This window comes from Mus musculus, chromosome 15 (genome assembly GCF_000001635.26).
Source record: "Mus musculus strain C57BL/6J chromosome 15, GRCm38.p6 C57BL/6J".
NCBI lineage: Eukaryota > Metazoa > Chordata > Mammalia > Rodentia > Muridae > Mus > Mus musculus.
Window position 1 is genome coordinate 75,030,078 of NC_000081.6, and position 71,645 is coordinate 75,101,722.

The following is a 71,645-nucleotide window of genomic DNA, read 5'->3' on the forward strand; positions in this document are numbered from 1 at the left end:
AGAACCCAGGACTACCAGCCCAGGGATGGTACCACCCACAATGGGCCCTCCAATCCTTGATCACTAATTGAAAAACTGCCTTAAATCTGGATCCCATGGAGGCATTTCCTCAAGGGAGGCTCCTTTCTCTGTGTTAACTCCAGCTTGTGTCAAGTTGACCAGCTGGTACAACTGACCCTTTGTCAACTTGACAAAGAAACACATCACTGTTAAGACTCAACCCTTACTTTTTTATCCACCCCTAAGATCTAAATAACTTTAAATTCCCACGATCTTTACATATTTAATTTTCAATCCCTTTGAAATATCCAACCTCTTCTAAAATTCAAAGGTTTTTTTTTCAATTAAAAGTCTCTTAAGTGTGGGTTCCACTAAAATACTTTCTTCCTTTAGGAGGGAAAAATATCAGGGCACAGCCACAATCAAAAGCAAAATCAAACTCTGACCATCCAATGTCTGGGATCCACTCATGATCTTCTGGGCTTCTCCAAGGGCTTGGGTCATTTCTCCAGCCATGCCCTTTGTAGCACACACCTTGTCTTCTAGGCTCCACCTGCCTGTACCCCACTGCTACTGCTGTTCTTGGTGGTCATCTCATGGCACTGTCATCTGCAAAACACTGCTGCCTTCTACAGCAATTATGCTTCACCAGTAGCCTCTCATAGGCTCTCTTCATGGTGCAAAGCCTCAACTCCTTTGTGTGACCCCTTCAGTCCTGGTCCATCAATTGCAACTGAAGCTGTACCTTCACCAATGCCTTCCATTGCCTCTCACAGTGTTGAGCCTCAGCTGCTCTTCATGACCCTTTCATGCCTTCAAAACCAGTACCACCTGGATGACTTTTACACATTACCAAGTCCAGCTGCAGCACAAGGTACAAACCTTAGCTCTATCAGGAACACAGCCTCTTTGTGCTCTCAGAAAAGACTTCCCAGAAGTTTTCAATTCAATGACGCTAGTCTCTTCTTAATCACCACCAATTTCTTAGTTCCAGATAACCAGCATCAATATTCCCAGTAATACAAAGATTTCACTTTAGTAGTTTGGGTATCTTGTTTATCATAGCTGATTTTTCAGCCTCAGCTAAAAACCACAGAATCTTCACAATCAAACCTGCAAGGGCCCTGATAAGAGTCTTTAATCTTCCTTCTGAAATTTCACAATCCGGGCCTCCATCTCTTGCGCGCGCTCGACTTGCCAGGAAGAACGACGCTGCAACAGGATCCTTCTGCACACGTTTATTGGAAGAGCTTGATTATAGAGGCAAAGAGACCCCGAGCCCAGAACTGGTGCTGCTTTTATAGGCCTAGGAGGGGCGTGTCTCACACCCGGATTGGTTATGCACTAAGCCTCATTTGCATGTTCCTCATCTGATTGGCTACTCTCTCTCAGTACCTTACAGAACCTCATTATCATACCTCATTTGCATGTCTCACATCTGATTGGTTATACTCTCAGTACCTTACAGAACCTCATTATCATACCTCATTTGCATGTCTCACATCTGATTGGTTATACTCTCAGTACCTTACAGAACCTCATTATCATGTCTGGGCCAGGCAGTGTCTTTGCAAAAGACTTTACTGCATATGTACACATTGGTTGTTTGTCCAATCTTATGCGTGGTGGCCAGCAGTAGTCAGTGCCACTCAGCAACGGCACATGTGGCTTCCCACATCCATCATTTGCACTGCTCTCAACATTAACTTCCAAGCTCCTACAGAACATTACTCAGAGTTCTTAATACCCAGTGACTCTTCTAGACCAAACTTCCAAGTCCTTCCACAGTCCTCCCCAGTTCATTTTCAGGGTGTTACAGGAATACCCCACTATGCTGGTACCAATTTGTCTTAGTCAGGGTCACTATTGCTGCACAAACATCATGACCAAAAAGCGAATTGGGGAGGAAACAATTTACTCAGCTTACACTTATTGCTGTTTGTCTTCAAAGGAAGTCAGGACTCAAGCAGGTCAGAAAGCAGGATTTGATACAGAAGCCATGAAGGAATATTACTTACTGGCTTGCTATCCCTGCCTTGCTCAGCTTGTGAAAGAACCTAGTGGGGAACCCCCACTCAACTCCCAATTCGGCACACACCCAAGAATCACGAACAGACCGTCTTGATGTAAGTACACGAGGTAGTTAAATGGCGGAGCTCCGGGTCGAAATGTATCTCATGCAGGAGACAGAGAATTTGACCTCATGGTTTGAAAGCTGGGGGATTTTATAGAAAAGTGTCTGCGGCTGGGGGAGGAATTGGCATGGTTTCACATGATTGGTTCATTTAAACATCAGCAGACTGTACATGCAGATCGAGGTAACAGCAGAGCATCTGGTTAACATTTAACTTAGGTCAGAAGGGCGCTGGGCCAGTCCGGACATGTCATTCTCTTTATCTTTATGGCCAAGCAGCCTCAGGAATGTCTTAACGACGGGCCTGCCGGGCATGTCCTGGCCTGTTCTGCTATGTTCTCAGCCCCAGGTTTCAAAGCTCACAAACAACTCTTTGGGCTATGTGACATAAATTACATGAATCACAGGTCTCAAGTTTTATTTTCTTTCATTCTCCTCTTCTTCTACTAAGTAATTCTAATCTTAGAATTTTAGAAGTATATATCTCTATGTGGAGAATAGAAATCATACTCTTTTTCTATAAGAACAAAAACAGAATAAGAAGGGATAGTAAACAGAACTAGGCAGGGACCCTTCTAGTGAGGCTTGAGGGTCTGGGTATGATGTAGGTGTATGTAGATTAGATCTCTGGCTGGAACTGCTGAGATGTCTTTTGGGGTACCCGGCTCATTCACTGTAGCCCATTGTGACCAGACTTTTTTTCTGCACCACCTGCAAGCCTTTTAACTTAGCATACAGATTATTATTATTATTACAACAACATGTAGGTTTAAACACATCATTTAAGACATTGATAGGCATGGGAGCCCCATAAAGGATCTTAAAAAGAGTAAGGCTGAATCAAGAGGGAGTATTTTCAGTTCTAAATAGGGCATGGGGAAGGAGCACCAAGTCTGCGCCAGTCTCTATGGTTAATTTTGTCAAGGTCTCTTTTAGAATTCTATTTATCTTTTCTACCTGTCCTGAGTTTTGGAGCCTGTATGTGCAATGTAACTTCTAACCAATCTCTAATATCTTGGCCAGTCCCTGATTTACCTGGGCAACAAAGACAGGTCCATTATTGGACCTGATTACCTTGGGTATCCCAAACCTTGGGAAGATTTCTCTTGGTTATCACATTGGCTGTCTCAGTCCTGGTCGGAAAAGCTTCTATCCACATTGAAAAGGTGTCTATCTGTAAAATCTACCTCCCAGTAGACTCCAGGCCAGTCGCCCCTGAGCCTCTTCTCAGGAGTATATACATGGAGTATCCTACATTAGTCATAGCACAGGCCTTGCAGCTTTTGACTATTTCTTCTGACAAGTCAGAGAGTCCTGTAACATAGGACTACAACATTACAACTACTAACATTTGTAGTCAGAGGACCTAACCACACCTTTTAATTTCTTGGCCCCCAGGTGGGTCAAGTAATGTCCATAACTTGATAGTGCTCAGGGGTGTATCTAAAGCTGGTCTCTCTGAGATCATAATAATCTTTAGGCTCCTTGACTGCCAGGATCATTGCTCCTTGGGCCACCTGTTTGGCGGTTAGATCTGCCATCTGATTTCCTTTAACCACAGCATCTTAGATCTTTCTCTGCAGATGTCAACAGCCCTCTTTGTTTGTATATTGCTCCTTACAGTGGCAAAAGCATATCTGCTGTCAGTATAGACTTTTCTTTTGCCATTTATAGAGCTTATATCAAAGTCACAAGTTCAGCTTTTTGGGCCGACGTCCCTTCAGGGAGGCTGCTGGCCTAGATCACTTGCTTTCTGTCCACCACTATACTGCTGTCCCCGCCTTCTGCTTACCTTCAACTGCGAGGCTACTGCCTCCCGTGTACCAACTCGAACTCTTAAGCCAAGGCTGATCTGATCCTTCAGATCATTTTGAGTACCAGTTTCTTCTGCCAGAATGTCAGCGCAGTGATTGAGTAGGTGAAGTCTCAGGCAGTAGGGTAGTGAGATTGAGGACAGCAGGAGGGAGTGAAGGTCACTTATTCAGTCAACAATAAGCTCTGATAATGTGTTCATCAGCCAGGGGGGCTGACAGAACATACTTTCTAGATCATGCACAAAGTTTTGTCCCAGAGTCAATTTATCTGCATCCTTGACCAGAAGCCAGTATGTGCAGATAAGCAGGCCATCCTACAGCCACCAGGTCTAATTTCTTACAAGTATGCCACAAGTCTTTTCCAAGGTCCCAATCTCTGAGTAAGAACCTCTTTGGCAATAACTTTGTTCTCAGTCACATCTAGGAGGCCCAAATCTGGGGCTGACATTAGGACAGTTTTTTTTTTTGTTGTTTTTGTTTTTGTTTTGTTTTGTTTTGTTTTGTTTTGTTTTGTTTTGTTTTGTTTTGTTTTGTTTTGAGACAGGGTTTCTCTGTGTAGCCCTGGATGTCCTGGAACTTGCTCTGTAGACCAGGCTGGCCTCGAACTCAGAAATCCACCTGCCTCTGCCTCCCAAGTGCTGGGAATAAAGGCGTGTGCCATCACCGCCAGGCCGAAGAAACACTTTATTTCTCTATTTATTTATTTATTATTGATTTTTAAATATATTTTTATTACATATTTTCCTCAATTACATTTCCAATGCTATCCCAAAAGCCCCCATACCCTCCCCCGACTCCCCTACCCACCTATTCTCACTTTTTGGCCCTGGCCTTCCCCTGTACTGGGGTATATAAAGTTTGCATGTCCAATGGGCCTCTCTTTTCAGTGATGGCCGACTAGGCCATCTTTTGATACATATGCAGCTAGAGTCAAGAGCTCCGGGGTACTGGTTAGTTCATAATGTTGTTGCACCTACAGGATTGCAGATCTCTTTAGCTCCTTGGTTACTTTCTCTAGCTCCTCCATTGGGGGCTCTGTGATCCATCCAATAGCTGACTGTGAGCATCTACTTCTGTGTTTGCTAGGTCCCAGCATAGTCTCACAAGAGACAGCTATATCAGGGTCCTTTAAGCAAATGCTTGCTAGTGTATGCGATGGTGTCATCGTTTGGAGGCTAATTATGGGATGGATCCCTGGATATGGCAGTCTCTAGATGGTCCATCCTTTTGTCTCAGCTCCAAACTTTGTCTCTGTAACTCCTTCCATGGGTGATTGTTTCCAATTCTAAGAAGGGGCAAAGTGTCCACACTTTGGTCTTCATTCTTCTTCAGTTTCATGTGTTTTACAAATTGTCTCTTATATCTCGGGTATACTAAGTTTCTGGGCTAATATCTACTTATCAGTGAGTACATATCATTTGAGTTCTTTTGTGATTGTGTTACTTCACTCAGGATGATTCCCTCCAGGCCAACCATTTGCCTAGGAATTTCATAAATCCATTCTTTCTACTAGCTGAGTAGTACTCCATTGTGTAAATGTACCAAATTTTTTGTATCCATTCCTCTGTTGTGGGGCATCTGGGTTCTTTTCAGCTTCTGGCTATTATAAATAAGGCTGCTATGAACATAGTGGAGCATGTGTCCTTCTTACCAGTTGGAACATCTTCTGGATATATGCCCAGGAGAGGTATTGCGGAATCCTCTGGTAGTACTATGTCCAATTTTCTGAGGAACCGCCAGACTGATTTCCAGAGTGGTTGTACAAGCTTGCAATCCCACCAACAATGGAGGACTGTTCCTCTTTCTCCACATCCTCGCCAGCTTCTGCTGTCACCTGACTTTTGATCTTAGCCATTCTGACTGGTATGAGGTGGAATCAGCGTTATTTTGATTTGCATTTCTCTGATGATTATGGATGCTGAGCATTTTTTCAGGTGCTTCTCAGCAATTCGGTATTCCTCAGGTGAGAATTCTTTGTTTAGCTCTGAGCCCCATTTTTAATGGGGTTATTTGATTTTCTGGAGTCCACCTTCTTGAGTTCTTTATATATATTGGATATTAGTCCCCTATCTTATTTAGGATAGGTAAAGATCCTTTCCCAATCTGTTGGTGGCCTTTTTGTCTTATTGACGGTGTCTTTTGCCTTGCAGAAGCTTTGCAGTTTCATGAGGTCCCATTTGTCAATTCTTGATCTTACAGCACAAGCCACTGCTGTTCTATTCAGGAATTTTTCCTCTGTGCCCATGTCTTTGAGGCTTTCCCCCACTTTCTCCTCTATAAGTTTCAGTGTCTCTGGTTTTATGTGGAGTTCCTTGATCCACTTAGATTTGACCTTAGTACAAGGAGATAGGAATTGATCAATTCCCATTCTTCTACATGATAACCACCAGTTGTGCCAGCACCATTTGTTGAAAAGGCTGTCTTTCTTCCACTGGATGGTTTTAGCTCCCTTGTCGAAGATCAAGTGACCATAGGTGTGTGGGTTCATTTCTGGGTATTCAATTCTATTCCATTGGTCTACTTGTCTGTCACTATACCAGTACCATGCAGTTTTTATCACAATTGCTCTGTAGTAAAGCTTTAGGTCAGGCATGGTGATTCCACCAGAGGTTCTTTTATCCTTGAGAAGAGTTTTTGCTATCCTAGGTTTTTTGTTATTCCAGATGAATTTGCAGATTGCTCTTCCTAATTCGTTGAAGAATTGAGTTGGAATTTTGATGGGGATTGCATTGAATCTGTAGATTGCTTTTGGCAAGATAGCCATTTTTACAATGTTGATCCTGCCAATCCATGAGCATGAAAGATCTTTCCATCTTCTGAGATCTTCTTTAATTTTTTCTTCAGAGACTTGAAGTTCTTATCATACAGATCTTTCACTTCCTTAGTTAGAGTCACGCCAAGATATTTTATATTATTTGTGACTATTGAGAAGGGTGTTGTTTCCCTAATTTCTTTCTCAGCCTGTTTATTCTTTGTGTAGAGAAAGGCCATTGGCTTGTTTGAGTTAATTTTATATCCAGCTACTTCTCCGAAGCTGTTTATCAGGTTTAGGTGTTCTCTGGTGGAATTTTTAGGGTCACTTATATATGCTATCATATCATATGCAAAATGTGATATTTTGACTTCCTCTTTTCCAATTTGTATCCCCTTGATCTCCTTTTGTTGTCGAATTGCTCTGGCTAGGACTTCAAGTACTACGTTGAATAGGTAGGTGAGAAAGTTTGCAGCCTTTTCTAGTCCCTGATTTTAGTGGGATTGCTTCCAGCTTCTCACCGCTTACTTTGATGTTGGCTACTGGTTTGCTGTAGATTGCTTTTATTATGTTTAGTTATGGGCCTTGAATTCCTGATCTTTCCAAGACTTTTATCATGAATGGCTGTTGGATCTTGTCGAATGCTTTTTCCATATCTAATGAGATGATAATGTGGTTTTTGTCTTTGAGTTTGTTTATATAATGGTTTACGTTGATGGATTTCTGTATATTAAATCATCCCTGCATCCCTGGAATAAAACCTACTTGGTCAGGATGGATGATTGCTTTAATGTGGTTTTGGATTCGATTAGCGAGAATTTTATTGAGTATTTTGCATCGATATTCATAAGGGAAATTGGTCTGAAGTTCTCTATCTTTGTTGGATCTTTCTGTGGTTAGGTATCAGAGTAATTGTGGCTTCATAGAATGAGTTGGGTAGAGTTCCTTCTACTTCTATTTTGTGGAATAGTTTGTGCAGAACTGGAATTATAGAACTTTGCACTAAAGCCATCTGGTCCTGGGCTTTTTTTTTTTTTTTTTTGGATGGGATACTATTAATGACTGCTTCTATTTCTTTAGGTGATATGGGACTGTTTAGATCGTTAACTTGATCCTGGTTTAACTTTGGTACCTGGTATCTGTCTAGAAATTTGTCCATTTCGTCCAGGTTTTCCAGTTTTGTTGAGTATAGCCTTTTGTAGAAGGATCTGATGGTGTTTTGGATTTCTTCAGGATCTGTTGTTATGTCTCCCTTTTCATTTCTGATTTTGTTAATTAGGATGCTGTCCCTGTGCCCTCTAGTGAGTCTACCTAAGGGTTTATCTATCTTGTTGATTTTCTCAAAGAACCAACACCTCCTTTGGTTAATTCTTTGAATAGTTCTTCTTGATTCCACTTGGTTGATTTCGCCCCTGGGTTTGATAATTTCCTGCCGTCTACTCCTCTTGGGTGAAATTTCTTCCTTTTTTTCTAGAGCTTTTAGATGTGTTGTCAAGCTGCTAGTGTGTGCTCTCTCTAGTTTCTTTTTGGAGGCACTCAGAGCTATGAGTTTCCCTCTTAGAAATGTTTTCATTGTGTCCCATAGGTTTAGGTACATTGTGGCTTCATTTTCATAAAACTCTAAAAAGTCTTTAATTTCTTTCTTCATTTCTTCCTTGACCAAGGTATCATTGAGAAGAGTCTTGTTCAGTTTCCACGTGAATGTTGGCTTTCCATTATTTACAGTGTTATTGAAGATCAGCCTTAGTCCATCGTGGTCTGATAGGATGCATGGGACAATTTCAATATTTTTGTATCTGCTGAGGCCTGTTTTGTGACCAATTATATGGTCAATTTTGGAGAAGATCCTGTGAGGTGCTGAGAGAAGGTATATCCTTTTGTTTTAGGATAAAATGTTCTGTAGATATCTGTTAAATCCATTTGTTTCATAACTTTTGTTAGTTTCACTGTGTCCCTGTTTAATTTCTGTTTCCACGATCTGTCCATTGATGAAAGTGGTGTGTTGAAGTCTCCCACTATTATTGTGTGAGGTGCAATGTGTGCTTTGAGCTTTACTAAAGTGTCTTTAATGAATGTGGGTGCCCTTGCATTTGGAGCATAGATATTCATAACTGAGAGTTCCTCTTGGAGGATTTTACCTTTGATGAGTATGAAGTGCCCCTCCTTGTCTTTTTTGATAACTTTGGGTTGGAAGTCGATTTTATTTGATATTAGAATGGCTACTCCAGCTTTTTCTTCAGACCATTTGTTTGGAAAATTGTTTTCCAGCCTTTCACTCTGAGGCAGTGTCTGTTTTTTTCCCTGAGATGGGTTTTCTGTAAGCAGCAGAATGTTGGTTCCTGTTTGTGTAGCCAGTCTGTTAGTCTATGTCTTTTTATTGGGGAATTGAGTCCATTGATATTAAGAGATATTAAGGAAAAGTAATTGTTGCTCCCTTTTATTTTTGTTGTTAGAGTTGGCATTCTGTTTTTGTGGCTGTCTTCTTTTTGGTTTGTTGAGGGATTACTTTCTTGCTTTTTCTAGGGCGTGATTTCCGTCCTTGTATTGGTTTTTTTCTGTTAATATGCTTTGAAGGGCTGGATTTGTGGAAAGATATTGTGTAAATTTGGTTTTGTCATGGAATACTTTGGTTTCTCCATCTATGGTAATTGAAAGTTTGTCTGGGTATAGTAGCCTTGCTGTCATTTGTGTTCTCTTAGTGTCTATATAACATCTCTCAAGGATTTTCCAGCTTTCATTGTCTCTGTTGAAAAGTCTGGTGTAATTCTCACAGGCCTGCCTTTATATGTTACTTGTCCTTTTTCCCTTACTGCTTTTAATATTCTATCTTTATTTAGTGCATTTGTTGTTCTGATTATTATTCTTTCCTGTCAGGAGGAATTTCTTTTCTGGTCCAGTCTATTTGGTGTTCTGTAGGCTTCTTGTATGTTCATGGGCATCTCTTTCTTTAGGTTTGTAAAGTATTCTTCTATAATATTGTTGAAGATATTTGCTGGCCCTTTAAGTTGAAAATCGTCATTCTCACCTACTCCTATTATTCGTAGGTTTGGTCTTCTCATTGTGTCCTAGATTTCTTGGATGTTCTGACTTAGGATCTTTTTGCATTTTGCATTTTATTTGATTCTTGTGCCCATGTTGTCTATGGAATCTTCTGCACCTGATATTCTCTCTTCCATCTCTTGTATTTTTTTGCTCGTGCTCCCATCTATGATTTCTTTCCTAGGGTTTCTATCTCCAGCGTTGCCTCACTTTGGGTTTTCTTTATTGTGTCTACTTCCCTGTTTAGGTCTTGTATGGTTTTGTTCAATTCCATCACCCAACCCATTTGGTTGTGTTTTCCTGTTTTTTTTTTTTTTTTTTTTTTTTTTTTTTTGTTGTTGTTGTTGTTTTTTTGGACTTCTACCTGTTTGGTTGTGATTTCCTGCTTTTCTTTAAGGACTTGTACCTCTTTAGCAGTGTTCTCCTGTATTTCTTTACGTGAGTTTTTAAAGTCCTTCTTGATGTCCTCTACCATCATCATGAGATATGCTTTTAAATCCGGGTCTAGCTTTTCGGGTGTGTTGGGGTATCCAGGACTGCCTGAGTTGGGAGTGCTGGGTTCTGATGATGGTGCGTGGTCTTGGTTTCTGTTAGTAAGATTCTCATGTTTGTCTTTAGCCATCTGGTAATCTCTGGATTTAGTTGTTATAGTTGTCTCTGGTTAGAGCTTGTTCCTCCCGTGATTCTGTTAGCCTCTATCTGCAGACCTTGGAGACTAGGTCTCTCCCAAGTTTCAGTGGTCAGAGTACTCTCTGCAGGCAAGCTCTCCTCTTGCAGGGAAGGCACACAGGTATCTGGCGTTCGGACCTGCCTCCTTGCAGAAGATGAAGGCCCGAAACGGGGTCTGCCCCAGAAGATGTGTGGCTTCTGCCTGTCCCATAAGCTGTTAGCTTCTGTAGTCCACACTCTCACCTGCGCCGACTAGTCTCTGAGGGATCCTGGAACCAAGATGGTTCCCCCAGGTGCTCTGGCAAAGTCCTCCCAGCCGGGGCAGACACCTCTCCTCTGGCAGGGAATGTGCCTGAATGTCTGGAGCCCAACCTGGGGTCTGCCCCAGAAGCTGTGTGGCTTCTGCCTGTCCCAGAAGCTGTTAGCTTCTGTAGTCCACACTCTCACCTGTGCAGACTAGTCTCCGAGGGGTCCAGGAACCAAGATGGCTCCCCCAGGTGCTCCGGCAAAAAACTTCCTGTAACTCTTTAAGGGATTGTTGTGTTTCCTCTTTAAGGGCTTCTAGCTGTTTACCTGTGTTCTCCTGTATTTCTTTAAGGGAGTTATTTATGTCCTTCTTAAAGTCCTCTACTGTTGTGGATAGCACTGTGGCTAATTATATTTGATGTTAAATCTGTTCTCCTATGAGGGGTTGTGAACAAGGAATGAGTTAGAACTCAGGTGATTTTCTGTAATCCTACTTCCCACCTTAATTTGTAAAATAAAGGAGAAGTGATGATTGGGCAGATAAAAGGGAAGGTGGAGTGGAAGGTAAGAGAGAGAAGAAGGAGAAAATGGAAGAGGGAGAGGATGCAGAGGAGGAGGAAGAAGAAGAAAAGCAGAGCAGAAGCACGTGGCCTAGAGAAACCACAAGTTCTAAGGGGTCTCATAAGCTGTGGAAGATGGTTGTGTAGCAGTAGATCTGCCCAATCTATGTGCACAGCATGTAATCAAATTAACTGTGTTGTGTTTTCATTGCTGGGGCATATTTGAGAGGAGATTATCCACAACACTCTATTATCATGGGATGTGATTTTAAATCAGAGTCTTGTTTTTATGGTTTATTGGGCTATCAGGGCTTGCTGTGTTGAGATAACTGTGCTCTGATGATGCCAAGAAGCCTTGGTTGGTTTTGTTTATGTTTTTGCTCTTCCCGATTGCCATCTGGTTATCTCTGGTGTTAGGAGATGCTCAGACACTACTTGCTGAATGGAAATAATCGCAAGACCAACCCTCTCCCTGTCCATCTCTGACTTGCTTCCTTAGGTGCTCCCTTTGACTCATGGGCTCACAACGTTCATCTTCACAGGCACTGACAATCAAAGAACTTGCAGGTAATGCAGGTCCCCAACTTTGACTTTTGTTTGTTGGTCACTGATAAATTATTCTTTCTTTTTTTGTTTGTTTGTTTTTTTATTTTTGGTTTTTTGTTTTTTGTTTTTGTTTTTGTTTTTGTTTTTTTTTTTTTTTTTTTTTATTTTGAACAGCCCTAGCTGTCCTGGAACTCACTTTGTAGACCAGGCCTTGAACTCAGAAATCTGCCTGACTCTGCCTCTGCCTCTGCTTCCCGAGTGCTGGGATTAAAGGCGTGTGCCACAACCGTCCACCTTATTCTCTCTGTGTATAGATGTTTATATGATCAGATTGTAGTTTTCTAATAGAATTTTTTTCTTTACTGCCTATAGTCAGGTGACTGTTGCATTACTGGGTGAATTGTCTGCTATCATTGATATTTTAATTTGCCAGCCACAATGCCAGTTATCCACATACATGTCTCCTTCAGCCTAGTTGGATGTCCTCCCTTCCAGGAACGTCTTGGGAACTTAAACTTTATTTGACCCCTACTCAAAATGGAAGTCTTATTCCAAATTATGGAGAGCTATTGGTGCTGCTTCAAGGATATTGGCAAGAATTTGACATTGGGCTAGGACAAGAAAGTAGGCTCAAGATGTTGATCATCTTGATATTTCCATTAATACCATGGGACTTTGATTATTGTCTCATTTGTTCTTCACTATCTTTTTTTATGCCTTAGAATTGACCACTGAGTCTGGCGGTGCATGCCTTTAATCCCAGCACTCAAGAGGCAGAGGCAGACTGATTTCGAGTTCGAGACCAGCCTGGTAAACAAAGTGAGTTCCAGGAGAGCCAGAGCTATACAGAGAAACCCAGTCGCGAAAAACAAAAGAACAAACACAAAAAACAACAAAACAAAACAAAACTAAAAAGAACTGATCATATTCTTTGTCTGTACCTAGAAGGATATACAAATAGATGTTAAGAAAATGAGCCTGCATCAGCGTTGACACTGGCTGGAGTCATGTTATAGTGTTGTCTAATTATTTTTTTTTCTTTTTGATCCTCACTCACTCCATTGAATCCCTGTTGACTGACTGTGCTGGCTTGGTCACCATTTCAATTCTCATATTGGTGCAGGTGTCTCTCTTATTTTGGCGTCCATCCCAGGGGCAAAAAGCACAAAAGATTTTACACAGATGCAGGAAGTGCTGCCAGGTGGTTTGGTTCAGGTCCAATATTATTGTGGCTAACTATATAAATCAATTCTAATTGACTTCTGCTGTGAATGGTTTCCCAAAACACCAAAACTGAATATAACAGAATCTGCATTCAATCAAAGCATGAGAAAGTTTTCTAGTAACAGCAAATAAGGAAATGTGTACCATATGTAATGGCACAAGTGTCCAGGCTACATAGATAATAGTTACTTGGCCTTAATAATGTACCTAGGCCTTAGTTGGATGTTTTATTTATACTGTCAGGGTAACGTGCCTAGCATTCATGTCTCAACTTGTCAATCAGGATATCCATTAACCATGTGCCTGTCTCTCTGCCAATCAGTATGTCAGTTACCTAGGGAGGTCTTAGGAATTTAACTGGTATTTGACCTCCACTCAAAATGTCTGCAATTTGGTTCCTTCTTATGATGGTACATAATGCTCCATTTATACCACTCATACTTGTGAAACCCCTACCCATTTCCCTTGTATCACTTATTCTTTCATTGAGCACCTTTCTTTTCTGCTTTTAATTTCAGGCCCATCCACAGATTCCTTTCTCAATCAAGATCAAGGATCTGGTTGTACATGAGTTGATGTTCCTAGAACACTAAAGGGGGTTTGGGGTCTCAGGCTTCAGCTGTCACTCAATAGATGGCCTTGAAGAATTGGACAGTGCTCAGTTAGACACTACTTTGGCCAGGACTGCTTTACTGTGCTTTAACCTCTAACCTATGCCCTAATTCTTCCACAAACTGTACTCAAGATGGCCTTGGGGTTACAACCTCCTCATCTATTAAATCTCCTTTCAACGTGTGTGTGTGTTTGTTTGTATGTGTTTCTGTGTGTGTGTGTTTCCATAGAGTTCATAATAGTTGGGGGAAAATAATAATAAGTATGAGGTATGAATAAAACTCCAAAGAGCCTGATTTTAGTACCAGTGCTGGGCTAAGACTTCTTGAGTCTGACCCAGATCATTGTATTTTATCCATATTTAATTAAGCACAGCACACATTTCGAAGAATTATGCAGCTAATGATCGACTCAGCTCCATGAGTACAGTAAAGCTTAAGACACGTTGACATTGAAAATCTTTACATATAGCTTCATCCATAAGATGGTTTCTTGTTGACTTAGAAACAATGCTCAAGATAATGATCTAGGAAGAACAACTGGATTGAGGTGAATGTAATGACTAATGGTGTCAGGGTTGGCCTGGTCCAAAGATTAGATAGTCACTTAGGCTTTTGTAAAATACGTAGGATATCTCTGACAAGGATGAATTTCATAACCTAGAAGCAATGGTTAAGGTTTTAAAGGGAACTGGTCTAGGAAAGTAATAAATAAATACATAACAATGCAGTCCAAGCCTGGCTCATCAGACAGGAAAAGATTACTAGGTTGTGAACTACATGGACTACATGGAGTTCTGGCATTCCAGGAGAGGTAAGCCAAAAGCCAGGAAATGGTTTTCACTTCTGGGCTTAAAGAAGGGCAGGGCAGCCCCTACCCACCTTTGATTGCTCATCTCCTGGGCTTCCCCACCACAAGCAGGGTCTCCTTGGAAGTGCCCTGTGCTGATGTGTGCTTGATGATGCTTCTTCACACGCATGAGGCCCTGGATTCCTATCCACCAATGGGGGTGAGAAGGGGGAGGAACGTGGCTGAGGTTACATAAAGAAGGAACAGTGCAACCAACCAGTGCTCACCAGGCAGAGGACAGAGGTCTTAACCAGCCACCCCACAAGCTCTGGGTTCAGCAAGAGACTTTGCCTCTGCAGATGAAGCACAGTGCTCTTTATCCCGGTTTCTTCCTGCTTCATCATTCCTAATTGAAGCCTTCCCAAACCGAGTGGTCCCCCACTCTGACCTGGCTAACATGGTAGAGCTACTGTGGGTTGTTGAAAGGCCAGAGATGTGAACTAGCAAGGCAGGAGTCTGTGGACTCAGGGTAGCATAAGAAAAACAGAGATTTTGGCTGGGAGAACAAAGCTTTTATTGGACTCAACAGGGGTCATTGACAGGCATACATGGGAACCCTGCAGGACCCCAGATACTTATGTGTGGATGGTGATACTATAATACCTTGGAATACTGCCTGTTGCATGTGCTGGCCACATGCCTCCAGGGCCAAGAATAGAAATCCACAACTAAATGGCATTGCAAGAAGTACAGATTTGAAAGCCCTAGAGAGGAGTCGGGCACTTACCCAGCAGGGGCTATAAAGGTGAAACAGGGTGTTCCACACACTATCCCCACATTGGACCTTCTATAACATATAATTTGTCACTAGAGGACTCCAGGAAAGAGTGGTTGCACATGAAGATAAAAGGAAAAGGGTGGGGGTCATTGGAAGGACCATCAGAGCAAGGTCTGCAGGACGACTGAGCTCAGGCTGAACAGAAGCACCCCTGCCATGGTCCAGGTGCTACCTGCAGTGGGAACTGCTGCATTGCAGAGGTCTTCGCTGCAACAGGAAGTCCTCTCCCTGATGTTAGGATCCCTGATTGGCACACCAGCAGGGCAGAAAGAAAGGCACTGACGGGTCTTTAGTTTCCTTCTTTGAGAGTCTGCAAGAAATCAGGGAGTGACTCACTTCTTATGCAGGGGCCACAGAGCATCCCCATATCTGGGCAACATGCCACTAGGCCTGGATGTCCCAGAGTTGTCTGTAAGGCATGTTGAAGTCAGACTTGCAATCCTAGAACTTGGAAGACCGAGGCAGGAGCATTTTTATGAGTTCAATCCCAAACTGGGCTACATGGGGACTTGTAGTCTATCCTGAGGTTAGAGTGAGACCCTGTTTCAAATAACAAACAAGATGAAAATCAAAACTGTGGTCTGGTAAGGAGGCTTGGTGGATCAACTGCTTGTGTGCACAAGCATGAAAACCCCAGTTCCCATCACTAGAGTGCATCAAAACATAGGCATGGGTAGTAGCCTAATTGTATCTCTGTGCTTAGGAGACAAAGATGGAGATTCCTTAGGTAAGGTCATAGGTAGACCAGCTCAACCTGCAAGTTTGGGGTTCAGTGTGAGAAGTATCCTCAGTAAGTAAAATAGTTGTCACAGAAGATACCCATCAACTTCTGGGTCCCATACACTGTACCTCCCCAGTGCATGTATATCCACACATGTGTCCACAGGTGTTCTTACACACAATGTGCTGGGGAAGCAGCTCAGTCAGTAAAGTGCTGGCCACATGGAAGCCTAAGGACCCAAGTTCAATCCCCAGCAACCACGTAAAGAGCCAGCCAATCATGGGAGTGCTGGTCATGATCTCTATGCTGGGGCAGGGAATCAGGAGGTCCTGAGAACTCTCTGCTAACTCCCTCCTGTCCACCCCCAGCACACTTTGCAAATCCTAGGTCTCAGTGAAAGATCTTTTCTCAATAAACAAGGTGGTTGGGACTGGAGACATGACTCAGCAATTAAAAGCGCTTGCTGCTCTTACAAAAGCCCACGGTTTGGGCTCCATACTGCACAGAGTGATTTAATTACATTCATCCCTAATTCCAGTTCCAAGAGAACCAAAACTCATTTTCATAAAACAAGTAGACAGTGCCTAAAGAATGGTACTTAAGGATGTTCTCCTAGCTTTACATACATTACATTACATAAGTCATGCATGAGTACCCACACTTATAGAAATACACACACACACACACACACACACACACACACACACAGGACACAGCACAGTACAAGATCACCCAGTGGCACAGCAGAAAGGGCAACCAGCCTCTCAGACTCTTGCAGTGCCCCAGGCAGTTATATCGAGGAGACCTTCTCTAGGAGGCAGGCAGGCTGTGGTCAGGAACAGGAAACTGGAAAACAGGGAGGGGCTGTTCCTGTCTTGTCTATCTGAGCATATGCCTGGAAACTGGCACTTTGGAGGATCTGATATGTCCTAAGGTCTACTTTATATCAACATTCCTAAGTCATTCCTTTAGCCTAAACTCCAGATTCCTTCATTATATGCAAAGACTCACTAGATGCTTCCAGCTCTCCTGGTTTGTCAGTGAGCCAGTGAGACCCTAGACCTAAAGTACAGGCAGGAGCATCACGTGACTGCACTGGTAACCAAGGGAGATGATGAACACTGTGCATGGCAATGGGCAGCCCTGTTTGATGATCCACATCCCAGCACATCCATGAACCCCAAAAGCCCCCACTTTTCAGGAGTCCCACTACAACTCCAGAAAAAGCTCTATTTGGAGTAGGGGAACCCTGGTCCATAACAAGTACCCAGACATGACGTTTTCTCCAAAGCCTTCCTCAGCCTTTTTTATATAGGTCACAGGGAACTTACCCTCAATCAATTCTATGTTTTGAGCAATGCAGAATCCATCAGAGGCGCGGCAGGTAACTGCTGGGCAGGAAGTCTCAATTGGCACTCCATAGCACTCGTAGCACTGCAGTCCCTGAGCTGAGAGAGAAGTAAATACATGAGAGCTAGGACATGCAATTCCTAGCCCAGACATTCCTCTCCAATGTCTTTATTTGCACACAGCTGCTGGCCACTAGGTCAAAGCAAGGACATTACTGCACAGTCACCTCCACCAAAACAAAAGTGAACCAAGAGCCACCATTGTTCAAATATGCTCGGTACTGCTGTCCTAGCTAGCCAGCTCCATAGGAGACACGTGCACCCCAAGAGATATTAGAGAGAAAGTCACCATATTGGGAAGACATAGATATCAAATGTCTGCCGAAGCAGTGAGTGGGTGTGTAAGTAGGTAGTGCTGCCACCAGATGGGGAGGCCTCTTCTGACCTGTCCTACCCTACACGTGCAGAGGTGGACCCTGTGTATTGGAGCATGACAGAGCACTGAACTTCCCAGGGTGCAGCTCAAACTGAGGCTCACCATAAGGCTTCCTGCAACACAGATGTAACTAGAAGTCTAGGGGTATCTGAGAGCTGAGACCTCTTAGAGTAGCACCCAGCTCTCATACAAAATGGGCTGGGGCATAAGAAAAAGGCAAATGCCAACCAAGAATCAAGGATTGCAAACCACTTGACTTGGCTGCCAGGTTAGGAAGAGAAGCCTCTGCCAGTTTAAGCGCACATGGGCCAGAGTCCTGACTGGGAGGCCAGGGCAGCAGGGTAGAGTCTAAGGACAGGCTGCTCTGGTGGCCAAGGTTTGTGGCATAGGTAGTTTGTTCCAAGAGTCCTTCTGGCATATTTTGTTTGTTGCAAGGCAGGCACTGGCAGGTTTACAGACCCAGTAAAGCATCCCAGTACAGGAGGCTTCACCCACCACAAGACCATTCCCAATCCCATGACCCCAGCACATCTCGGGTACTGGGCACACAATGGAAGTGTAGGTGTACCCACAACCCTGAGGCCCTTTTCCATCTCCATTGTACCCTCCTGCCCCTCTCTCATTTTCTACCTCACCTCTTTCTGCACACAGTAGGGCCACAAGAAGAATGAGCACACAGGACTTTGTAGTGTGAGAAGTGTCCATCCTCAGAGAAGGGCTGCACAGATAAAACCTTGGAAGTTGGAGCCAGTTAATAGACCCCAATCACATCCCTGGGCTCTCACAGGGCTCAGGCATCCAATCTTCCCTCCCTCCAACCCTCCACACAGCTTTCCCTGAGGAATACATGTCTGCCTACTTCTCTCACCCACCACCCACCCAGCTCTTCCTTCCTAATCCCACACTCCCAACCCCAGCCCTATCCTGAGGGCTCTTCCCTTTGTCACCTAGCAGCTCCCTCCTCACACCAGTCCTTACTTCCTCTCAGACAAGGTTGCAGGCACAGTGGCAAGTTCTGTCAGATGTGGACTGAAGTACTTTAATTTCCTTCAGCTCCTCCCAGCTGGCATCCTGAAGAGGGAGGGGTTTCAGTACTTAACCTTTTCCAGGCCATCATGTTTATTGGTTAAGAGGTAGCAAGATTTGTTTGTGACCTGATCAAGCCAGATTTATAGCAGTTGGGGAGGAACCATGGTGCAGGAGAACTGAGAGGGCCGAGGGCCAGAGGCCACAGTTGACTTGTGCTTGCCAACTAGAAAGCAAGGGAAGAAGTCAAGTTGCTCAGCCCTTTCCTAGTATTGTTTTGTTTAGCTTCATGTTTTTTGTTTGTTTATTTTGGGGTTTTTTTTTGCCTTTTTTTTTTTTTTATACAAAGTTTCTCTGTGTAGCTTTGGCTGTCCTAGGACTTGATCAGTAGACCAGGCTGGCTCCAACACACAGCAATCAAAGGGGTGCACAACAGCCGCTGATACTTCTGCCTCCACTACCTGGCTTTTTTCTGTTTCTAAATAGAAGGTATGGTTTGCAGTGGCTCAGAGCCAATGGCCCTCCTTCCTATAAGCAGGCAAACAATTTACAAATACCTAAAGACTGGCTCTGGTGAGCAAGCCCCCAGTAGGCTCTTGCATCCACAAAGTGAGATTCCTGAGGCAAGAACTAACTGGCAACTGGGATGGAAGTTACCAAGCAGTGTCTGATGTGTTTGGGGATGTATGGGGCTGTGGGTGCTGGACAGAGGTAGAGGCCTAAGCTGGAAATCATCCTGAGATGATACCACAGCAAATGAACAGCTGTGCTCACAGGACAACTGAGTCCCAAAATGGACCACAGCATCAGTGAAGCTGAGCGCACCCCACTTAAGCAGGGAAGGCTGCTTACACTCCATGGCCTCTGCCCGAGCACCACTAAAAACCCCTTCCTTCTTACCCTATAATATATCATATAAGCAAACAGTTTGCCTCCAACACCGCATAACCCAGCACAGTGGTAGGAGGAAGAGAGCAAGCAAGAAATGTTGTCTCTCTAATTCTGTCACATGCTGTGCTTGGTATTGGCTCATGCATGAAGAAGTGTATGTGAAAGAAAGAGCAGGAGACAGCAAGCCTCTGCAAACAAAGAAAAAGCGGCAAGGAAAGATCCAAGTGATAATCCCTGCCAATGTCACCACCCAATGAGGTTATGAGGCTTTTTTTTCCCCAGAGGATGGGTGAGGTCACTTACAGGAATATGCATAAATTCTGAGCAGCTTAGTCACCACCAAATCTCACCCCATCATAAAAGCAGTACACGGAGTCCCTCTTTCAGTAAATCCTCTGTATCCTCTATATTCTAGTATCTTCTGAGAGCACTTGTGCTTGGAGGAAAACAGGAGGGAGTCATGGCTGGAACCCCAGGTGACAGTATTCCCTTCTGAGTATAGAGAGTTCTGCCCATTATCACAGACCTGTTGCTGTTTTGCTCTTCTGACTCTATTTATTGCCAGGGCTCCTGGGCCAACATTATCCCTACTCCAGGATGACAACGGGGCCATCACCTTCTCTTTGGAGGCAAAGGCCATATAACCACAGTGCCGTGCACTGTTTCTCTAAAAGTCTTAAACTAGGAATTCTCATGAGTCCTCCAGTTTCCACCCAGCCCCATTGTTGGGGAGCTAGCTTCCCTTAGTGGTGGACTACTGCCCATTCTACTGACAGACCACTCACATTAACTCTTCTGGGAGAGGGCTACAGTGTACTTGAGTAATCTTAGAGTTAGAGGTACCAGATGTTTCCAGGCTTGTGCTAGAGAAGCCAGGCCCTCTGCAGAGAAGTCTTCATGCAAGACAAAAACACACCCAGCCCTCTCTCCTGCCTTCCAGTTCACCTTGAAGCCTGACTATTCTCACACTCAATAGGTCAAACCTTAGCCAAGCCCATGCCCCTATTCAGAGAATGAATGACCTGTGTTAACTAGCCAGGGTCACATATTTTTTCCTCACTACCAAGAGTCATGAAGCAAATGTTTCATGTTAACTAAGTGTACTTCCTCCCAATGCCACTTGCCCCTCCCCCATGCGCTGTGGTCTTGGGATGCAGAGCAGCTGGGAGCAGGGTGTTGCAGGGATGGTAGGCATAAATGATTCAAAAGACTGTGTTGGAGGTTACCTCCTTTATTGAAATAAAGGGGCTAGATTATATAGCTTGAATCAGGGGCAGGGAGGAAAAGGGTAATTTAGAAAGGGCCACATTGGGTCAGGGGTCTTCCAAGTGTATCAGTTAGGTTATCAGACTGCCAGTCACATGATTTTTAAGCAGAGAGTTCTCTGGTGGGGAAACAGAAACCTAACTGGCTTTATCGTGACTTGGCTTTTGTCTCTGTGGAGTTGAGTAGGCCCAAGCCTGATTTGGGTCCTGAACATCCCCACTCCTGCAGTGCTCTAGGAGAGCTGTCCAGGGGTATAGGCAGTATTAGCATTTCTTCTAGGCTCTGCCCTGTAGTTACCTAGCAACATCCCGGGATGCCTGACTCACTGTAAAATGGGCTGCTTGGGCCCTCCTCACTGTCTTCTCTTGCTTTTTTTCCTTTCTTCCCCCGTGTTCCTTTTCTCCCCATTCTCTTTTCCCTCTCTCTCCACATGGCCTCTATCCCCCCCCCCCACCTTTCTCTATCTCCACTAAGGACCACAAATCCCCTCCCCATGCCCTAAGTAAACACTATTCTATACTCTACACATCATATGTCTGTTACCTCAGGGGAAAGGAATGCCTCAGCATGGGCCTCAGTGGCACCCCCTTCCCCCTCATCATAGCTGCCTCCACCAAACACATTCCGGGCTTTTTTTCATTTTCTAAGCACAACAGTCAATGCTCTACTGTCCCTCATCTGTCTTGGGAACACACAAGAATGAGGCTGTGTCATAAGTGTTAGACTAGTCTCTAGGAATAGCTTGTCATTGTACCAGGAAGTGTTTTTTTGTGACTTATATGTACGTTGTTTTTTGAGAAACTCTATAATACATAGGGTGAGAAAGAGGGGGGCTCCGATGGCTTCCCATCAAGGACAAGAGCCAGGCAATGAGGGGGTTGGAGTACCAGAAAGCATGATTATCGAAGGCATATTGGGACCTCAAATTGTCACAGAGTTCGTGAAGGGCCTTAATATTTTGTTCAACTGTCGTACCAGGGAAATGTCAGTGATCCCCCAAGAAAACAGACAGAAGCAGATCTGATGCAACTCACAACAGAGTCTTTACTCTCTCAGAGCTAGCCCAGGCCACCCCCATCTCACCACTGTCATGCAGGATGGTTTTGGTGGTGGCAGAGCCCCAAATATCTATGGGGCAAGGCTATAAAGTAAGCAGGGAGTACATGTGCAAGCATCGAATTGGAAAGCTACTGTGGCCTTTAACATAACTGGCTGGTGCTGGGGGTCATATCATAAACTCAGTTTCTCCTCCCCTCTGCATTGGTGGTCATTAGGTGGGGGGTGGGCTTGTAACCTGGGGGTGCAGGTCTGTTGGGGGAATAACTTGGAGACACTTGCCTTGTTAAGGGTGTCACCTGGAAAAGCAGGTTTTGTTGGAGATTAGCCTAGAGACTGGAGCTAGGCTTGAGCTTTGTTGTGGACAACTTGGAAACTAATGCTAGGTACCAGCCTGTTAGTTTACTTGAGCTCAACCTTAGATCAGGTTCTCTAAAATCTAGTTTGACCTTAAAAGATTTGGCCTCCAGCAACCAATCCTGATTCATTACATAAAAACAACATCCCTCCCCAGGGGTGACCCAAGATCTGTTCCTGCCCCTCCTCTTCCTTCCCCTCCCCTCCCCTCCAGTTCCTCTGTCAGAAGGTCTGAAGTGTTCTGATCTAAGATATAGATATCATAAAGTCACACCATGTGGCAGATCTCACATGAGAGGTTGACTGGGGAGGTTGGCGGATCCCTGGGGCAGGCGGTGAAGATGCCTGACTGCTAACACCAAACCTTTCTATTTTGTAGTACAAGTCCAGCAAAGGTGGTCAATTGTACCTGGAGAATAATTATAACAGCAACACAGAGGTATGAAGGCCCTCAATAAGTGGGAGTCTCCTGTAAGTTTTGGTTAAAAGAGTGACCCGGGTCTGAGGAGGAACCATGCAAGGTAGCGTTAGAATATTCCACTGCGAAGGGTGGGATGCAGAAAGGGACACTAAAGAAACATGGAGAGGCATTGGAGTGGTGCTCTCTGAGAGTTGCTTGTCTTATGGGCAATTCTCTGCCATCCTTTATTTGGCTTGGGATTCCCTCCACCCCCAAAACAAAACAAAACCCTTAAGACTACAAAGGCACTTTGTCTGAGAAGACCAAAACTTGTAACTTGTTGCTGTGCTGCCTGCTGGCATTAAGGAATCCCTTGCCTGAAGGAAAATTCTACTCAGTTCCTCTAGCTATGTCATCCCCCCTCCCCTCTTTAAATATTAGAAATGATTAGCAGGCTAAGAAGCCTCTAGGGATACCCCCAATCTTTTGATCAGTTCTGGACCACACCTTCTGTTTCCCTGGCAATACCCTAATTTTCCAAAAGGAAAAAGACTAACCTGGTCCTCAGTTTAGTCAATGGAGTCTGCAAGGGAGAGAATTGGGATGGAAGGGCAAGAGACATGAAGAATGGAGATGAGACAGGCTATATGATCAAGTCTCAAGTCTTGTTTATTGGAAGGCAACTATGGGTATATAAGCACACACTGGGACGTGCATCTGGAGATACTTAACCACAAGTCCAGGATGTATAGGAGAAAAATAAGATGTTTTCAGAGTGTGTTCAGTTGTGATAGGCTGCTTGCAAAAACACCATGCTAGGAAAGCAAGTCTCTCGACACAGTGGAAAAGTACCAACCTGTAAGTAAATAGCCTGAGATGGCTGCAGAGATGATAGCTTCTTTCTGCTAGGAGTTGTCTCCCAACAGTTGCCCATCCTTAAAATTTAAAATACCAAGTACAGGAGCCAATTCATTAATGTTCCAAGTGTCCAAATGACTTTTACTAATATCTGAAATTTCTGCCTTTAACTGTTCCAAGTCATGAGAAATATCAGTATCTCTCCATACTCCCTGCAAATGAGCTTTAGTCTTTTACCAATTAATGGTTGTATTATAAGGTAAGGGGGTAACACAAATGTATTGGAAAGAAGCATGGCATTTAGTAATTAACCTGGTCTTAATATTTGCAATATCTTGCCCTATTGCCAGCACTATTTCTTCTAGGGTGTTAATCTTTGCTTCCAATATTTTTATCTATATAATATGTTGCTCTGACAAAGCTATGAAAATATTCCTGTTGGGAGCTATTAAGGCGACGCTATTGTCCTGATCTCTGAATTGGGCCTCTCCCCCCGAGAAGAAAAGGGGGTCAAAAGCGGGCCACCAGATGCACTGCTCTGAGAAAGTCAGCGCCCCAAAAGAAAAATTTCTGCTGCCCCATCCCTCCTGCTGAGAAGTACTTCCTCTCTTTCTGCTGCCCCATCCTTCCTGCTGAGGTACATTTCCTCTGCCCCATTCCTCCTGCTGAAAGGCACTTCCCCTTTTTCTTGTGCATTTAAACCTCGGGCCTGGCTAATACATTTGGGGCTCTGATGCATTCCAGAATGTTTTCCATGTCGTTATTCGCACAAGGCCCTCGTCTTTCTCTACCCCCCCCCCCCCAATTTGGTTATTAGGAGACCCCCTGGAGACCCTCGAATAACTGGACCTGCTGGAGGGGTCATATTCCTATTCTTATCATTAACAAAATGAGCAGTGTGCAGCTGCTGAACTAAGGCTGCGTAGATACCTTTTCAAAGTTTGCATTCCCAGATTTTTAAACCAAGGATCATTTCCTAACTCTAATAGGCAGCAAAACATAAGCAGGTCTCTTTAACAAAATCATAACAGCAGACTCCTTATCTAAATTAGGATTTACACAATTAGTTAATTGACAAGAATTACAATGAATATGAAAAGACTTGCCAAGATTGGTGATCTTAACTTTTAAAATTATCTAACAATATAGCATACAGGTAAGGTACACAATTTTTACAGCTATAGGGGAGTTGGCCTGAATGGCCAAAAACAGTGTCTCTGATGAAAGCATCTTGTACATTCTCTGTATCTGTTTTCAGACACCCCAGAAGAGGGCATCAGATCTTATTACAGATGGTTGTGAGTCACCATCTGGTTGCTAAGATTTGAACTCGGGACCTTCAGAAGAGCAGTCAGCATTCTTAACCACTGAGCCATCTCTCCAGTCCAAACACAAAAATCTTTAAGCAACTTCTTATGAACACCTCTCAGTTTCCAGGCTGAATAGCCTACAGGTTCCATAACATCCCTGAGTAGTACCACTCACCTGATATTGAAGGAAGATGAAATATTGTAACTTAAGAGCCCACGCCCTGGCCTGGGACTGAGAACAAAGCAGAACAGCCCCCAGGCATGCCAGGGCAGGGCTGTTGTTAAGTCCCTCTGCCATGCAGGACAGGGGAGTTCGACCCTGAGTGGTGACAGTAGGGGGCTTTTAACAGCTAGCTGAGGAATTGGGAGGAGTTGGGAGGAGAGTTGGCTAGAGTTCCTTTCTGGTGAGGGGCTGGGGGGGGGCGGGGGGGGAGTGAGCTGCAGCCTCCTCTCTGGTGTCTATCTCTATGTCCTTGTAGGTCTTCCTACAATTATCTCATCTCTGGCTGTAAGGCACAGAAACAAAAGGCTTTTTGCTGGCTATAGAGAACAAAGCTTCTTTCTGGCTGTATTTTTAGAGATCAGGGAAAACAAGCTTGGAGAACGTCCAGTGCTTAGTCGGGGTCTCACAGGACCACATAATTGGAGGAGGAAATGAGAAACCACCTGACTCCATTTTGGAGACAGGAAACGTTTACAGTGTATTGTTAAAAATAAGTCTGGGGGCTGGAGAGATGGCTCAGTGGTTAAGAGCACTGACTGCTCTTCTGGAGGTCCTCAGTTCAAATCCCAGCAACCACATGGTGGCTCACAACCATCTGTAATGAAATTGGATGCCCTCTTCTGGTGTATCTGAAGACAGCTACAGTGTACTTACATATAATAAATGAATAAATAAATAAACAAGAAAGACTTTAAAAAAAATAAGTCTGGCTCTGTTTCCTGGATCCTGATCGGCCCCACCCCATGACAATAACTTGTTTTGGTCACCTTTTGTCACCTCCCTGAATTATGGGATGACTTGACTGTTTTCTTGTTTGTTTGTTTTGTGTTTTTTTCTTTGGTGATTGACCTTACTGCTCCACTGTCTTATATAAACTTTGCAATGAGTCTGGAGTTTATTCCTAAAACTTTCAGCTAGTCAGGTAGCACACACTTTTAATCTCAGCAGTCAGGAGGCACAGACAGGCAGATCTTTGTGAGTTTAAGGCCAATCTGATCTATAGAGTGAGTTTCAGGACAGCCAGAGCTATACAGGGAAACCCTGTCTAAGAAAAAAAAGAGGGATAGGGTGGCCCTCCATTGTAAGTAGAGGGTAATGAAAGACAGATGATTAATGGAGTTTTGACTGATGTCCGACTCACAGTAGGTCCAGTAGTTCCGAGAACACATCCTGTGGCCATTTCCCCAGTTCCAGAAAGTATAAGTGGAATAGATATACTTAAAAATTGGCAGAATTCTCACATTGGGTCCCTGACCTGTGGAGTAAGGGCTATTATGTTTGGAAAGACTAAATGGATGCCTTCAGAGTTGCCTCTACCAAAGAAAATAGTGATCAAAACGAGCATGGTATTCCTGGAGGAATTGCAGAAATTAGTGCCATTATCAAGGACTTGAAAGATGTTCCCACCACATCTCGGTTTAACTCTCCTATCTGGCCAGAGCATTAGACGTGTATTATGGAGAATGGCAGTTGACTATAGAAAATCAGGTAGTAACTACAATTGCATCTGCTGTACCAGATGTAGTTTCATTACTTGAGCAAATTAACACATCTCCTGGTACCTGGTATACATCTATTGATCTAGCAAATGCCTTCTTCACAGGACCTGTCCCTAAGGACCATGAGAAGCAATTTGCTTTCAGTTGGCAAGACCAGCAGTTATACCTTTATAGTTTAGCCTCAAGGATATAGTAACTCTCCTGCCCTGTGTCATAATTTAGAAGGGATCATGACCCTTTGTGTCCTCCACAAAATATTGCATTGGTACACTATATTGATGACATTATGCTGATTGGCCCAAGTGAGCAGGAAGTAGCAACCACTTTGGACTCACTGGTAACACATATGCATATCAGAGGATGGGAAATAAATCCAACCAAAATTCAAGGGCCATCTACCTCAGTGAAATTTTCAGGAGTCTAGTGGTGTGGAACATGCAGAGATGTTCTTTCTAAGGTGAAAGATGATTTATTGCACCTGGCCCCTCGCACCACCAAGAAAGAAGCACAACATTTCATGGGTCTATTTGGATTCTGGATACAGGACATCTCTCACTTGGGTGTGTTGCTCAAGCCCATTTATCATGTGACTCAGAAAGCTGCTAGCTTTGTATGGGGCCTGGATCAGGAGAAGGCTCTCCAACAGGTCCAGGCTGCTGTGCAGGCTTCTCTACCACTTGGAGCATATGACCCAGCACACTGGATGGTACTTGAGGTGTCAGTGGCAGATAGCAATGCTGTTTGGAGCCTCTGGCAGGCCCCTGTAGGTGAATCACAGAAGAGACCTTTGGGATTTTGGAGCAAAGCTCTACCATCATCTGCAGACAACTGTTCTCCCTTTGAAAAACAGCTCTTGGCCTGTATTGGGCCTTAGGGGAAACTGAATGTTTGACAATAGGACACCAAGTTACCATGAGACCTGAACTACCCATCATGAGCTGGGTGCTATCAGACCCTCCAAGTCATAAAGTAAGACATGCACAGTAGCAGTCTATTATCAAATGAAAGTGGCATGTGCATGATTGGGCCCGAGCAGGTCCTGAAGGCACAAGCATATTACATGAAGAAGTTGCTCCAATGCCTATTGTTTCTTCTACCCCTGTTACAATGCCATCTGCTATCAAGCATGTGCCTATAGCCTCATGGGGTGTTCCCTACAATCTGCTGACTGAGGAAGTGAATACTAGGACCTGGTTTACTGATGGCTCTGCATGTTATGCAGGCTCCACCCTGAAGTGGACAGCTGCAGCATTACAACCCCATTCCAGAACAACCCTGAAAGATACAGGTGAAGGAAAATCTTCACAGTGGGCAGAACTTTGGAAGGTACACATGGTATTACAGGTTGGTTGGAAGAAGAAATGGATAGATGTGCAATTGTTCACTGACTCATGGGCTGTAGCCAATGGATTGGCTGGATGATCAGGGGTTTGTAAAGATCACCATTGGAAAATTGGTGAGAAAGACATTTGGGGAAGAAGTATGTGGATAGATCTCACCAAATGGACAAAAGATGTGAAGATATTTGTTTCCCATGTAAATACTCACAAAAAGGTGACTTCAGCTGATGTGGAGTTCAATAATCAAGTGGACAGTTAGGCTCTTTCTCCAGCCATCCCTGTCATTGCTCGATGAGCACATGAACAAAGTGCCCATGGTGGCTGAGATGGAAGTTGTACTTGGGCTCAACAACATGGACTTCCACTGACCAAGGCTGACCTGGCTACAGCTTCTGCTGCCAGAAGTTTCCAGATCTGCCAACAGCAGAGACCAACATGGAGCCCCAGATATGGCACTATTCCTTGAGGTGACCTGCCAGCAACATGGTGGCAGGTTAACTACATCGGACCACTTCCTCCAGGAAAAGCCAATGTTTTGCTCTTACTGGGGTAGATACTTATTGTGGATATGGATTTGCCTTTCCTACAAATAATGCCTCTGACAAGACCACGATCCGTGGACTCACAGAACGCTCATACACCATCATGGTATTCAACACAGTATTGCTTCTGACCAAGGAACTCATTTCACAGACAGAGAAGTATGACAGTGGGTGTTTGATCACGGAATCCATGGTCTTACTATTTTCCCCATCATCTGTAAGCTACTGGTCTAATCAATTATGTAGCAGCACCATGGAGGGCTGGGGCAGAGTTCTTCAGAAAGCAGTATATGGTTTGAATCAGCATCATATGATACACTTCTCCTACAGCCAGGATCCATGGGTGTAGGAATCTAGGGGTGGAGAAGGGAATAGTTCAACTCACTATCTCTCCTAGTGATGCTCTAGGAAAATTTTTGCTTCCTGACCCCACAATTCTAGGTTCTGCTGGCCTAGATTTTTGTTTCCAGAGAGGGGAGTGCTCCTACCAGAAACCACAATAAACATGCCATTGAAATGGACGCCCTGGTCATTTTGGGCTTCTAATGCCATTAAACCAACAGGCTAAGAAAGGAATAACAGTGTTAGGAGGAGTAGTAGATCCAGATTACCATGGGGAAATTGGATTGTCTCTCTAGCAATGGATGTAAGCAGGATTATGTCTGGAGTGCACGAGATCCCTTAGGGCTTCTCTTAGTTCCATCATATCCTGTGATTAAAGTCAATGGAAAACTACAACAGCCCAATCCAAGCAGGATGACAAAGGATGCAGACCCATCAGGAATGAAGGCATGTGTCAATCCTCCAGGAAAAGAGCCTAAGCCTGCTGAGATGCTTGCTGAGGGTGGAGGAAATACAGAATGGGTTGTAGAGGAAGGTAGTTATAAATAACAGCTAAGTCCATGTAACAATTGGCAAAAATGAGGATTATAAAGTAATATGAATGTTTCTCTTTTATTTTGTTAAGAACACATTTGTCTTTCTCCAATTTCTGTGAAGTCAATTGGTATTTAAGTTGAGATACAAAAAAATGTTCCTAAGGGACATTGGCCCATTTAAATTTAAAAATGCATTTGGGATTATAGAGGGGATAGTTGTATCATGTTAGGCATATTCATGACCTTCTTATTGTTTCAAGTGGACATGAGACATTCTTTATGTCAAGTTGAGAAGGGATGGATTGTAGTGGCTATTCCTGGTTGTCAACTTGACGATATCTGGAATGCACTACCATCCTGAATTGGAAGGCTCTTCTATGACCCTGATCTTGACGCTGGGACATGCAAGTTTCTGACCTGAATCTTGGCATGGAGATCTTGAGGCATAGTGGCTATGAATCCCAGGAGACTAAAGCAAGGAGGTCTCTGAGTTCAAGGTCATCTGGGACAAAGCAAGGCCCAGATCTAGGCATTGTGGCACATACCTTTAATCTGGGCCACACCTTCTGCTGGAGTCTAACATAAGGACATTGGAAGAAGGAAGATTTTCTCGTTTGTCTGTTTGCCTTGTGGCACTGAATAATTGCTAGATCTTTGGACTTTCTTTCACAGGTTCTACTGACCATTGTTGGGGAGTTAGACTACAAACTGTAAGTCATTAACAACTTTCCTTACTATATAGAGACCACCCATAAGTTCTGTGATGCTAGAGAACCCTGACTAATTACAGGGGTTCAGTCCAGTATCATCAAGGTGGGAACATGACATCATCCAGACAGATGTGATGTTAGAGAAGTTTAGAGTTCCACCTCTTATTCTGAAGGCACCTAGAAGAAGACTGCCTTCCAGGGAGCTAATAAGAGGGTCTTAAACCCCACGTACACAGTGACACATCTACTGTAACAAGGCCATACCTCCTAACGGTACAACTCCCTGGGCCAAGCATATAAAAACCAGTACAAACAACAATACACAACTGAAGAAAGTTTAAAGCAGCTTTTCAACCTTCAAAATTTGCAGCCACATGTGTTGAAACCCTGAGCCCTAGCACCTAGCCTGGATTGTCACAGGGCTATTAACTAAGATAAAATGAGGCATTTAAAGAAGATCATTCCCAACTCAATTGATCTATGAATAGAGGAGATCAGGGCATGGAGATGTGCAGAGCTAACCACCTGAAGACTGGAGGAGAAGATGCCACCTGCTGGCCAAGCAGAGGAACTACCTCTGTCCACAAGGCTCTCAGGCTCTTACCTCCAACCCTCTGTAAGCCAGTCTGGCCTTGAACTTGAAGTCCTTTAGTACTGGGATCATAGGTGTGTTCTCCATGCCCTGCTCTCCACACCCTCTATTAAAGGATTTACCTGGAAAAGCAGAATGTTCCATCAGTAAGGTCCTGTAATAATAGGAAGAGCTAAGGGAGAAAGTCAGCCAAAATACAGGATATGAGGTCAACACACAAAGCCAGGGATTTTTTGTTTTTTATAGACTACCAAGGAAGAGCAAGAAGAAGTGAAGAGAACACTTCTTTTTACAATAACCTAGAGAAGAAGCAAACACCTAGGCATATGTTTAAACAAAGTGGCACAAGCTTAGGATATTAAAAGCAATGAAGTGAAATAAATGAAGGAAGGCCTAAAAATGGAAGTGTGTTTGAGGCTTAAAAATAGGAAATATTTTAATTAATTAATAATTACTATTTATTAATCGTGTATGTTTATGTGCACATGTGCGTGTAACAAGTGCATGTGTACAGGTCACAAGGCAACTTAAAGGAGTTCTTCTTCTACTGTGTGGATTCCAGGCTCAAACTCAGATTGTCAGGTGGAGGGTGGAGAGACAGGAGAGAAGGAAGGGAAGGAGAGAGGGAGGAGAGGGAGGAGAGGGAGGGAGGGAGGGAGGGAGGGAGGGAGGGAGGGAGGCAGGCAGGCAGGCAGGAAGGCAGGAAGGCAGGAAGGCAGGAAGGCAGGAAGGCAGGAAGGCAGGAAGGCAGGAAGGAAGGAAGGAAGGAAGGAAGGAAGGAAGGAAGGAAGGAAGGAAGGAAGGAAGGGAGGAGAGGGAGGGGATGAAAAAGGCAAGGAGTGGTTCCTACTGAAATTCACATGAAATTGGAAGAGTCACAGAATTTTCTGGTGCAATTCTATAATCCCAGGACTCCAAAGCCAGGGGAGATAGGATCAGAAGTTCAAGAGCATCCTCAAAGTCTTAGAATGTTCATGGGTTACTTGAAATTCTGTCTCAAACTAAACAAAACAAAACAAAACAAAAACAAAAACAAAAACAAAAACCAGTGTAATACAGACAGGTATGAGTAGAGTCGAGAAGCCCACACAAACCCATGTACATGCTGGGTGATTATTAACAGTAGGGCCATGTCTGTCCGTGTCGACAATAATAGTGTTTCCACAGCTGACTCTGGAATAGCTGAGTACTGTGAATGGAGTGATCCTTACCTCACACAACACACCAAAAAATTAGTAAAATAAAATAATTAAAATCATCAAATAGATCCATAGCTTCATCTCAAGAGCTAAGCAGTCACTCAATGACAAATTCTTCCGCTTTTAAGGAGGAAAGTTGTTTAATTTTCAGTTTTTGTGCTTCTTTGTTTCAGATAATGCCCTTCAAAGAAAGCCACTTAGAACCAGCCCAAAGCTCCTGTCTTCACTCATCCAGACCTTAAACTCGCTGGTTGTCATGATACATTCGGCCTCTAGGGGCGCTCCTCTCTGCAGTTGAATTTGGGATTTAGGCTGGGCCCCTTCTGCCCTGACATAGAGCTCAGCCTCCAAAGTCTAAGTCTCTCCCTTACCCTCCAGCTTTGTTTAGAAAGATGAGCTCCAGGACTCTCATTTCCTCTTTTTCCAGGCATATATGAGCAGTTTCTTTGGGGCAAAACCACTGCATTCAGTTACAAAACTACAGTTGTTACAAAACAGGAGAACTCCATGGACCTAGACTTGGTGATGGTGTCTTACATCAGAATCCAAGCAATAACAGAGACCCCGGACTTAGGAAAAAAGCCTTAAGCGGCTGTGGTTGTGCTGACCTGCAGTCCCAGCGCTGGGGACAGGCGAGCAGGAAGAACATGAGTGTGAGCCCAGCCTGGGCTGGGGAAGTGGCTCCTGAGGAAGAGCACTTACTGTTCAAACAGGAGGACGCATGGCCATAATCCCTGTGCCCAGGTAAAAAGCCCAGCGCGTCTGTGCTCTCTGTAAGCCTGCCTTTCTGTCCCTCCACAGGTAGTGTCACCATCCCTCCACAGACAATTTCATGCCTATTATGCAGACACCCTCGACCCCTCCCCCAACCCCTGACAGTCTTCCCTCCATCTTTACAAATTCATCTATTCTGGATACTTTGTGTAAACAGTGCCCAGCAGTGCACACCTTCTGGTCCTGGCTTCTTTCACATAGTCTAAGGTGAATGCCAAGTTCTGATCACTCAGCACTCTGTTGCTTTTTATAACAGAACCATGTCCCATTGTAGCCTGACTTTAGGTGAATTTGCCTTCCCAAGGGGGCTGTCTCTTGGCCAGGTGATTGACAGACCCAACTTAACTAACTCTCTTTAAAGGCAGAAGGGAGGACATTGATATAAATGTTCTATTTGGAGCACCTAGAATGTCCTGTCTCTTCCCAAGGCCAGGGGTATTATATTCTTTGCACTGGGCCTTAAGTAGTGGCAATCCAGATGTTTACCAGGAAATGGAGGTGGGGACTTCAAAGGAAAGTTGCAGCAAAGGAGCCTCACCGTGCACTGCATCATCTCCAAAGCTGGTAATAGAACAGCACGTCTGAGACTGTGTAGTAGTTACAATGTTGCAGGTTCAGGATTATTGTAATTTATCTTAGGGTTTCTTTACCAAGCTAAATGGCCATTTCTTGGCCACTTCTTTTCTGATGTAACATCCTGTGACTAACATAATCTTTAGGAATGCATTAATAAAACCCTAGCTTCCTCCAACCAGAAGCCCATGAGTCATCAGATGCCACCTGGAGCCTATAGCAGAGGTGTCCTGAATTCGCTGTAACCCCTTTACCTGATGTTTTCACTAGTGTGCTTGAAAAGTACCTCAATTGAGGACTTTTTTAAAATTGTTATTATAAAAATTCCATGTATATTGATACATGGAACTTGGGCTTGTTTGGTTTCAGACTGTGGATACTAGGGACTGATGTGCATATTTTACAAGCCAAAGTAGACCTGGCCTCTTGGTTCTCCTAGCATCCCTCAGCCCATACCTGGCATACCCTGTCCCCAACCCTGAACTGTCCAGCCCAGAGGCTGGGTTGCCCTTCACCAAGGCTCTTCTCTATATAATGCAGATGGGTCTCTCTCCCCCCTCCTCTCTCTCCTACTCTTCTTCTTGCTCATGATCTCACTATCCTCTTGTTTCAAATTTCTCTTTCTCTTTCTCTCTCTCTTCCTCCCCTCAGCAATTTCTCTGGCCTTGGTTCTTGGGGCCAGTGAACCTGCCTGAGAGTACCTTTCCAATAAACCAGCACACACACACACACACACACACACACACACACACACACACACATATACACACACACATTTACATATAATGTTTTGCAGTATCTGTCATAAATTTGCTCATTTCACTGTCAGAGAAATAACTTATCAAATTTAATCTAAGGCTTTCCCCAGACTAGCCTCATTCATATTTGGCTTCAAATGAACTCTCTTTTATCCTCTTTGAGGTGAGAGCTGAATTTTTGTGTCAAGAGGTCCAAAGATTCTATAGTTTTAAAGATCTCTATATCAGGTATTACTGGAAGCTCACCAGACATGGCCAGTCACACATTCCCACTGAGTATAAAGCCAAATTGAAGGTGTTTATTCCAGACATCTGGGACCACACCCAAGTGTTGGGTATCTACCTGTGACAGTGTCTAGAATATAGAGTTTTTAAAGTCTAAAATCACATCCTGGCATCTCAGGCAAGAGGAATAGAAGAAGTAAGCATTTTGAAGCAAGAGATTTTAACAGAAGATACCAAGCTCCATTAGCCAGTGGGGAGGTCGTGGTGAGGGTAAGAGGGGTTGAGGAGGTTGTTTCACACAAACCAGCAGTTTTACTAAAGGCTAGGATAAGTGACCAAGCACACCCTGACCTCTGGTTCCTAGAAGTAAGGTAGTCTTCAATCTATTCTCCATTAAGGAGTTTAGATTCTCGTTAAACCTGAAAATGGCCTTACTGAAGGTATAAGATGGAGGGACCTCAGCACTGTCTTGCCTGATCACACAGGTAGATAGAGATACAGAGCAAGTGTTTTCAGAACTAAAATGGACTGACATTTGTAAAGCTCTAACTCACATAAATAACAAGATAAAGAGTATATGAAAATGGCCATGAGGCTGTGAAGGGAAGGATCTAGTGCTTGTGACTGGCCAGGACCCAGCACCAAGCACCAACACATTATTCACATAAAAGGCTCCTGCGAAGATGCTTCCCCGTGGCTGCTGAACCTCAGACTGATACACACTGTCAGGTAACTTGGGGAGAAGAAGATCACTACCACAATTTGGAGCCAAATTTGAAACAAGTTTGATTTTTCTTGGGTACATATGAGAACTGGGTAGTGACTGTTATGTTTTATATAAAGAAACAGAAAACCAGGGATATGTTTGGTGGAAGCTTGGTATGGTGTGGAGGAAGGGTCTGCCTCTCTGCAGGCCCATGCTGAGGCATCCCTTCCCCTGAGGTACCATCCACAGGACTGTATACTACAGAATAAAGTTTATTTAGGGCGTGGGGAGGTGGATTGAGGGTGTAGAGACAGAGAAAGAGAGAGAGAGAGAGAGAGAGAGAGAGAGAGAGAGAGAGAGAGAGAGAGAGAGGAAGAGGAAGAGAGAGGGGGAGGGAGAGAGGGAGGGAGAAGAGAAGAGAAGAGAAGAGAAGAGAAGAGAAGAGAAGAGAAAAGACGAGAAGAGATGAGAAGAGAGGAGTATAGGTCAGCTATGAGCACATGGAGAGGGGGGAGTAGAATGGGGTGAGAAGGGTCAGAGGAGGAAGAGAGGAAGAGAACAAGAAAGAGAATGAGAAGGGGGCAAGCAGCCCCTAATAGTGAATCAAGCATAACAGGCAGTTGTAAGGTATCTGGGGGTGGGGCCTAGAAGAAGTGCTAACAAGGCCCATACCTCTGGACAGCTCTCCTAGAGCACTGCAAGATTGGGAATGTTCACGACCCAAATCAGGCTTGGACCTACTCAACTCCACAGAGACAAAAGCCAAGTCATGATAAAGCCAGTTAGGTTTCTGTTTCCCCACCAGAGAACTGTCTTCTTAGAAATCATGTGATTGGCAGTCTGATAACCTGCCTGATACACATGGAAGCCTCCTGACACAATGTGGCACCTCCTAAACTATCCCTTTCCTCCCCAGGCCCTGACTCAAGCTATATAATCTGGCCCTTCTACTTCAATAATGGGGATGTCCTTTTTAAAGAGTCTTCTGAATTATTTATACCCACCATCCCTGCAACACCCTGCTCCCAGCTGCTCTGCATCCTGAGACCACAGCCCATGGAAGAGGGGCAAGTGGCATTGGGAGGAAGTACACTTGGTTAACATGAAACCTTTGCTGTATGACTCAAGGGGGTGAGGGAGGAATATGTGACCTTATATTCTTTGTTTTTTAATTGTTTAATTTTTTATTAGGTATTTTCCTCATTTACATTTCCAATGCTATCCAAAAAGTCCCCCATACCCCACCCCCACACTCCCTACCCACTTTCTCCCACTTTTTGGCCCTGGCGTTCCCCTGTACTGAGGCATATAAAGTTTGCATGACCAATGGGCCTCTCTTTCCACTGATGGCCGGCTAGGCCATCTTTTGATACATATGCAGCTAGAGACAAGAGCTCCGGGGTACTGGTTAGTTCATAATGTTGTTCCACCTATAGGGTTGCAGATCCCTTTGGCTCCTTGGGTACTTTCTCTAGCTCCTCCATTGGTTGCCCTGTGATCCATCCAATAGCTGTCTGTGAGCATCCACTTATGTGTTTGCTAGGTCCCAGCATAGTCTCACAAGAGACAGCTATATCAGGGTCCTTTCAGCAAAATCTTGCTAGTGTATGCAATGGTGTCTGCATTTGGAGGCTGATTATGGGATGGATCCCTGGATATGGCAGTCTCTAGATGGTTGATCCTTTTGTCACAGCTCCAAACTTTGTCTCTGTAACTCCTTCCATGGGTGTTTTGTTCCCAATTCTAAGAAGGGGAAAGTGTCCACACTTTGGTCTTCGTTCTTCTTCAGTTTCATGTGTTTCCCAAATTGTATCTTGTATCTTGGGTATTCTAACTTTCTGGGATAATATCCACTTATCAGTGAGTACATATAATTTGAGTTCTTTTGTGATTGGGTAACCTCACTCAGGATGATGCCCTCCAGGTCCAACCATTTGCCTAGGAATTTCATAAATTCATTCTTTTTAATAGCTGAGTAGTACTCCATTGTGTATATGTACCACATTTTTTGTATCCATTCCTCTGTTGAGGGGCATCTGGGTTCTTTCCAGCTTCTGGCTATTATAAGTAAGGCTGCTATGAACATAGTGGAGCATGTGTCCTTTTTACCAGTTGGAACATCTTTTGGATATATGCCCAGGAGAGGTATTGCTGGATCCTCCGGTAGTACTATGTCCAATTTTCTGAGGAACCGCCAGACTGATTTCCAGAGTGGTTATACAAGCTTGCAATCCCACTAACAATGGAGGACTGTTCCTCTTTCTCCACATCCTCGCCAGCTTCTGCTGTCACCTGAATTTTTGATCTTAGCCATTCTGACTGGTGTGAGATGGAATCTCAGGGTTGTTTTGATTTGCATTTCCCTGATGATTAATGATGCTGAACATTTTTTCAGGTGCTTCTCTGCCATTCGGTATTCCTCAGGTGAGAATTCTTTGTTTAGCTCTGAGTCCCATTTTTTAATGGGGTTATTTGATTTTCTGGAGTCCACCTTCTTGAGTTCTTTATATATATAGGATATTAGTCCCTTATCTGATTTAGGATAGGTAAAGATCCTTTCCCAATCTGTTGGTGGCCTTTTTGTCTTATTGATGGTGTCTTTTGCCTTACAGAAGCTTTGCTGTTTTATGAGGTCCCATTTGTCAATTCTTGATCTTACAGCACAAGCCATTGCTGTTCTATTCAGGAATTTTTCCCCTGTGCCCATATCTTCGAGGCTATTCCCCACTTTCTCCTCTATAGGTTTCAGTGTCTCTGGTTTTATGTGGAGTTCCTTGATCCACTTAGATTTGACCTTACTACAAGGAGATAGGAATGGATCAATTTGCATTCTTCTACATGATAACCACCAGTTGTGCCAGCACCATTTGTTGAAAATGCTGTCTTTTTTCCACTGGATGGTTTTAGCTCCCTTGTCAAAGATCAAGTGACCATAGGTGTGTGGGTTCATTTCTGGGTCTTCAATTCTATTCCATTGGTCTACTTGTCTGTCGCTATACCAGTACCATGCAGTTTTTATCACAATTGCTCTGTAGTACAGCTTTAGGTCAGGCACGGTGATTCCACCAGAGGTTCTTTTATCCTTGAGAAGAGTTTTTGCTATCCTAGGTTTTTTGTTATTCCAGATGAATTTGCAGATTGCTTTTTCTACTTCGTTGAAGAATTGAGTTGGATTTTGATGGGGATTGCATTGAATCTGTAGATTGCTTTTGGCAAGATAGCCATTTTTACAATGTTGATCCTGCCAATCCATGAGCATTGGAGATCTTTCCATCTTCTGAGATCTTCTTTAATTTCTTTCTTTAGAGACTTGAATTTCTTATCATACAGATCTTTTGCTTCCTTAGTTAGAGTCACGCCAAGGTATTTTATATTATTTGTTACTATTGAGAAGGGTGTTGTTTCCCTCATTTCTTTCTCAGCCTGTTTATTCTTTGTGTAGAGAAAGGCCATTGACTTGTTTGAGTTAATTTTATATCCAGCTACTTCACTGAGGCTGTTTATCAGGTTTAGGAGTTCTCTGGTGGAATTTTTAGGGTCACTTATATATACTATCATATCATCTGCAAAAAGTGATATTTTGACTTCTTCCTTTCCAATTTGTATCTCCTTGATCTCCTTTTATTGTTGAATTGCTCTGGCTAGGACTTCAAGTACAATTTTTAATAGGTAGGGAGAAAGTGGGCAACCTGTCTAGTCCCTGATTCTAGTAGGATTGCTTCCAACTTCTCACCATTTACTTTGATGTTGGCTACTGGTTTGCTGTAGATTTCTTTTATCATGTTTAGGTATGGATCTTGAATTCCTGATCTTTCCAAGACTTTTATCATGAATGGGTGTTGGATTTTGTCGAATGTTTTCTCTGCATCTAAGGAGATGATCATGTGGTTTTTGTCTTTGATTTTGTTTATATAATGGGTTACGTTGATGGATTTCCGTATATTAAACCATCCCTGCATCCCTGGAATAAAACCTACTTGGTCAGGATGGATGATTGTTTTAATGTGTTCTTGGATTCGGTTAGCGAGAATTTTATTGAGTATTTTTGCATCAATATTCATAAGGGAAACTGGTCTGAAGTTCTCTATTTTGTTGGATCTTTCTGTGGTTTAGGTATCAGAGTAATTGTGGCTTCATAGAATGAGTTGGGTAGATTACCTTCTACTTCTATTTTGTGGTATAGTGTGTGCAGAACTGGAATTAGATCTTCTTTGAAGTGACCTTATATTCTTAACAGAGGTCATTCATTCTCTGAGAAGGGGAATAGGCTTGGCTAAGGTTGCACCTATTCTGTGTGACAGTAGTCAGGCTTCTGGCTAACTTGGAAGACAGGAGAGAGGGCTAGGTGTGTTCTAGTCTTGCATAAAGCCCTCTCTGCAGATGGCCTGGCCTCTCTAGCACAAGCCTGGCAACATCTGGTATCTCTAACTCTTAAGATTATACAAGTACACTGTATCCCTCTTCCTTAACGGTTAATTTAAGTGGTCTGTCAGTAATTTGGGCAGGAGTCCACCTCTAAGGGAAGCTAGCTCCCCAATAGTGGTGCTGGGCAGAAACTGGAGAACTCTTGAGAACCCCTAGTTTAAGCCTTTTAGAGAAACAGTGCTCTGCCCTGTGGTTATATGGCCTTTTCCTCCAAAAAGATGATGGGCCAATTGACATCCTGGAGTAGGGATAATGTTGACCCAGGAACCCTGGCAATGTAGTCAGAAGAGCAAAACAGCAACAGGTCTGTGATAATGGGCAGAACTCTCTATACTCAGAAGGGAGGACTGTCACCTGGGGCTCCAGCCATTAACCCTCCTGCCTTCTCCAACCACAAGTGGTCTCACAATATGCTAGAATATAGAGGAAACAGAAGATTAACTGAAGGAGGGGCTTGACACTGATTCCATGATGGGTTGAGACTTGGTGGTGACTTAGCTGCACAGAAATTATGCATAGCTTGTAAGTGTCCTCACCCATCCTCTGGAAAACTGCTCCATAAACTCACTGAATGTTAAAATTGGGAGGGATTGTCATAGATGCCCTATGTTTGTTTGCAGAGGCTTGCTGTCTGCTGCTCTTTGCTTCACATACACTTGTTCATGCATGAGCCAATATCTAGGGCTACACATGAAGAAATTAGACAGACACTGTTTCTTCTTTGCTCTCTTCCTCCTACCACTGTGCTGGGTTATGTGATGTTTGTGGCGAACATGGTCTGCTTGCGTAATAGATTATAGGGTAACAAGGCAGGGCATTTTTAATGGTGCTAGGGGAGAGGCTCAGGAGAGTAACAATTTAAACAGAACCATTGTGGATTGCATGAATTCCGGAGGGTTGACCCCGAGGATTTGAAGCAGTCTTTGGGTTTGATTTTCAGTCCTGGAAAGGTTGATGCTGCACTGTTCCTTGAGAATTCTGACTTCACCCTACAGAGTCTCTCTTTCTTCGATCGATCATCCTGCATAAACCAGAACATTGACACCAGAGTTGGATGTACATGCGGATCCAACCAGAGATGACACAAAGACCGAGACTCTATGTTCAGCCCTATGGCTTCCATCACGAGAATTTGCCTGATGGTCTCTGAGGCTCTGGCTTCCTTCTCTTTGCTGCCTTGCCTGCCCCTGTGCCCTCGTTAGTCCTCCAGTACCATGGTCCATTTCCAACTGCAGGGTCATCCCTCCCCAGCTGCTATACAAATCTAGCTAAGTCTTACACAATAAATATGTTGGCCTGAAGGAAGTAAGAACTGACCCCCCTCCCCACCTTAGGATGCCAGATAGGAGGAGCTAAAAGAAAGTATTTATTTCAGTCCACTTCTGACAGACCTTACCACTGTGCCTGCAACCTGGTCTGAGAGGAAGTAAGGACTGGTGTGAGGAGGGAGCTGCTAGGTGACAAAGGGAAGAGCCCTCAGGATAGGGCTGTGGTGGGAGTGGGATTAAGAAGGAAAAGCTGGGTGGGTGGTGGATGAGAGAAGTAGGCAGACATGTATTCCTCAGGGAAAGCTGTGTAGAGGGTTGGAGGGAGGGAGGATTGGATGCCTGAGCTCTGTGAGAGCCCAGGGATGTGATTGGCGATTTATTAACTGGCTCCGACTTCCAAGGTTTCATCTGTGTACCCTTTCTCCAAGGATGGACAGTTCTCACGCTACAAGGTCCTGTGTGCTCATCCTTCTTGTGGCCCTACTGTGTGCAGAAAGAGGTGAGATGGAAGATGAGAGAGAGGCAGGAGGGTACAGTAGAGATGGAAAAGGGCCTCAGGGTTGTGGGTACACCTGCACCTCCACTGTGTGCCCGGTGCACAAGGTGTGCTGGGGTCAGGGGATTGGGGATTGGCTTCCTGGGTGAAGTTCCCTGCCCTGGGGTGCTTTACTGGGTCTGTAAACCTGCAAGTGACAGCCTTGCAACCACCACCACAAACCAGAAGGACTGAGACCTCACTACCTCGTGGACCTCACTACCTGTGCTACAAACCATGGCTACCAGAGCAGCCTGTTTTGAGACTCTACCCTGCTGCCCTGGCCTCCCAGTCAGGACACTGGCCTGTGTGCATGCAAACTGGCAGAGGCTACTTTTCTTGACCCGGCTGCCAAGTCAAGTTGTTTGGAATCCTTAACTCTTGGCATTTGACTTTTTCTTATGCCCAGCCCATGCCACATGAGGCCCCAATGCTAGAACTTTTCTACTCTAAGAGGTCTGAGATCTCAGACACCCCTAGACTTCTAGTTACATCTGAGTTACAGGAGGTCTCACGGTGAGCCTCAGTTTGAGCTGGACTCTGGAAAGTTCAGTGCTCTGTCATGCTCCAGTACCCAGGGCTCAGCTCTGCAGGTGTAGGGTTGGGCAGGTCAGAAAAGTCCTCCCCATCTTGTGGCCCCACTACCTACTTATACACCCACTCACAGCTTCAGCAGACATTTGGTGTCTATGTGTTCCCAATATGGTGACTGCCTCTCTAATACCCCTTTGGGTGCAGGCCCCTCTTGTGGGCCTGGGTAGCTGAGACAGCAGTACCGAGCATAATTGAACAATGGTGACTCTTGGTTCACTTATACTTTTGATGGAGGTGACTTAAGTAAACACACTCTAGAGGAGGGGTCTGGGCTAGGAATGGCATGCTCTATCCCTCATGCATTGGCTTCTCTCTCAGCTCAGGGGCTGGAGTGCTACCATTGCCCAGCTGACCCACCAGAGTCTTCCTGCAATACCACAACCTGCCCCTTCCCTGATGGATTCTGTGTTACTCAGGAGGCAGAAATTATTGTGGGTAAGTTCTTTGTGGCCTATATAGAGAGGGCTGAGGGTGGAGAAAATATCATGTCTGGGCACTTGTTATGGACCATGGTTCTCCTCCCTCCAAGTAGAGCGCTGCTGGGGCTGGAGTGGGACTCCTGCAAAGTGGTGGCTGTCGGGGTCCAGGGATGTGCTGAGATGTGGATCATAAAGCAGGGCTGCCCATTGGCATGCATGGTGTTCATCATCCTGCTCTGTCACCAGTGCAGTCATGTGATGCTCCTGCCTGTACTTTATGTCTAGGGTCTCACTGGCTCACTGACAGACCAGGAGAGCTGGAAGCATCTAATGAGCCTTTGCATATAATGAAGGAATCTGGAGCTTAGGCTGAAGGAATGACTTAGGAATGTTGATAAAACAAGAACTTAGGACATATCAGATCCATCGCAGTGCCGGTTTCCAGGCATATCCTCCAGCTAGACAAGACAGGAGCAACCCCGCCCTGCTATCCAGTTTCCTGTTCCTGACCACAGCCTGCCTGCCTCCTGGAGCAGGTCTCCTAGCTATAACTGCCTGGGGAACTGCAAGAGTCTAAGAGGCTGATTGCCCTTCTTGCTGTGCACTGTGTGATCTTACATGTGCTGTGTCTTTGTGTCTGTGTGTGTCTATAAATATGGGTCCACATGTATGAATTATGTAATGTAATGTATGCAAAGCTAGGAGGACACCCTTAAGTATCATTTACCAGGCACTGTCTACTTGTTTTAAGCAAATGAGTTTTGGTTCTCCTGTAACTGGAATTAGGGATGGGTGCAAACCACCCAGTGGGGTCTGGGGACAAAACCCTGGGCTTCTGTAGGAACAACAAGCGCTTTTAACTGCTGAGCTGTGTCTCCAGTCTGAACCATAATGTTTTTAGAGACAATATCTTTCACTGGGACCTAGAATTTGTCAAGAATGCTAGGGGTGGACAGGAGGGAGGTAGCAGAGAGTTCCAGGACCTCCTGATTCCCTGCCCCAGCATAGAGATCATAACCAGCACTCCCATGCTTGGCTGGCTCTTTACGTGGTTGCTGCGGATTGAACTTGGGTCCTTAGGCTTCCATGTGGCCAGCACTTCACTGACTGAGCTGCTTCCCCAGCACATTGTATGTAAGGGCACCTGTGGACACATGTGTGGATGCATGTACAGGAGAGGTACAAGTGTTTGGGACCCAGGAGTTGATGGGTAACTTCTGTGATGATATTTTATTTACTGGGGAAGAGTCTCACACTGAACACGAGGGTTGCATGTTAAGCTGCTCTAGCCTGTGAGTTTACTTGGGGATCTTCATCTTTGTGTCCTGAGCATAGTGATACAAGTAAGCCACCATGCCTGGCCATGTTTTGATGGACTCTACTGATGGGAACTGGGGGCTCATCCTTGTGCACACAAGCCCTTTAAACATCAAGCCTCCTTACCAGCCCATGGTTTTGATTTTGATTCATTTGTTATTTGAGACAGGTTCTCACTCTAGCCCCAGTATATCTTAGAAGAGCAGTTTGGAATTGAACTCATAAAAATTCTCCTGCCTCAGTCTTCCAAGTTCTGGGATGACAAATCTGAGCTACTATGTCTGGCTTCAACATGCCTTAGAGACAAGTCTGGGTCATCCAGACCTGGTGGCATGTGGCCTAGATACTGGGATGCTCTTTTGTTCCTGCATAAGAAGTGAGTCACACAATTGCATATGCCAGCAAGATTTTGCCGACAGGACCCTGATATAGCGTACTCTAGTGAGGCTATGCCAGTGCCTGGCAAATACAGAAGTGGAGGCTCAGAGTCATCTATTGGATGGAACACATGCCCTCCAATGGAGGAGCTAGAGAAAGTACCCAAGGAGCTGAAGCGGTCTTTAACCCTATAGGAGGAACTAACCAGTACCCCCTGAGCTCCTGTCTCTAGTTGCTTATGTAGCAGAAGATGGCCTAGTGGGCCATTATTGGGAAGAGAGGCCCCTTAGTCTTGCAAACTTTATATGCCCCAGTAGAGGGTTATACCAGGGCCAGGAAGCAGGAGTGGGTGTGTTGGAAAGCATGGTGGGGGCAGGGTATAAGAAAGTTTTGCGATAGAATTTGAATAGTAAATGAAGAAAATATCTAATAAAAAATAAATAAAGTAAATAACTGATAAAAAAAAAGAAGTGAGTCACTCAGATATCTTGCAGACTCTCACAGAAAGAAAGTAAAGAGCCGTCAGTGCCTTTCTTACTGCCCTGCTGATCTTGAAAATAAGCTGATCCTGGATCCTAAGCTCAAGCTGAAGATTTACTGCTGCAAGGAAGACTTCTGCAATGCAGCAGTTCCCACTGGACCATGGACCTGGACCATGGACAGAGGTGCTACTGTTCACCCTGAGCTCAGTCCTCCTGCAGACCTTGCTGTGATGGTCCTCCCAATGACCCCCACCCTTGTCCTTTTATCCTCATGTGCAACCACTCTTTCCTGGAGTCCTCTAGTGATGAATTATGAGTTATAGAAGCTCCAAGGTGGGAGTAGTGTGTGAAATACCATGTTTTGCCTTTATAGCCCTTGCTGGGTAGGTGCCCCACTCCTCTCTAAGGCTTTCAGATCTGTACTTCCTGGAATGTTATTTTGTTGTGGCTTGCAATTCCTGGCCCTGGAGGATGTGGCCAGCACAGGCATGAGCCAGTATTCCAAGGTGTTATGCCATCACCATCCATACATAAGTATCTGGGGTCCTGCAGGGTTCCCATATGTGCCGGTCAATGTCCCCCTTTTGAGTCCAATAAACCCTTCATTCTCCGAGCCAAGATCTCCTGTTTGCCTATGTTACACTGAGTCCACTGAGTCCTTCCTGCCAGTTCACATCTCTGCCCTTTCAGCCTGTCATACTAACTAGTTCATGTTACCCAGCTCAGAGTGGGGGACCTCTTGGATTTGGTGGGCTACCGAAAGGGCTGATACTGGGGAAAGAGAGAGGGACATAAAGAGCACTGTGCTTCATCTGCAGAGGCAAATTCTCTTGCTGAACCCACAGTTTGTGTTGTGGCTGGTTTAGACTTCTGTTCTCTGCCTGGTGAGCAATGGTTGCACTGTGCCTTCTTTATGTAACCATCTCCCTTCACACCCCCATTGGTGGAGATAGAATCCAGGGCCTTATGCGTGTGAAGAAGCATCATCAAGCCACACATCAGCACAGGGCACTTCCAAGGAGCACTTGCTTGTGGTGGGGAAGCCCAGGAGATGAGCAATCAATGGTGGGTAGGGCTTACCCTGTCAGATTCTGTTAGACCAAAGGTGGAAGCTGTTTCCTGCAGGGGCTTTTGGCTTACTTCCTCTGAAATATAATGACTGGATATAGTTCAGTGTAGATCACTACCTGGTGATCTTTTCCTGTCTGATGAGCCAGGCTTAGCCTGCATCTTCAAGTATTTATTTTTTAACTTCCCCAGACCAGTTCCCTTTAAAACCTTGACCATTGCTTCTAGGTTATAAAATTCATCCTTTCAGAGATATCCTTTATTTTACAACAGCCTAAGTCACTATCTAATCTTTGGACCAGGACAACCCTGACACCAGTAGTCATTACATTCACCTCAAACCAGTTGTTCTTCCTAGATCATTATCTTGAGCATTGCTTCTAAGTCAACAAGAAACCATCTTATGGATGAAGCTATATGTAAAGATCTTCAATATAAACATGTCTTAAGCTTTACTGTACTCATGGAGCTGAGTTGATCATCATCTGAACACTTTTTCCAAGTGTGTGCTGTGCCTAATTAAATATGGATAAAATACAATGATCTGGGTCAGACTCTAGAAGTCTTAGCCCAGCACTGGTATTAAAATCAGGCTCTTTGGAGTTTTATTCATACCTCAGCCTTACTATTATTTTCCCCCACCTATTTTATACTCTTTGGAAACACACACACACACACACACACACACACACACACACACACACACACACAACTCATACACACAAACACACACACACGTTGAAAGTAGATTTAATAGATGAGTAAGTTGCAACCCCAAAGCCATCTTGAGTACACTGTGAGGAAGAATTAGGGCCGAGGTTAGACGTAAGAGGTTAGAGGTTAGAGGTTAAAGCACAGAAAAGCAGACCTGGCCAAAGGAGCATCTAGCTGAGCACTGTCCAATTCTTCAAGGCTATCTATTCAGTGGAATCCAAAGCCTGAGACCCCATGCCCCCTTTAGTCTTCCACGAACATCCACTTGTGTATAACCAGATCCTTGGTCTTGATGGAGAAAGGAATCTGTGGATGGGCCTGAAATTAAAAGCAGAAAGAAAGGTGCTCAAGGAAAGAATAAGTGATACAAGGGAAATGGTTAGGGGTTTCACAGGTCTGAGTGGTATAAATGGTGCATTATGTACCGTCATAAGACGGAAGCAAATTGCAGGCTTTTTGAGTGGAGGTCAAATACGAGTTAACTTCCTAAGACCTCCCTGGGTAACTGACATACTGCTTGGCAGAGAGAGACAGGCACATGGTTAATGGATATCCTGATTGACAAGTTGAGACATGAATGCTAGGCACGTTACCCTGACACAGTAAATAAACCATCCAGCTAAGGTCTAGGCACATTGTTAAGGCCAAGTAACTATTACCTGGAAATAGTTTGGAAATTGTAGCCTGGAAACTTGTGCCATTACATATTGTACAAATTTTCTTATTTGCTGTTACTAGGAAGCTTTCTCATGCTCTGTTTGAATGTAGATTCTGTTATATTCAGTTTTGGTGTTTTGAGAAACCAATCATTGCAGAAGTCAGTTAGAATTGATTTATATAGTTAGCCACAATAACACTGGACCTGAACCAAACCACCTGGTAGCACTTCCTGCATCTATGTAAAATCTTTTATGATTTTGCCCCTGGGATGGACCCCAAAATAAGAGAGACACCTGCACCAATATGAGAATCGAAATGGTGACCAAGCCAGCTCAGTCAGTCAACAGGGTCTCAATGGATGGAATGAGGATCAAAAAGAAGAAAAAAATTAGACAATACTATAACATGACTCCAGCCAGTGTTGAGGCTGATGCAGGCTCATTTTTTTTAACATCTACTTGTATATCCTTCTAGGTACAGACAAAGAATATGATCCGTTCTTTTTGTTGTTGTTGTTGTTTGTTTGTTTTTGTTTTTTTGTTTTTTTTGTTTGTTTTTTTGAGACTGGGTTTCTCTGTATAGCCCAGGCTGTCCTGGAACTCACTTTGTAGACCAGGCTGGCCTCAAACTCAGAAATCTGCCTGCCTCTGTGTCCCGAGTGCTGGGATTAAAGCCGTGCTCCACCACGCCCAGCAATCAGTTCTAAGGCATAAAAAAGATAGTGAAGAACAAATGAGACAATAATCAAAGTCCCATGGTATTCATGGACGTATCAAGATGATCAACATCTTGAGCCTAATTTCTTGTCCTAGCCCAATGTCAAATTCTTGCCAATATCCTTGAAGCAGCACCAAGAGCTCTCCACAATTTGGAATAAGACTTCCATTTTTAGTAGGGGTCAAATAAAGTTTAAGTTCCCAAGACCTCCCTGTGAAGGGAGGACATCCTACTAGGCTGAAGGAGACATGTATGTGGGTATCTGGCATTGCGGCTGGCAAATTAAAATATGAATGATAGCAGACAATTCACCCAGTGATACAGCAGTCACCTGACTATAGGCAGTAAAGGAAAAAGGCCTATAGGAAAACTACAATCTGATCACATAATCATGTGTACAAAGAGAGAATAATTTATCAGTGACCAACAAAAAAAGCCAATGTTGGGGACCTGCATTACCTGCAAATTCTTTGTCAGTCCCTTGAAGATGGATGTGGTGAGCGCATGAGTCAAAGTGAGCACCTAAGGAAACAAGTTAGGGTGAGGTCAGGGTGAGGGTTGACCTGTTAGAGACCATCCTGTGGGAAAGCGAGCCCTTCACAATCTCTCTGATAGGCCAAATGGCCTCGTGCTAGGAGCTGGTTATCACTCCCTCCTCCCTATTCCCTTCCTGGCACCTGAGGCTGTAAAAGCTGAATTATAGTTCCCTCTTCCCCATCCATTCTGACTCCCATGCCATCCAAGAACATGAGTTATGCCTGAGCCTGGCCTGACACCCCAAGGCTGTCAAGGAGGATCTATGTTCCGGAGATAAGATGCAGAGTACCCGCAGCCTGGAGCCGGACTTCGGCCCTCATATCAGCAGATGCCCGCTTCTTTGTTCTTTGTAAAATTCCCCCTCGACCCCTCCCTATTCCCCCGCGATGTATGCTTTAAAACAAGGCACCTCAGCCTAATAAATGGAGACCTTGATAGGCACCCTTCTTGGTCTCTGCTTCTCCTTCCCTTCCTCCCATTTTCTTCCAGGTTTGCAGTCCCCCTCACACCCACAAATAACGGAATCCCTCGGGATGGGATATTGACCGTTCAATTATTCCCAGTTGGGAGTTGGGCAAGTAGTGCGTGATCATCTCCTAACACCAGAGATAACCAGATAGCAAGAGACAAGGGCAAAAACATAAATGACACAAACCAAGTCTGCTTGGCCTCATCAGAGCCCAGTTCTCCCAACACAGCAAGCACTGGATAGCCCAATACACCAGAAAAGCAAGACTCTGATTTAAAATCACATCTCATGGTAATATAGTGTTGCGGTAAATCTCCTCCCAAATATGCCCCAGCAATGAAAACACAACATAGTTAATATGACTACATGCTGTGCGCATAGATTGGGCAGATATACTGCTACATTACCATCTTCCATAGCTTATGAGACCCCTTAGAACTTGTGGTTTCTCCAGGCCATGTGCTTCTGCTCTGCTTTTCTCCTTTTTCCTCCTCCTCTGCATCCTCTCCCTCTTCCATTTTCTCATTCTTCTCTCTCTCACCTTCGACTCCACTTTCCCTTTTATCTGCACAATCATCAGCTCTCCTTTATTTTACAAATTAAGGTGGGAAGTAGGTTTACAGGAAATTACCTGAGTGCTGACTCATTCCTGGTTCACAACCCCTCACAGGAGAACAGATTTAACATAAAATATAATTAGCCCCAGGGCTATCCACACCTATAGAGAACTTTAAGAAGGACATAAATAACTCCCTTAAAGGAATACAGGAGAACACAGTTAAGCAGCTAGACACCCTTAAAGAGGAAACACAACAATCCCTTAAAGAGTTACAGGAAAACATAATCAAAAATAACAAAACCATCCAGGATCTAAAAATGGAAATAGAAACAATAAAGGAATCACAAAGGGAAACAACCCCGGAGTTAGAAAACCTAGGAAATAGATCAGGAGCCATAGATGCAAGCATCACCAAGAGAATATAAGAGATAGAGGAGAGAATCTCAGGTGCAGAAGATACCATAGAAAACATTGACATGGCAGTGAAAGATAACACAAAAAGCAAAAATCTAACCCAAAACATCCAGGAAATCCAGGCACAAAGAGAAGACTAAACCTAAGGATAATAGGTATAGAAGAGAGTGAAGATTACCAACTTAAAGGGCCAGTAAATATCTTCAACAGAATCATAGAAGAAAACTTCCCTAACCTTAAAAAAAGAGATGTTCATGAACATATAAGAAGCCTACAGAACTCCAAATAGACTCCACCAGATAAGAGATTCCTCCTATCACATAATTATCAAAACACCAAAGCACTAAACAAAGAAAGAATTTTAAAAGCAGTAAGGGAAAAAGATCAAGCAACATATAAATGCAGACCTATCAGAAATACACCATAATTTTTACCAGAGACTATGAAAGCCAGAAGATCCTGGACAGATGTTATACAGACCCTAAGAGAACACAAATGCCACCCCAGTCTACTATACCCAGCAAAACTCTCAATCACCATTGATGGAAAAAACAAGATATTCAATGCAAAACCTAATTTACACAATATCTTTCCACAAATACAGCCTATACAGATTATAGATGGAAAACACCAACAGAAGGAATGAAAAAGCAAGAAAGTAATCTATCAACAAACCCACACAAACATAATTCCACCTCTAACCAGAAAACTTGTAATCTCTGCAGTCAGGTGGCACAGACAGGCAGATCTTTGTGAGTTTAAGGCAATTCTGGTGTATATAGTGAGTTTCAGGACAGCCAGAGCTACACAGAGAAACCCTGTCTCAGAAAAACAGAGGGATAGGGTGGTCCAGCAGTTAAATTAGATGCTACTAAAAGGCAGGTGATTAATGGAGTTTTGACTGATATCTGACTCACAGTAGGTCCAGTAGGTCATAGAATACATCCTGTGGTTATTTCCCAAATTCCAGAAAGTATAAGTGGAATAGATATACTTAGAAATTGGCAGAATTCTCACATTGGTTCCCTGACCTGTGGAGTGAGGGCTATTATGGTTGGAAAGACTAAATGGATGCCTTCAGAGTTGCCTCTACCAAAGAAAATAGTGAATCAAAACCAGTATGGTATTCCTGGAGGAATTGCAGAAATTAGTACTACTATCAAGGACTTGAAAGATGTTCCCACCACATCTCCCTTTAACTGTCCTATGAGGCAAGAGCATTAGCCATGTGGATTATGGAGAATGGCAGTTGGCTATGGAAAACTAAATAAGGTAGTAACTACAATTTCATCTGCTGTACCATCAGTAGCTACATTACTTGAGCAAATTAACACATCTCCTGGCACCTGGTATACATCTATTGATCTAGCAAATGCCTTCTTCTCAGAACTTGTCCCTAAGGACCACGAGAAGCAATCTACTTTCAGTTGGCAAGGAAGCAGTATATATTTACACTTTTGTCTCAATGATATTGTACCTCTACAGCCCTGTGTTATAATGTCGTTAGAAGGGATCTTGATCATTTGTCTCTTCCACAAAATATCACATGGGTATACTTACTATATTGATGACATTATGTTGATTGGACCACGTGAGCAGGAAGTAGCAATCACTTTGGACTTATTGGTAACACATATGCATATCAGAGGATGGGAAATAAATCCAACCAAAATTCAAGGGCCATCTACCTCAGTGAAATTCTCAGGAGTCCGGTGATGTGGAACATGCAGAGATGTTCTTTCTAAGATGAAAGATAATTTACTGCACCTGGCCCCTCCTACCTCCAAGAAAGAAGCACAACATTTCATGGGTCTATTTGGATTCTAGAGACAGCAAAATCCCCACTTGGGTATGTTGCTCAAGAGCATTTACCAAGTGACTCAGAAAGCTGCTAGCTTTGTGTGGGGCCTGGAAGAGGAGAAGGCGCTCCAACAGGTCCAGGTTGCTGTGCAAGCTTCTTTACCACTAGGACCATATGACCCAGCAGACAGGATGGTATTTGAGGTGTCAGTGGCAGATGGACATCATGTTTGGAGCCACTGGCAGGCCCCTGTAGGTGAATAACCGAAGAGACCTTTGGGATTTTGGAGCAAAGCTCTAACATTATCTGCAAACAACTATTCTCCCTTTGAAAAATTGATCTTGGCTTGCTATTGGGCCTTAGGCAAAACTGAATGTTTGACAATAAGACACCTAGTTACCATGCAACCTGAATTGCCCATCATGAGCTGGGTGTTATCAGACCCTCCAAGTCATAAAGTGAGATGTGCACAACAGTGGTCTATAACCAAATAGAAGTGGCTTGTACATGATCAGGCCTGAACTGGTGCCAAAGGCACAAGAAAGTTCCACGAAGAAGTTGCTCAAATGCCTATGGTTTCTACCACTGTTACAGTGCCCTCTGCTCCAAAGCATGTAACTATAGCCTCATGGGATGTTCTGTATGATTGGCTGACCAAAGAAGGGAAAAGTAAGACCTAGTTCCCTGATGGCTCTGTTCATTATGCAGATGAAGTGGACACCTGCAGCATTACAACCCCTTTCCAGGACAACCCTAAAAGATACAGGTGAAGAAAATCTTCACAGTGGGCAGAACTTTGGGAAGTACTCATGGTATTACAAGTTGTTTGGAAGAAGAAATGGCCAGATGTACCATTGTTCACTGACTCATGGGATGCAGCCAATGGGTTGGCTGAATGGCCAGTGACTTGCAGAGATCACCATTGGAAAATTGGTGAAAAGACATCTGGGGAAGAAGTATGTGGATAGATCTCTCCAAATGATCAAAGGATGTGAAAATATTTGTGTCCCATGTAAATACTCACAAAAAGGTAACTTCAGCTGAGGAGTTCAATAATCAGGTGGATAAGATGACCCATTCTGTGGACAGTAAGCCTCTTTCTCCAGCCATCCCTGTCATTGCTCAAAGGACACATGAACAAAGTGCCCATGGTGGCCGAGATCAAAGTTATGTTTGGACTCAACAACATGGACTTCCAATCACCAAGGCTGACCCGGCTACAGCTGCTGCTGAATGTCACATCTGCCAACATCAGAGACGACACTGAGCCCCAGATATGGCACTATTCCTAGAGGTAACCTGCTAGCAACATGGTGGCAGGTTGACTACATTTGACCACTTCCTCCATGGAAAGGGTAACATTTTGTTCTTACTGGAGTAGAACCTTAATTCCTTTAATGGATTTGCCTTTTATGGAGGTAATGTTTCTGCCAAAACCACCATCCCTGGACTAACAGAATGCCTTATCTATCATTGTGGTATTCCAGACAGTATTGCTTCTGACCAAGGAACTAATTTTAATGCCAGAGAAGTGTAACAGTTATAGCATGATCATGGAATCCAGTAGTTGTACCATGTTCCCCATCATCCTGAAGCAGTTGCTTCAGTTGGTTTGTTAGGAAGATGGAATGGCCTTTTGAAGATGCACTTACAGCACCAGTTCTGTGTCAGCAGCATGGAGGGCTGGGGCAGAGTTCTTCAGAAGGCAGTTGATGCTTTGAATCAGCATATGATATGTGGTATGGTTTCTCCCACAGCCAGGATCCATGGGTGTAGGATCAAGAGGTGGAGAAGGGAATAGTTCCACTCACTATCAGTCCTAGTGACCCTCTAGGAAAATATTTGCTCCCTATCCTCACAATTCTAGGTTTTGTTGGCCTAGAAGTTTTGCTTCCAGATGGGGTAGTGCTCCTATGAGGAGCCACAACAAACATGCCATTGAACTGGAAGCTCAGACTTCCCCCTGGTCATTTTGGGCTTCCAATGCCATCAAAACAACAGGCTAAGAAAGGATTAACATTGCAAATAGGATGGATCCCCAGGTGAGTCAGCCTCTAGATGGTCCTTTCCTCAGTCTACTCCACACTTTGTCTCTGTAACTCTTTCCCGGGTGTTTTGTTCCCCACTTATAAGATAGATAGAAGTATCCACACCATGGTCTTCCTTCTTCTTGAGTATCAGGTGGTTTGTGAATTGCATCTTGAATATTCAGAGTTTCTGTGTTTCTTGGCTAATATCCACTTATTAGTGAGTGCATATTACGTGTGTTCTTTTGTGATTGGGTTACCTCACTCAGGATGATATCCTCCAGATCCATCCATTTGCCTACAAATTTCATAAATTCATTGTTTTTAATAGCTGAGTAGTACTCCATTGTGTAACTGTACCACATTTTCTGTATCCATTCCTCTGCTGGGGTTCTTTACAGCTTCTGGCTATTATAAATAAGGCTACTATGAACATATTGGAGCCTGTGTCCTTTTACATGTTGGAACATTTTCTGGGTATATGCCCAGGAGTGTCATTGCTGGGTCCTCAGGTTGTATTATGTCCAATTTTCTGAGGAACCTCCAGAATGATTTCCAGAGTGTTTGTACAAGTGTGCAATCCCACCAGCAATGGAGGAGTGTTCCTCTTTCTCCACATCTTCTTCAGCATCTTCTGTCACCTGAGTTTTTGATCTTAGCCATTCTGACTGGTGTGAGGTGTACTCTCAGGTTTGCTTTGAGTTGCATTTCCCTGATGACTAAGGATGTTTAACATTTTTTTAGGTGCTTCTCAGCCATTCGGTATTCCTCAGTTGAGACTTTTTTGTTTAGCTCTGTACCCCATTTTTAATAGAGTAAATTGTTTCTCTAGAGTCTAACTTCTTGAGTTCCTTGTATATATTGGATATACACCAAGCCCAGACACTGTTTTGGATGACAACAAGTGCTTGCTGACGGGAGCCTGATATAGCTGTCTCCTGAGGGACTCTGCCAGTGCTTCACAAATACAGAGGTGGATGCTCACAGCCATCCATTTGACTGAGCACAAGGTCCCCAATGAAGGAGCTAGAGAAAAGACCCAAGGAGGTGAAAGGTTTTGCAGCCCCATAGGAGGAACAATAATATGAACTAGCCAATACCCCCAGAGCTCCCAGGGACTAAACCACCAACCAAAGAACACACATGATGGGACTCCTATCTCCAGGTGCATAGTCAGCAGAGGATATCCAAGTTGGACATCAATGGGAGGAGACACCCTTTGTCCTATGAAGGCTCTATGCCCCAGTGTGGGGGAATGCCAGGGCCAGGAAGGGAGAGTGGGTGGGTTGCTGAACGGGTTGTGAGGGGGAGGGTGTTTTTAAGAGAGAAAACCAGGAAAGGGGATAACATTTGAAATGTAAATAAAGAAAATATCCAATAAAATAAAATAAAATAAAATAAAATAAAATAAAATAGTGAGCTAGGAAAAAAAAAGAAATTCAATTAAATGTTTATTATACAAAAGAGAGGGGTGGGTGGGTAAAAAGGCAAAGACTGTGATTTAAAAAAAAAAAACTAATGCTTCTTAGTACAAAATTTCTGAGTTATCTTGCTTTTTGTTAAAATTTGACCAGAAGGTACTCCAGTGCATGTGTTCATTACTGTGAAGTAAAAAATCCTATGAATAATACAACATTCTTAAATTTTTTAAAAAAAGAGAAAGGAATAACAGTGTTAAGAGGGCTGAGATCCAGAGTGCCATGGGGAAATTGGATTGCCTCTCCATGATGCAGGTAAACAGGATTATGCCTGGAGTGCACCAGATCCCTTAGGGCTTCTCATAGTAAAACCATGTCCTGTGATTAAAGTCAATGGGAAACCACAACAGCCCAATCCAAGCAGGGTGACAAAGGACACAGACCCATCAGGAGTGAAGGCATGGGTCACTCCTCCAGGAAAAGATCCAACACCTGCTGAGGTGCTTGCTGAGGGTGGAGGACATACAGAATGGGTAGTGGAGGAAGGTAGTTATGAATACCAGCTAAGGCCACGTAACCAGTTGTAGAGGATTATAGAAACGAGGATTATAGAAATGAGGATTATAAAGTAATATGAATGCTTCTGTTTTATTTTGTTTTTGTTTTTTTTTTATTTATTTATTATTTATTTATTTTGAGACAAGGTTTCTCTGTATATCCCTGGCTGTCCTGGAACTCACTTTGCAGACCAGGCTGGCCACAAACTCAGAAATCCTCCCATCCCTGCCTCCCTAGGGCTGGGATTAAAGGCTTGAGCCACCACTCTCAGGTATTTTTTAATTTTTTAATTTTTAAATTGTATTTATTTAATTCATTTTTGTTTTTTTTTCAAGATGCGGTTTCTCTGTGTAACACTGGCTGTCCTGGAACTCACTCTGTAGGCCAGGCTGGCCTTTGAACCCTAATCTGTTTGTTTCTGTTTCCCAAGTGCTGGGATTAAATGCATGTGCCACCACTGCCCGGACTAATTTTATTTGTTTGAAAATACCTTTCTTTCTTTCTTTCTTTCTTTCTTTCTTTCTTTCTTTCTTTCTTTCTTTCTTTCTTTCTTTCTTTCTTTCTTTCTTTCTTCCTTTCTTTCTTTGTCTTTCTGACTTTCTGTCTTTCTGTCTTTCTATTTTTTTTTTTTCGTTTTTTTCTGAGATATGGTTTCTCTAGCCCTAGCTGACTTGTAAGCCAGGGTGACCTTGAACGCAGAAATCTGCCTGAGGTTAAAGGTGTGTTCCACAAGTGCCCCAGCTCTACTCTAATTCTCTTTTAAAAAATGTGTGTGTGTATGTATGTATATATGTATATATAGTAGTAATATTAATCCATTAATATCTCTTTTTCCTAAAATTCATGTCTGTCTGTCTCTGTCTCTTTCTCTCTCTCTCTTTCCTTCTTTATTAAATTTATTCTTTTCATACATAGTTTCTTAGTGTAAGCATCCCTGACTGTCTTGAAGACACTTTGTAGGCCTCAATCCTGTAAGAGCCTTCCTCTGCTTTTCAAATGCTGGCATGAATGTTGTACCTCACTATGACCGGCTGAGATTCTCACCTTTTCTTTTCTCCCCCCCCCCCTTTCTTTTTATGATTCTAGCTTTGGCCAGGCAGTGGTGGTGGTTGTGGTGGCAGAGGGAGGTGGATCACTGTAACTTTGCAGCTAGCTTAGTCTTCAGTCTGAGTTACAGGAAAGGAGTTCCAAGAATACTGGTTATATTTTTCATTTATTATGCATTTTAATTAAAATTTAATTACACCAAAAGAATTTAGACTGACCAATTCAGAGTCTGCTATTTCAAAGCATAAGGAAAAAGTAGGAGAAAAACGTGAGGCTGTTTGTGGATGGTCGAGGCTGCTTTAGGGAGCCTCCTCACCATTCTGCACTTGCAAACCGGGCCACTAGAACCCGGTGAAGGGAGAAACCAAAGCGACCTGAAACAATAGGTCACATGAAGGCCAGCCACCTCCATCTTGTTGTGCAGGAGTTCAGTTAGCAGACAAGATGGCTGCCATCCACATGTCACCTTTCATCTTGGTGAGGTCAATGTGCAGCCGAGTGACAGGACAAGGAAGTAGACATGCAGACAACAGACATGCAGGCGAACCACCTCCCTTCTGTGTTTGGATAAAAGACATACAACAATTTTTATTTTTTACAGTAAGCCTTAAAAAGCACTCTGACAGCCACTCAGATATCTACCTTCTATGTCCTGTTTTATTTTGTTAAGAACACATCTGTCTTTCTTCCAGTTTTGTTGACATCAGTTGGTTTTTAAGTTGAGATACTAAAAGGATACTCCCAAGGGACATTGCCCCATTGTAAATTTACAAATGCATTTGCAATCCTATGAGGACTAGTTATATCATGTTTGGCGTATTCACGACCTTGTTATTGTTTCAAGTGGACGTGAGATATTATTTGTGTCAACTTGACAAAGGGTGGATTGTAGTGGCTATTCCTGGTTGTCAACTTGACTATATCGGGAATGAACTACCATCCACAATTGGAAGACTCACATGTGACCCTGATCTTGAGGAGATATAAGTTTCTGACCTGGATTTTGGCATGGAGATCTTGAGGCATAGTGACTTGAATCCCAGGACTGAGGCAAGGAGATCTCTGAGTTCAAGGTCATCTGGGACAAAAAAAAGTCCCAGATCCAGGCATGGTGGCCCACATCTTTAACCAGGACCACACCATGTGTTGGAGACCTATATAAGGACATTGGAAGACGGATGGTTCTCTTGTTTGTCTGCTTGCCTTGTGGCACTGAGCAACTGCTAGATCTTTGGACTTTCATTCACAGCTGATGCTGACTATTGTTGAGTGTTGGCCTACAGAGTGTAAGTCATTGACTACTTCACTTACTATATAGAGACTACCCATAAGATCTGTGATTCTAGAAAACCCTGACTAATACAGGGGTTCAGTCCATTATCATCAAGGTGGGAACATGGCATCATCCAGACAGATGTGAGGTTAGAGAAGTTTATAGTTCCACCTCTTATTCTGAAGGCAGCTAGGAGAAGACTACCTTGCAGGGAGCTAATAAGATGGTCTTAAACCCCACGTACACAGTGACACACCTACTGCAAGAAGGGTGCACCTCCTAATAGTGCCACTCCCTGGGCTAAGCATATACAAACCAGTACAAACAAGAACACACAACTGAAGAAAATTCAAAGCAGCTTTTTAACCTTCACATTTTGCAGCCTCATGTGTTGATGCTCTTAGTCCCCAATCTCCCTAGTATCTCTGCTGTATTGCCACAGGGCTATTAACTAAGACAAAATGAAGCCATTAGAGCAGATCTTAATGTACTTGAATAAGTAACCTCCTGAGTAGAGGAGATTAGGGGATGGACTTGTGGAGAGATAGCCACGTGAACTGGGGGAGAATCTGCCACCTGCTGGCCAAGCAGAGGAACTACCTCTGTCCACAAGGCTCTCATGCTCTTGCCTCCAACCCTCTGTAAGCCAGTCTGGCCTTGAACTTGAGGTCCTTCAGTGCTGGGATCACAGGTGTGTTCTCCACGCCCTGTTTTCCACATCCTCTATTAAAGGATTTACCTGGAAAGGCAGAACCATCAGGAAGGTTCTGTAATAAGCAGGAAGATCTAAGTGGGAAAAGTCAGCCAAAATGCAGGCTATGAGGGCAGCACACAAAGCCATGGGTGTTTTCTATAGACTATCAATGAAGAGCAAGAAGAAGTGAAGGCAACAGTTCTTTTTACAATAACTTAGAGAAGAAGAAAACACCTAGGAATATGTTTAAACAAAGTGGCACAAGCTTAGGACATTAAAAGTAGTGAAAGAAATGAAGGCAGCTTAAATAAATGGAAGGGTTCTAGGCTTAAAAATGGGAAGGATTTTAAATTAATTAATTAATTATTATTATTTAATAATCAAGTATGTTTATGTGCACACATGGATGTGACAAGTGCATGTGTGGAGGTCACAAGGCAACTTACAGGACTTCTACTTTGTGGATTCCAGGGCTCAAACTCAGATTGTCAGGTGGAGGGTGGAGAGACAGGAGAGAAAGAAGGGAGGGAGGGAGGGAGGAGAGGGAGGAGAGGGAGGAGAGGGAGGAGAGGGAGGAGAGGGAGGGGATGAAAAAGGCAAGGAGTGGTTCCTACTGAAATTCACATGAAATTGGAAGAGTCAGAATTTGCTGGTGCAATTCTGTAATCTCAGAACTCCAAAGCCAGGGGAGATAGGATCAGAAGTTCAAGAGCATCCTCAACGTCTTAGATGTTCGTGGGTTACTTGAAATTCTGTCTCAAACAAAAGAAACGAAACAAAAGAAAACAAAACAAAACAAAAAAAACCACAGTGAAATACAAACATAAAGACAGGAGCAAGCAGAGTCCAGAAGCCCAGCTCCTATACATGCTGGGGTGATTTTTAACAGTAGTACCATGTCTGTCTGTGTCGACAATAATAGTATTTGCACATCTGACAGGGCTATACACAGAAACCCTGTGTCGAAAATGAAAAAAAAAAAAGAAAGATGATCTTTGGTACTCTTATTTCCTCTTTTCTGGGACAGCTGGGTACCATCAGAATAGAGTAATCCTTACCTCACACACCAAAGCAATAAAAAAATTATTAAAGAAAATAATTAAAATCAACTCAAATAGATCCTCAGTTTCATCTCAAGAGCTAAGCAGTCACTCAATAACAAATTCTTCGGTTTTTAAGGAGAAAAGCTGCTTAATTTTCAGTTTTTGTGCTTCTTTGTTTCAGATATTGCCTTTCAAAGAAAACCACATAGAACCAGCCCAAAGCACCTGTCTTCACTCCTCTAGACAATAAACTCGCTGGTTGTCATGCTACATTCGGCCTCTAGGGGAGCTCATCTCTGCAGTTGAATTTGGGATTGAGGCTGGGCCTCTTCTACCTTGACATAGAGCTCAGCCTCCAAAGTCTAAGTCTCTTCTTTATCCTCCAGCTTTATTTAGAAAGATGAGCTTTGAGCAGTGGTGGCGCACGCCTTTAATCCCAGCACTTGGGAGGCAGAGGCAGGCGGATTTCTGAGTTTGAGGCCAGCCGGGTCTACAGAGTGAGTTCCAGGACAGCCAGGGCTATACAGAGAAACTCTGTATCGAAAATGAGAAAAAAAAAAAAAAAAAAAAAAAAAAAAGAAAAAAAAGAAAAAAAAGAAAAGAAAGATGATCTTTGGGACTCTCATTTCCTCTTTTCCAGGCATATATGAGCAGTTTCTTTGGGGCAAAACCACTGCATTCAGTTACAAAACTACAGTTGTTACAAAACAGGAGAATTCCATGGACCTAGACTTGGTGATGGTGTCTTACAACAGAATCCAAGCAATAACAGAGACCCCGGACTTAAGAAAAAAGCCTTAAGCGGCTGTGGTTGTGCTGACCTGCAGTCCCAGCGCTGGGGACAGGCGAGCAGGAAGAACATGAGTGTGAGCCCAGCCTGGGCTGGGGAAGTGGCTCCTGAGGAAGAGCACTTAGTGTTCAAACAGGAGGACGCATGGCCATAATCCCTGTGCCCAGGTAAAAAGCCTAGCGTGTCTGTGCTGTCTGTAAGCCTGCCTTTCTGTAGCTCAACAGGCAATGTCACCATCCCTCCACATGCAATGTCACACATATTGTGCACACACTCTTCACCCCCTCCCCCAACCCCTGACTGTCTTCCCTCCATCTTCACAAATTATCTGTTCTGTATACTTTGTGTAAACAGTGCAAAGCAGTGCACACCTTCTGGGCCTGGCTTCTTTCACATAGTCTAGGGTGCATGCCAAGTTCTGACCATTCAACACTCTGTTGCTTTTTATTTCAGAACCATGTCACATTGTAGCCTGACTTTAGGTAAATCTTCCTTCCCAAGGGGGCTGTCTCTTGGCCAGGTGATTGACAGACCCAACTTAACTAACTCTCTTCAAAGGCAGAAGGGAGGACATTGATACAAATGTTCTATTTGGAGCACCTAGAATGTCCTGTCTCTTTCCAAGGCCAGGGGTATTATATTCTTTGCACTGGGCCTTAAGTAATGGCAATCCAGATGTTTTCCAGGAAATGGAGGTGGGGACTTCAAAGGAAAGTTGCAGCAAAGGAGCCTCACCTTGCACTGAATCATCTCCAAAGCTGGTAACAGAACAGAACGGCTGAGACTGTGCAGAGGTTACAATGTTGCAGGTTCAGGGTTATTGTAATCTATCTTATGGTTTCTTTACCAAGCTAAATGGCCATTCCTTGGCCACTTCTTTTCTGATGTAACATCCTGTGACTAACAGAATCTTTAGGACTGCATTTTAACACCCTAGCTTCCTCCAACCAGAAGCCCATGAGACATCAGATGCCACCTGAAGCCTATAGCAGAGGTGTCCTGAACCCCTTTACCTGATGTTTTCACTAGTGTGCTTGAAAAGTACCTTGACTGAGGACTTTCTTTGTTGTTACTATAAAAACTCCATCACATTGACACATGGAACTTAGGCTTGTTTGGTTTCAGACTCTGGATCCTAGGGACTGAGGTTCATATTTTACATAGCAAAGCAGATCTGGCCTTTAGGTTCTCCCAGCATCCCTCAGTTCTTACCTGGCATACCCTGTCCTCAATCTTGAACCTTCCAGCCCAGAGACTGGGCTGCCCTTCCCCAGAGCCTCTTCCCTATATAATCCAGATGGTATGGTCTCACCTCCACCTCCTTCACTCTCTCCTACTTTTCTTCTCACTCTTATTCTTACACTCCTCCTATTTTGAATTTCCTTGCTTTCTCTCTTTCTCCCTCCCCTCAGCAACTTCTCTGGCCTTGGTCCTTGGAGCCAGTGAACCTGCCTGAAAGTACTTTTTCAAAAAACCTGTACATATAATTTTCTTTCAACATCTGGCTTGAATTGACTAATTTCACTGGCAGAGAAATAAAGTAATAGATTTAAGGCTTTCCCCCAGCCCACTCTTATTCATATTTGGCTTCAGAATAAACTCTCTTTTATCCCCTGATACATGGAACTTGAGGTTGTTTGGTTTCAGACTCGGGATACTAGGGACTGAAGTTCATATTTTACATATTAAAGCAGACCTGGCCTCTAGATTATCCCAGCATCCCTCAGTCCTTACCTGGCATTCCCTATCCCCAACCCTGAATCTTCCAGCCCAGAGGCTAGGCTGCCCTTCCTGAGAGCCTCTTCCCTATATAATCCAGATGGTATGGTCTCTCCTCCCCCTCCTTTGCTCTCTCCTACTCTCCTTCTAGCTCTTCTTTTCACTATCCTTGTGTTTCCAATTTCCTTGCTCTCTCTCTCTCTCTCTCTCTCTCTCTCTCTCTCTCCCTCAGCAAGTTCTTTGGCCTTGGTCCTTGGGGCCAGTGAACCTGCCTGAGAGTACCTTTTGAATAATCTGCATACACACACACACACACACACACACACACACACACACACACACACACTCACACACATATCTATCTATCTATCTATCTATCTATCTATCTATCTATCTATCATCTATCTATCGAAATAAATATAGATAGATATAGGCACAGACAGAGATACAGATATAGATATAGATAGTTTCTTTCAACACTGGCAGAGAAATAACTTATCAGATTTAACCTAAGGCTTTCCTCCGGATCACCCTCATTTATATTTGGCTTCAGGATGAACTCTCTTTCATCCCCTTTGAGGTGAGAGCTGAATCTTTGTGTGAACAGGTTCAAAGCTTCCACAATCTTTAAGACCACTGTAACAGGTATGACCGGAAGCTCACCAGAGATGGCCATTCACGCATTTACACTGAGTATAAATCCAATTGAAAGTCTTTATTCCAGACATATGGGACCGCACCCAAGTATTGGGTACCTAGCTGTGGCACTGAGTGTCTAGAATATAGAGCTTTTAAAGTCTGAAAAAAACATCCTGTCTTCTTAGGCACAGGGACATGGAAGAAGTAAGCAGCTTGAAGCAAGGGATCTTAAGGGGAGCTTAGCCAGTGGGGAGGTGGGGGGTGAAACTAAGGAGGGTGAGAAGGTTGTTTCACATAAACCAGTAGTTTTACTGAAGGCTTGGATAAGTGACCTAGGACATCCAGAACGTTGGTTCCTAGAATAAAGCAAGGTAGTTTTCAATGGATTCTCCATGAAGGAGATCAGATTCTGGTTAAACCTGGAAATGGCCTTACCGAGGGCACAAGATGGAGGGACCTCAGCACTGTCTTGCCTGATCACACAGATGGATAGAGATACAGAGCAAGGGTTTTCAGAACTAAAATGGACTGACATTTGTAAAGCTCTAACTCACATAAATAACAAGGAAACGAGTATATGAAAATGGCCATGAGGCTGTGAAGGGAAGGATCTAGTGCTTATGATTGGCCAGGACCCAGCACCAAGTACCCGCACATTATTCACATAAAAGGATCCTACAAAGAAGCTTCCCCATGGCTGCGGAACCTCAGTCTGATACACACTGTCAGGTAACTTGGGGAGAAGAAGTTCACTACCACAATTTAGAGCCAAATTCAAAACAAGCTTAATTTTTATTGGGTGCATATGAGAACTGGGTAGTGACTGTTATGCTTTATAAAAACCTTTCCACGTGTGCAGCTCAATGTCCCCCTGCTGAGTCTAATAAACCCTTTGTTCTCCCAGCTAAGGTCTCCCGTTTTCTTTTGCTGCTCTGAGAATACGGAGTCCTGCCTGCCAGGTCACATCTCTGCCCTTTCATCTGGCCATACTAGCTAGCTCGTGTTAGCCAGTTCAGTGTAGTTGAATACTTGGTTTGGGTGGGCTAATGCTGGGGGAAAAGAGAGGGTTCCCCCACTTCCAAAGAGCACTTGCTTGTGGTGCGGAATAACACAGGAGATGAGCCCTCATCGGTGGGCGGGGCTGCCCTGTCAGATTTTTTTTATTCCAGAGATTGAAGCCATTTCCTGTAGGTGCTCATGGCTTGGCTCAGAGCAAACAAAGCGTCACACTGCCTTTCCTGAAGTCCTACTCTATATGGGATGCCCCCAGTGGAAAGGTCTGACTTGACACATTAACAACCAGGGATCCATCATTGGGACATGAAACTTGAGTCATGAGTAAGGATTCTGGAGACTTCTCCCAAATTCAGCCTTGATTTTGTTGCAGTCTCTTCTGGCCTCTGCTTCCAATGCTGAGTTTGCAAGTATGTACTCACTACCACCCTGGCCATTCCCTATGTGTTTTAAAAGGGCAGAATGCCCACGGCCTTGAGGTGAGGCACTCAGGCGCTTCAGGAAAGCTGGCCCCAATGGCATGAGCACAGGAGAGCTGGTCCAGATGCCTGCCAGCTGCCACAGGCAGGAGAGCTGGTCCTGACCCCAACCTGGGCTAAGCAGGAGAGCTGGCCTTGGCAGTTTGGGTTCAGGAGAACAGGTGGGATGACCAACTCAATTACCACTCAGGGTCAGATCCAGGACTTAGAGTTGGCCCACCACAATATCTACTCCATCTATGAACTGCAGGTACACATGAAGGTGCTGGTCCTACAGTTCCAAAGCTACAGGATCTCCATGACACAGGGCAGCAACATCGGAGAGAGATTCTGGGACAAACCCAGTGTTGATAGTGTAGCAGAAGCCAGAGGCCTCCAACCAGAGCAATGGCTCATTTAATGATCATCTGTGAGTAAAGTTGTTTGAAAAAAGGGGCATACTGTGTGGCAGACTGTGCCACATCACAGCTACCATGTCAAGATGTTTTCCCTTATTTTTTATTTTATTTTATTTTTATGTTTTCAGGGTGAAGTTGTAAGGGGGAAGGATGGCTATGGAGGAATGGGGAGATGTGTAGAATTGGAGTGCATGATGGGAAATTCACAAAGAATCAATAAAAATTTTTCTAAAGTGTGGACTGTGCACTTGAGTACCTGTGATGCATGTGACTGGAGTAGATGCAAGTAAAATACTATGCAATTAAAACACTATTCAATTGAAAGTAAAGCATCAGAAACCCTCAAGAAGAGACACCTATGTGTGTCTGTGAGGCCCTGCTTTGATGTACACACACACACACACACACACACACACACACACACACACACACCTTCTTTAGTGTAAACACATTGTGGTTCTTCCACAGATCCATTTTTTGGGTTCTGAGAAAGAAGTGCACTAGCAAGATTTTGCTGAAAGGACCCTGATATAGCTGTCTCTTGTGAGACTATGCCAGGGCCTAGCAATCACATAAGTGGATGCTCACAGTCAGCTATTGGATGGATCACAGGGCCCCCAATGGAGGAGCTAGAGAAAGTACCCAAGGAGCTAAAGGGATCTGCAACCCTATAGGTGGAACAACATTATGAACTAACCAGTACCCCGGAGCTCTTGACTCTAGCTGCATATGTATCAAAAAATGCCCTAGTCGGCCATCACTGGAAAGAGAGGCCTATTGGACATGCAAACTTTATATGCCCCAGTACAGGGGAATGCCAGGGCCAAAAAGTGGGAGTGGGTGGATAGGGGAATGGGGGGGAGGGTATGGGGGACTTTTGGGATAGCATTGGAAATGTAAATGAGGAAAATACCTAATAATAATAATAATAATAAAAAGAAGTCCAAAGGTACTCAACCTCTTCAGGTCTTGATACCTGGAGACATCTTTAATATCTGTTATTTGTTTTTGTTTTATCTCAGACAGTCAGATCATAGCACAGGCCTTAGGGTGGATTGAGAACTCTCCCATGTGGCTACTAGCCAAACATAGCCTCATGCTGCCCACAATACCCTAGTTATGTTTAATTGTATGTGCTCCCAACAGTTGGACAGGAATTCTCATACCTGTGTATAGGCTCTAGCTGTCTTGAGTAACACATTGGTAGAGGGCAAAGGGGTCTTGTGTATATGGATAAGCACTGGAGAAGCCAGGAAAGTGAAACACACAGCTTACCTCTCCTGGGATGCTAGGGCTGGGTGTAGTCCATGTAGATCACAATCTGGTGATCTTCTGCTGTCCTAGAGCCAGGCTTGGTCTTCATCTTCAAGAATTTATGTTTTACTTATCCCAGACCAGTTTCCTTGAAAACCTTGACCATTGCTTCTAGGTTATAAAATTCATCCTTGTCAGAGATATCCTTTATTTTACAACAGCCCAAGTGACTATCTAATCTTTGGACCAGACCAACCCTGACACCAGTAGTCATTACATTAACCTCAATGCAGTTGTTCTTCCTAGATCTTTATCTTGAGCATTGTTTATAAGTCAACAAGAAACCATCTTATGGATGAAGCTGTATGTAACGATCTTCAATGTAAACATGTCTTAAGCTTTGCAGTATTCATGGGGTTGAGTGGATTTTTATCTGAATACTTCACCTGAATGTGTACTCTGCTTAATTGATTTAATAATTATTAAATAAATTAATTTATTTTATGGCTAAAATAAAATGATCTGGGTCAGACTCTAGAAGTCTTAGACCAGCACTGCTAGTGGTTAAAGCTCATGAGAGTTTTATTCATACTTCATCCTTACTATTTCCCCATACCTGTTCTAAAGTCTACACGCACACACACACACACAAGGTGTAAGTAGAATTAATAGATAAGTAGGATGTAACCTCAAGGTCATCGTGAATACTGATGTGAGGAAGAATTAGGGCAGAGGTTAGAGGTTAGAAGTTAGAGGTTAAGGCATAGTAAAGCAGTCCTGGCCAAAGCGGGGTCTAACTGAGCACTGTCCAATTCTTCAAGGCCATCTATTCAGTGTCAGCAGCAGCCTGAGCTTCCACTGGTATAAATCCAGATTCTTGGTGTTGATGCAGAAAGGAATTTGTGGATGGGCCTTGTCTTAGGGTTTGTATTCCTGCAGAAACATCATGACCAAGAAGCAAGTTGGAGAAGAAAGGGTTTATTCAATTTACAGTTCCACATTGCTGTTCATCACTAAGAAGAACTCAGGATAGTGCTACATCCACTCCAGTAGTGACACACGCGACAGGCCCCAAAAACCTGGGCGCTGTCCCGAGGCGAAAAGTTCACAGAAACTTAGTCTCCTGGAACCGTGGCATCCTGTATAATGAGTGCTCCAATGTCCTTGCTTTAGTGGTAAACAGATCTGTGTGCTTTCCCTTAATATTGTTTTATGATTAGTGCTTCTAAGGATTGAATTTTTGACATATAGCTAAGTAAGATTCTTCACAGTCCTAGGCAGTCAGTCCTTGAGCCGACCCTGGGCATGGATAGCTAAGTCACTGCCCTACACGGAATTTACCATTATCTAGGAAGAATGAAGTTTGTGATCTAAGGAGGAACCAGAGTAGATACTTAGAACTATAAATATTGGCGTTACAACCATACACAAGAATTTACAATGGCCTAGGGGGAAGGTGGACTATACAATAGACTAGACTAGGAACTATGGCAAGGGCACTTCTAAGATTAAGCTGACCTTAGGTGGGGCTACTTTTTGATCCAGTTGTTAATATTGAATTTTATCTCAGCTGGTTCCTGCCAGTCCTTCCTGTTTGCATTCCTCTGTTCTGTGTAAGAATCGGTAACCTAATTGTACCTTGCTGGTGTGTCACTTAACTTCCCTATTTTCTTCTGTATAAAAAATTTGATGCTCCATTTGACAAATTACATTCAGATCCACACTCCCTTGTGCCCAGTCTGTTTGTCACCACCCCATTCTTGCCGACTCTATGCACATCTGTCCTAGACATGATTACCACAGATTGAGGGGGGCCGACTGGGCCTGGTCCGTGGCAGGATGGGAACTCACACAGGGCAGGAACTTGGAGGCAGGACCTGATGCAGAGGTTGTTGAGGGTGCTGTTTACTGGCTTGCTTCCTCTGATTTGCTCAGCTTGCTTTCTTATAGAACCCAGGACTACCAGCCCAGGGATGGTACCACCCACAATCAATGGGCCCTCCAATCCTTGATCACTAATTGAAAAACTGCCTTAAATCTGGATCCCATGGAGGCATTTCCTCAAGGGAGGCTCCTTTCTCTGTGTTAACTCCAGCTTGTGTCAAGTTGACCAGCTGGTACAACTGACCCTTTGTCAACTTGACAAAGAAACACATCACTGTTAAGACTCAACCCTTACTTTTTTATCCACCCCTAAGATCTAAATAACTTTAAATTCCCACAATCTTTACATATTTAATTTTCAATCCCTTTGAAATATCCAACCTCTTTTAAAATTCAAAGCTTTTTTTTCAATTAAAAGTCTCTTAAGTGTGGGTTCCACTAAAATACTTTCTTCCTTTAGGAGGGAAAAATATCAGGGCACAGCCACAATCAAAAGCAAAATCAAACTCTGACCATCCAATGTCTGGGATCCACTCATGATCTTCTGGGCTTCTCCAAGGGCTTGGGTCATTTCTCCAGCCATGCCCTTTGTAGCACACACCTTGTCTTCTAGGCTCCACCTGCCTGTACCCCACTGCTACTGCTGTTCTTGGTGGTCATCTCATGGCACTGTCATCTGCAAAACACTGCTGCCTTCTACAGCAATTATGCTTCCCCAGTAGCCTCTCATAGGCTCTCTTCATGGTGCCAAGCCTCAACTCCTTTGTGTGACCCTTTCAGTCCTGGTCCATCAATTGCAACTGAGGCTGTACCTTCACCAATGCCTTCCATTGCCTCTCACAGTGTTGAGCCTCAGCTACTCTTTATGACCCTTTCATGCCTTCAAAACCAGTACCACCTGGATGACTTTTACACATTACCAAGTCCAGCTGCAGCACAAGATACAAACCTTAGCTCTATCAGGAACATAGCCTCTTTGTGCTCTCAGAAAAGACTTCCCAGAAGTTTTCAATTCAATGACGCTAGTCTCTTCTTAATCACCACCAATTTCTTAGTTCCAGATAACCAGCATCAATATTCCCAGTAATACAAAGGTTTCACTTTAGTAGTTTGGGTATCTTGTTTATCATAGCTGATTTTTCAGCCACAGCTAAAAACCACAGAATCTTCACAATCAAACCTGCAAGGGCCCTGATAAGAGTCTTTAATCTTCCTTCTGAAATTTCACAATCCGGGCCTCCATCATTTGCACTGCTCTCAACATTAACTTCCAAGCTCCTACAGAACATTACTCAGAGTTCTTAATACCCAGTGACTCTTCTAGACCAAACTTCCAAGTCCTTCCACAGTCCTCCCCAGTACATTTTCAGGGTGTTACAGGAATACCCCACTATGCTGGTACCAATTTATCTTAGTCAGGGTCTCTATTGCTGCACAAACATCATGACCAAAAAGCGAATTGGGGAGGAAACAATTTACTCAGCTTACACTTATTGCTGTTTGTCTTCAAAGGAAGTCAGGACTCAAGCAGGTCAGAAAGCAGGATTTGATACAGAAGCCATGAAGGAATATTACTTACTGGCTTGCTATCCCTGCCTTGCTCAGCTTGTGAAAGAACCTAGTGGGGAACCCCCACTCAACTCCCAATTGGGCACACCCCCAAGAATCACGAACAGACCGTCTTGATGTAAATACACGAGGTAGTTTAATGGCAGAGCTCCGGGTCGAAATGTATCTCATGCAGGAGACAGTGAATTTGACCACATGGCTTGAAAGCTGGCTGTTTTTATAGAAAAGGGTCTGCGGCCGGGGGAGGAATTGGCATGGTTTCACATGATTGGTTCATTTAAACACCAGCAGACTGTACATGCAGATCAAGGTAACAGCAGAGCATCTGGTTAATATTTAATTTAGGTCAGAAGGGCAGGAGATAGGGAGGCGCCGAGCCAGTCTGGACATGTCATTCTCTTTATCTTATGGCCAAGCAGCCTCAGGAATGTCTTAACGATGGGCCTGTCGAAGATTAAGTGACCATAGGTGTGGGGGTTCATTTCTGGGTCTTCAATTCTATTCCATTGGTCTACTTGTCTGTCGCTATACCAGTACCATGCAGTTTTTATCACAATTGCTCTGTAGTACAGCTTTAGGTCAGGCATGGTGATTCCACCAGAGGTTCTTTTATCTTTGAGAAGAGTTTTTGCTATCCTAGGTTTTTTGTTATTCCAGATGAATTTGCAGATTGCTCTTCCTAATTCGTTAAAGAATTGAGTTGGAATTTTGATGGGGATTGCATTGAATCTGTAGATTGCTTTCAGCAAGATAGCCATTTTTACAATGTTGATCCTGCCAATCAATGAGCATGGCAGATCTTTCCATCTTCTGAGATCTTCTTTAATTTCTTTCTTCAGAGACTTGAAGTTCTTATCATACAGGTCTTTCACTTCCTTAATTAGAGTCACGCCAAGATATTTTATATTATTTGTGACTATTGAGAAGGGTGTTGTTTCCCTAATTTCTTTCTCAGCCTGTTTATTCTTTGTGTAGAGAAAGGCCATTGACTTGTTTGAGTTAATTTTATATCCAGCTTCTTCACCGAAGCTGTTTATCAGGTTTAGGTGTTCTCTGGTGGAATTTTTAGGGTCACTTATATATACTATCATATCATCTGCAAAAAGTGATATTTTGACTTCATCTTCTCCAATTTGTATCCCCTTGATCTCCTTTTTTGTCGAATTGCTCTGGCTAGTACTTCAAGTACTATGTTGAAAAGGTAGGGAGAAAGTGGGCAGTCTTGTCTAGTCCCTGATTTTAGTGGGATTGCTTCCAGGTTCTCACCATTTACTTTGATGTTGGCTACTGGTTTGCTGTAGATTGCTTTTATCATGTTTAGGTATGGGTCTTGAATTCCTGATCTTTCCAAGACTTTTATCATGAATGTGTGTTGGTTCTTGTCGAATGCTTTTTCCGCATCTAATGAGATGATCATGTGGTTTTTGTCTTTGAGTTTGTTTATATAATGGTTTACGTTGATGGATTTCCATATATTAAACCATCCCTGCAACCCTGTCATAAAACCTACTTGGTCAGGATGAATGATTGCTTTAATGTGTTCTTGGATTCGGTTAACGAGAGTTTTATTGAGTATTTTTGCATCAATATTCATAAGAGAAATTGGTCTGAAGTTCTCTATCTTTGTTGGATCTTTCTGTGGTTTAGGTATCAGAGTAATTGTGGCTTCATAGAATGAGTTGGGTAGAGTTCCTTCTACTTCTATTTTGTGGAATTGTTTGTGCAGAACTGGAATTAGATCTTCTTTGAAGGTCTGATAGAACTTTGCACTAAAGCCATCTGGTCCTGGGCTCTTTTTTGGGGGGAGGGGGGGCTGGGAGACTATTAATGACTGCTTCTATTTCTTTAGAGGATATGGGACTGTTTACTTTGTTAACTTGATCCTGGTTAACTTTGGCACCTGGTATCTGTCTAGAAATTTGTCCATTTCATCCAGGTTTTCCAGTTTTGTTGAGTATAGCCTTTTGTAGAAGGATCTGATGGTGTTTTGGATTTCTTCAGGATCTGTTGTTATGTCTCCCTTTTCATTTCTGATTTTGTTAATTAGGATGCTGTCCCTGTGCCCTCTAGTGAGTCTAGCTAAGGGTTTATCTATCTTGTTGATTTTCTCAAAGAACCAACTCCTCGTTTGGTCAATTCTTTGAATAGTTCTTCTTGTTTCCACTTGGTTGATTTCGTCCCTGAGTTTGATTACTTCCTGCCGTCTACTCCTCTTGGGTGAAATTTCTTCCTTTTTTTCTAGAGCTTTTAGATGTGTTGTCAAGCCTCTAGTGTGTGCTCTCTCTAGTTTCTTCTTGGAGGCATTCAGAGCTATGAGTTTCCCTCTTAGAAATGCTTTCATTGTGTCCCATAGGTTTGGGTACGTTGTGGCTTCATTTTCATTAAACTCTAAAAAGTCTTTAATTTCTTTCTTTATTCCTTCCTTGACCAAGGTATCATTGAGAAGAGTCTTGTTCAGTTTCCACGGGAATGTTGGCTTTCCATTATTTACAGTGTTATTGAAGATCAACCTTAGTCCATGACGGTCTGATAGGATGCATGGGACAATTTCAATATTTTTGTATCAGTTG

The 71,645-nt window shown here is 43.6% G+C and overlaps 1 protein-coding gene, 1 long non-coding RNA gene and 1 pseudogene across 11 annotated transcripts in view; 2 read left to right on the forward strand and 1 right to left on the reverse strand.

Annotated features, from left to right (window-relative positions):
- The window catches only part of Gm28068, a 76,955-nt gene extending 63,147 nt beyond the window's left edge, over positions 1-13,808 (forward strand). For 2 of the 4 annotated variants that reach the window (XR_003951659.1, XR_875427.3), the window contains 3 exons: positions 11,714-11,781; positions 12,483-12,579; positions 13,503-13,808. This is a non-coding gene — a long non-coding RNA (predicted gene 28068). Of the gene's footprint in view, positions 1-2,093; positions 2,127-11,713; positions 11,782-12,482; positions 12,580-13,502 lie in introns of those variants that run through there. The other 2 variants (XR_001781693.2, XR_384186.4) reach the window with 2 other exon arrangements.
- A 132-nt stretch (positions 13,809-13,940) lies between these two features.
- On the reverse strand, positions 13,941-18,843 carry Ly6c1 (lymphocyte antigen 6 complex, locus C1). Of its 7 annotated transcripts, NM_001252056.1 has the most exons (6): positions 18,708-18,760; positions 18,365-18,447; positions 17,276-17,392; positions 15,396-15,533; positions 14,478-14,589; positions 13,941-14,255 (listed from the first exon to the last, which is right to left on the reverse strand). In NM_001252056.1, exons 2-6 carry the CDS (start codon positions 18,432-18,434, stop codon positions 14,249-14,251), a joined length of 444 nt encoding a protein of 147 aa, NP_001238985.1. In that variant the 5' UTR covers positions 18,435-18,447; positions 18,708-18,760; the 3' UTR covers positions 13,941-14,248. The 7 variants fall into 7 exon arrangements, with proteins under 7 accessions (NP_001238985.1, NP_034871.2, NP_001238984.1 ...); NM_010741.3 differs by lacking the exons at positions 13,941-14,255; positions 14,478-14,589 and having other exon boundaries at positions 14,936-15,533; NM_001252055.1 differs by lacking the exons at positions 13,941-14,255; positions 14,478-14,589 and having other exon boundaries at positions 14,936-15,533; positions 18,365-18,462.
- Positions 18,844-32,049: 13,206 nt separating this feature from the next.
- Gm5960 lies at positions 32,050-44,943 on the forward strand (annotated as a pseudogene).
- Positions 44,944-71,645: the final 26,702 nt, after the last annotated feature.

What these genes read in the sequence shown, in the direction of transcription:
- Ly6c1 (NM_001252056.1), bottom strand. Translation starts at nt 18,434, where the DNA reads ATGGACACTTCTCACACTACAAAGTCCTGTGTGCTCATTCTTCTTGTG. An exon ending in AAACATAGAATTGATTGAGG is followed by an intron (nt 15,534 to 17,275) that starts GTAAGTTCCCTG and finishes GATTTCTTGCAG; the next exon opens with ACTCTCAAAGAAGGAAACTA. An exon ending in TGCAGCAGTTCCCACTGCAG is followed by an intron (nt 14,590 to 15,395) that starts GTAGCACCTGGA and finishes ATTGGTGGATAG; the next exon opens with GAATCCAGGGCCTCATGCGT.